The sequence below is a fragment of the Cucumis melo genome, chromosome 12 (assembly GCF_025177605.1).
Source record: "Cucumis melo cultivar AY chromosome 12, USDA_Cmelo_AY_1.0, whole genome shotgun sequence".
In the NCBI taxonomy this organism is placed as follows: domain Eukaryota; kingdom Viridiplantae; phylum Streptophyta; class Magnoliopsida; order Cucurbitales; family Cucurbitaceae; genus Cucumis; species Cucumis melo.
Window position 1 is genome coordinate 9,934,103 of NC_066868.1, and position 72,089 is coordinate 10,006,191.

At 33.8% G+C, this 72,089-nt stretch overlaps 2 protein-coding genes across 2 annotated transcripts in view; both read right to left on the minus strand.

Moving 5' to 3' along the window:
* The window catches only part of LOC103502181 (uncharacterized), a 7,945-nt gene extending 648 nt beyond the window's left edge, over positions 1-7,297 (minus strand). The window contains exons 1-7 of the mRNA XM_051079850.1: positions 6,917-7,297; positions 6,363-6,549; positions 5,434-5,567; positions 4,895-5,260; positions 3,076-3,237; positions 1,964-2,043; positions 523-572 (exon numbers count right to left, since the gene is read on the minus strand). Coding sequence (XP_050935807.1) covers positions 523-572; positions 1,964-2,043; positions 3,076-3,237; positions 4,895-5,260; positions 5,434-5,567; positions 6,363-6,549; positions 6,917-6,934 — 997 coding nt within the window. The 5' untranslated portion in view covers positions 6,935-7,297. The remainder of the gene's footprint in view (positions 1-522; positions 573-1,963; positions 2,044-3,075; positions 3,238-4,894; positions 5,261-5,433; positions 5,568-6,362; positions 6,550-6,916) is intronic.
* Positions 7,298-33,111: 25,814 nt separating this feature from the next.
* Positions 33,112-46,133, minus strand: LOC103500640 (uncharacterized). The gene is made up of 8 exons (XM_008464016.3): positions 45,818-46,133; positions 44,220-45,454; positions 44,058-44,123; positions 43,127-43,271; positions 42,821-43,039; positions 34,175-34,394; positions 33,870-34,065; positions 33,112-33,567 (listed from the first exon to the last, which is right to left on the minus strand). The coding sequence occupies exons 2-8, from the start codon at positions 45,374-45,376 to the stop codon at positions 33,459-33,461; spliced, it is 2,112 nt and encodes a 703-aa protein (XP_008462238.2). The 5' UTR covers positions 45,377-45,454; positions 45,818-46,133; the 3' UTR covers positions 33,112-33,458.
* Positions 46,134-72,089: the final 25,956 nt, after the last annotated feature.

Genomic DNA, 72,089 nt, shown 5'->3' on the forward strand with positions numbered 1-72,089 from the left:
GTCACTTGATAACTTTAAAAAAGTGAAAATTTTATAACTATCTAAATCAAAATGAACCAAAATTAAATTTATAGGGACTAAAATGAACATATTATAGGCCAATAAATGAAATAAAACTAAAAATATAGAGATCAAAGTAGTATTTAAACTTTGAATTAGTTTAGACTCAAATTAGTGATTATATATAACCATTTTCGCTCGATTTCATTTCAAACTCAAAACATCTTACTAAGATGATTCTTCTCTCGAAATTCAACTAGCTAGCAAGCAAAATTATTATGTAGTTCTTCGATAAGTAGATAGAAATATGAAATAGGCCGATGAGAAGAAAAAAACACTCACTTCAATAATAAGTGGCCGCTATAATGATTTAAATTCCAAAATTATACATATGGGAAAGGATATGTCTGAGAATGTTTAGATAAAGTTAATATGTCATTTCAAAGTCTATATATTCTCAACTCTAATTAAAGTCCAATAAATTACCAATAATTTAGGTAAAAAAAAGAATAAAAAAGATACCTTTGGCAGTGGTAATAGCAACGATGCTCTGAGATATATTTTGCAATACACTGTCATACAAATTTAACCATATTAGATTAGATTATTCTCAAACAATAGTTCATTTTCTTTATCTAATTAGAGAAAATTGGAAACTTGTTTTAATTTTCTTTTGAAAATAGGAGGTTTAGTTTACAATTTCTCACCTTCACTTTTTGCTTCCATTTTGTTTGAAATCTATTTCATTAGTTCAAATTTAAGAATAATATCTGTTTTTTTCCATAGTTATATAAAAAGAAATTACAAAATCTTCTCCAATCCAGGTATTTGATCTTCTTATTTTCATCTATTTTCATTGTTAAGGACTAATAGGTATTTGTTTTACTCAAAAAGAAATTGTCTCCAATAATTTCAGTGGGCAAGAAATTAAAGTCCTTTTCAATAATACAAAATGGTCTCCATAGCCTTCCTCACTTAGCCTCTTCAATTCTTGCCTGGGCTTGCAATCATCTAATCCAACACAATATACAGTGTGCTAATAACATTCTAGAGTTTTTTCTTGCGCTCCTCCTCGCTCTCACTTTCTCAAATGCTCGACTTCTTTTCACCCTCTTATGCTAGAGCTGGCTTTTACTTTTTCTTGCTCATGCTAGGTTTCAGTTATGCTCTCACTTGCACTATATAGCTCCTTATTCTTGTTCTCCCACTATCACTCAAAAATCATTATTATACTAATGTTGTTCCAAGAACAATATGGATATTTAGCACGTCTTTATTGCGTTCTGACAATTGTACAAGTTCTGACTTTATCATCTCTACAGATTTGGACACCCTAAATATAGGCAATTCATTCAAAAACCCCTTTTAAGAGTTACTAAGATTGGTTAACCTTTTTTTCCCCCTTTTTCTCTACTGTTTTTTCCCTTCTTTACCAAGTCAACTTTTTTCCATTGAGTCCCATTGAATATTTTATTTTATTTACGTAAAATATAAAACATATGAAAATTAATTTTTTTTTTTACTAAAAAAGTACTTATTAATAGAAATTATAATTAAAAATACAACATAGTATAATTAAGCCTTTAATGCGCAGAATTTAAAAACCTAAACCAAAGATATTTGAAACTTGATATTTGCAAACAAAATGAGAGAAATTTGAAGTTTAGCTAGGGAACTTAATTAAGGAGATAAAAATTAGGCAAAATTGAAACAAAATTAAAGTAGAGAATTAATTTGGAAGAGGAATATTAGAAGAAATTATTAAAGATAGCAAAATGGAACAAAAAAAAATATAGCAAAATATCACAGTTTATCTACAATAATGGACCGCAATAGAAAAAATAGACTACTCTGTATCTATTATAATATAAATAGTAGTCTATGTTAACCTATTATAAAATAATTTTATAAATATTAATGAAAATATTATCATTTAAAATAATTTTGTAAGTGTATCTTATACCTGCCACTGCTGTAAGGATCTCTCAATCCATTAGAGAAAATGATGTTACTACCAAATCGATGCAGCACTAATCTTAGGTCCTGCAAAAGAAAAAATATCTTTAAATAATTATATTCTATAGTGTATTTTATTTGGATGAAAATTATTATTATCATTTGACTAATTTCATTAACATTCAACCTTATTTTTTTTTCTTATATTTAATTTTAACTAAGATTTATTAATGCACATGTAGACTAAAATTAAATGGAATTGAAAGTAAAAATAATTTTCTTTACATTTTTTAAAAACCCATTGTATTTTTAGAAGTTTCTGGTTAATTAATAATTAAAAAACATGTTTTGATGATTAACCTCTCAAGATTTTCTTAAAGAAAATGAAACTTTTTAAATTAATCAGTAGGTTTCTAAAAATAGAAAAAGCGATAAACTATAATTTTAAGATAAAATTTATTATATTTTGTTTTCCAATAAACCGTAAGTATTTAGACAATTTCTCTTTCTAATAAAATGATCATTTATTTTATTAGAACTAAAAATCATTTTTGCCGTGATAAACAATTAAAAGATCATACTAACTAAATACACGATTAAATAAATTTTAAAATGTTGTTAATTAAAAAAAAGAACATTTTTAAGTATGACAAAATGAACCAAAATATCTATATAATTAATAAAAGTTTTTATTCCATCATTATCATTAGTGTTTGTCAGCATCACTTATTGATGTTGATAATTGATGAAATCTAAAATTTTGTTATATTTTATTTAGCTGTTTTAACATTTAGGAAAAGAATGCTTCTATATTTAAAAAAAAATATTTTTTTCAAAAAATTATTTCTAATACACTATAAGAAAAATTAACAATACAAGAGGACTTTTTGATGGCTTATATATTTTTACGTTATTTGATTTAAAAAGTAGGATTAAAGTGAGCTTAGCTCAACAATAACATTGTCTTTTTTAGAAGTCAAAAGTTTGGAACTTTCTACGTGTTCTTCCAAAACATTATGATATTTTCTAAGATTAAAGAAAGGGAGAAAGAATTTGGTATATATTGTGTAGAAAAAAAATCTCTAAAATATTTTTAGTATGAAAGGTTAAAGAGTTTACTTGGCCTCCATAGAAAGTGGTGATCCAATGAGGCCTTGGTGTGACACCATACATATCCTTGCAATTATTTTTGAACTCGTTGAACTCGAAGGGTGAAGTTTGGAACATTGAGTTTTTGTCCCTACCACTAATACCAATGGGCATTACCATCTCGCTACAAGTCTGCACTTAAAAAAAACTATTGAATGTGATTAGCAGAACATAATTTACAATATAACTATATGTATGTATATACACACACATATATTACTAGACTACAGTTGAACTTTGATAGCAGGTGTACATTTAGTTCTCCGTAAAAACCATACTTTTTTAGAAAGAAAAATTCTAGTATAACTATTATAATGTTCTCTGTGGACATCTATAAACCTTGTAGACATAACAATCAATTTAGAATTATTCTGATACAATGTATTAGATAGCTATTGCAATTTTGGAAATACACTTTTACATTGAATTTTCATGCATGATAATGATAATTACTATTTAATCAATTTTAATAATAATAATAAAAAAAAAAAAGATTGGAAGGACCAAATTTTTAAAGTTTACTGTGGACTAAAATTTAACTTTTTAAAAGTATAATAATTAAAACAGATGAAAATTAAATTGATCAAATTATATTATTTTAACCTTTTTATGTATATATGTACATACATATACTCTATATATATATATATATATATATATATATATATATATATATATATTTTGTTCAATTTTAGAGTTGAGTTGTTTTGAAAACTCTGGAAAGTAGTTGTCTTGTGTGTTTGCTCTTGAACCACGGGTAGTGTGTCAATATAGTTTTCATTGGAGAAAATTATTGTATTGTTGTAGATCCTGAGATTTGCTTTCGATCGTGGTGGTTTATTCTTCAACAACTTGGAGAGGGGGGCTCTTAAACTTAGGGGGCTATAATATTCAAGTGAAGGTTTCATTTATAGGTGGAAAGAAAAACCTTTTTGATGAGGGAGTCACACACACTTAAGAGAACTTAGTACGTTGAAGGTGAAGGGATCTACCACATTTAGAGGGAGCGTAAGTGATCATTCTTTAAGTTGGACTATTCGAGTGTCATTGCATTGTTGTTTATTTACAAACAATTAAGTAAATCGTTGTAATTGTTTGACTTTATATTAGTGAAACTATATTTCCACAGACATAATTACTCCTAGAAAAAGGCGGTGTTTCACCAAAGTAAAGTACCAAACTTAGTGTTCTGTTATTGGCTTTAGTTTTTTGTATTTGTCTCTGATGTTCCTACAAATGTTGTAACATCTTATGTCGCAGGTTTTGTCATGTGTTAGATGATAATTTCAAAAAGTATTTTGAGCTCCAAGCACGGTAAAAGAATTATGTACTTTTAATTTCAAATTGCCCGGGTTAAAAACACTTAAGCTTAAGTGTGTTAGCTCTAATTAAATTTTCTTTTGTATCGTTTAGTTTGAGACTTTGAGTAATCAAAAGTTTTAAGAGAGTAATTTTATAAATGATGTGGGCGAGGTCAATTTTTTGTCGAATTGTAATAATTACCTTTTTCATATAGTAAAATGTTTTTGGTTTATGGTAGGCTTTCATAATAAGTTCTTGTATTGTTAGCTTTGGAGTTGGGAGGTTCAATTTTTCTACCCAACATATTCTAAGAAAATGCTATTAATATTGAGGATTAATTTTTATGTCCAACTTATCAATTCTTGGCACAATTATGGAGATCAATACTCCAGCGTCTAAATAAAAAGACTATATGTCAGATAACCGTTGAGTTTAAATTGGGTATCCAAATGTTAATTTAACATAAAAGGAAAAAAAAAAGAAGTACCTGCCAAACGTATTGGTTAAGGGGATCATTATAATAGGCAAATTCGTAGACATCATAACAAGGCCTTTCCCCTAGATAAGCAATAATCCCCGCAACCACTTGCTTGATCACATCACTTTTTTTCTTTGCTTCTTCATCAATGGCTACACATATGCCGCTCACTGGATTCTCGAACGGATTGTTGTATTGAGCTGCCGTTGTAAACACACTGTCCATTAAGCTCTTTATCTCGGAACTCGTCTTCAATTTCCCACAAGTTTTGAATTGCTTGCTCAAAATCGAAAGCCCTCCCTGAGTCTTCTCGGCAATTCGGTCGATTTCACCCCACGATCTACGTATGGTGTCGTGGCACGTTTTGCTCGTTTCCTAATTTCATTTCATCATCAATGGAAAATGTTGTTATATATAAGCATCATCATGTGGTCGGTCCCTAATTTAATGTAAAAAATTTTAACCGAATCAAGTGAATATATATATATATATATATATATATATATGAATTTAAAGTTTTAGTGGATGGATGGATGGATGCAACGTACTTTGAATGATTTGGAGACGACGGAGTAATATCCATCTTGTGGTGTAATGTTGTCAAAGTAGAGAATTGGAGCTGAAGAAGCCAAGGCTCCAAGAGCAATGTGAGGATACTTTAGCCTAAACCATGAAGCCAGCACTGTCCATCCATTGTATATTTTTAAAACAAACAAAACTCTCACTAATTAATATAATGTATCCTTAATTAATAATACATATAAATGTAACTTTATTGGACAATTGTTTTAAAGAATAATTTATGGATATCTCATTTTAGATGTTTAGAATAATAGATACCAATAGAAATAGATTTGTCTGGCATATTTAGATTATCATCTTGTTTTGTAGGAAGATTTCATAGATATCTGAGAGTATTTTGTTAATTGTGTTTTTGCAGGACTACTCTCGAAAATATCTTAAATTTATATAATAATCCAAAAATATCTTTATTGTTACTTATTAATTTATAATTAATTTAATATAATTTAAACTTATATAACATATATTTTTATCGGATGTTCATTCAATAAAAATCTAGGGTGTCTGTGAAACCTAGTCCTTAATAATATAATTTAACTGTTGATATACTATCAAACATCTAAAATCTTCCTAATATGTCTGATCGTGAAGATAGAAATTAAGAGAGGATGTTTGGGTAGTGATTCTCGATGCTAAATTTCAGTTCAATTTTAAAAATACTCTAAAAAGTATTTTTGAATAATTTAAAATCAATTTTGATAAAATAAAATTACATTTAAAATTGTAAAATTAAATAGTAAATTAATTTGAGTGTTTAAAAACATGTTTTTAAAATGATTTTAACCATTTTAAAATCACCTTCAAACATGACTCTAAATATTTTAAAGAAGAAGAAAGTGAAATTATTTAGTTGAATGAAAATTGATGTTGAAAGAATGATATTAGGGTAACTTACTTCCACCATAGGAGGCTCCCATGACTATAATTGGAGAAGTATCATATGCAAACTTTTTCTTGATGTGCAAAAGCAATTCAGCATAATCTGCTAAGGCTTGAGCTGAATTAAGATGCCCTCTAATGCTTCCATTTTTCATAGCCTTCTCTATTGAACCAAATGGTACTGATTTTCCATAAAATCTATGCTATAAAATAACAACATATATATATATATATATGTCATTATATATATATAAAAAAAAAGTATACAACGATGAAATTAGAATGAAATTCAAAGTAAAGGAACTATAATAATATTTCAACATTTTAATTTTTATATTAAGTTATTGCTAGTTTATGCACACATGAAAATTATTAGGGTTATTCATTCAACAACATACATACATATATAACTAATCCGATTATATATAATTAGCTCAATTGACTGTAGATAGTATATGTTTCCAATGTAAATAAACTTATAGATCAAAATTTCTATTTCTATGTATTAATAATAATAGTAGTAGTTTCAATGTGGTCAAATTTATTTGATATATTATTTGGCATGCATACCTCTAAATACACGGACATAGCCTTGTATCGAGAGGCAAAACGAAGAGGAAAGCCAACGTAGGGTACGTCATTGTCGATGTCACTTTCGGCACCGAGGAAAGCAAAGATAGGAGTTTTGGGATTGATATACCTTCCCAATGCTTGAAATCAATGATATATCTTTGATCAAATGTAACATAACTTTGAGGTTGATAATTAAAATGATCAAGTGGTTGTTTATAATAGAAAGTTGCAAGTCCATCAAGTTGTTGAGGCCTACTGTGGAATGGTCTTCTTTGCATTCCAAGGATTGGGATGTGGCCACAAACACATGAAGAAATAGAAAGTAGTAGTAGTGGAAGAAATATGGATTTGCTCACAATGTAGTCCATGTTATTCTTCCCCACATTTATCAACTTCAACTTCGGATATGTATTTATATAGCTTCACAAAACTTTTGAGGTCCGCAAAAATCTTATTTGTTCTATTTAGTAAACGTGGATTTTTCTATTTTTTAGTGGTATGATATTTCCCACTTTTAAAAGTAAATTACTGTAACTTTACTTTTGCCACACAAAATATTAACTTTGGTTCCATTTCCAATTACTTTCACTCTTTCTGCTTCTTTCTTTTCCTTCTTTTTCTTTTCTTTTTCTTTTACTGTTCTAATAAGTCTATTGAAAATTCAAATTCTTTACCCTTCCTCATTTTTGAGAAAGATGATCAAATATACATATACCTGAAAAAAATTAAGTCTAAGAAGATTCTATCACTTTGTCGTTGTAGCCTCGTATCCGAAGAGCAGAAGCTTCTAAAATTGTACCGTTTCTTTTCATGCCTTTATATCTTAATGTAAATCTAATACTTTTCTATCTTTTCCTACTCTTCCCTTAAATCTAAATACTTTCTCTTCCTGTTTCAAACAAGAATGCATTAGAGCAAGAAATGAAGTAGTTTAACGAAGATAGTAGTTGTTTGTTACCAATTAAGAGCTAAAATTAAAATTTATACGAATGAAATCCCCTAAATAACAATTGAGTCTTTAAATTTTACTATTTACAATAATTTAAGTACCTATTGAAACAATTATATTAATGATTTAATGAAATTTTTTATAGGTTTGAATATAACTACTTTAGTCCCTTCCATTTTAATTTTTTCTCATTTTGATTTTCCTATATTTTAAAATTCTTTCAGGTTGATCTCGATATTTTAAACTTTTGTTCATTTTTATCTCTCCACTTTAAAACTATTTATTTTTGTCCCTATACTTTTAACTTTGCTTGAATTTGGTTTTTATACATCTAAAAAATTGACTATTTTGGTATCATCATTTTCATTTTCATTTCTTTTATAAGAGATATCAACTCGTTCCTTCTTAGAACGAAACAAACATCTTAAAATTGGATGACCAAAATGAACAAAATCTAAAAGAAGCAAAATAGTATTTATACCATAAAAAACTGTTATTTAATTTTAATGAATATTTAAATTGCACAAATTTGAAAATACTTGGTGACAATTTAGGCCCTATTTAGTAAGATTTCAATTTTTTTTCTCTAACTTTTGTATATTTAAAACAAAAATCATATAAGTTGGATACTTAATTTTGTTTTCGGTTTTTCTAAAAACAAAATGTATCTTTTTAAATTTTTTTTTTTCATTTTCAATTTTTTTTCATATTTTGAAAACAAAATTCTTCTTTTGAAAAGCCAAAAAGTGAATGAGTTACTGCACACTTGCTTTTAAAACAATAATTTTCAAAAACAAAAAACAAAAAACAAATGAGTTCTCGGACCATTTGGTTTTTAGTTTTTGTTTATAAAAATTAAGTCTATAGATACTATTTCCACTACCAAATTTCTTCCTTTGTCATCAACTTTTTACCAATTGTTTAAAAAATGAATATCAATTTTGAAAACTAAAAAATGTAAATTTTAATTATTACTTTTTTTTGAAATTTGACAAAGAATTCAACAATTGCGTATTTTATACGCAATATGCAAATCATGATAAAAAAATAGAGAAAAAAACAGAGTTAGTTTTTAAAAATAAAAAAAGAAAAATAAAATAATACCAAATAAGATCTAAATTATTAGGTTTATGAAAGTTAATCGATCGGAGCCTAATCAAACAAAATTTGCATAATCATAATCTAATGGGGCATTAATAGTATTGGTCAACCATTAATAGAAGGTCAAATTACCATTAAAATGATGGATTTAGACAACATTAGAAAGACATCCACCAAGAAATCCACCAAGAACCCATCCAGATAGGACCACCCATTCACTTTTTAACACTATGTTTCATACTTTGATCATAGTGGCCATCCATTCTCGTAGCCCTCTCTCAATTCTTTCATCTCTACACACAAATAAAACCAAAGCAGTTTTATTTGACCATATATGTTTCATTCCTCTATATGGTGCGTTCTTCAAAGTTTTCCTCATTACATAAACATATTTATAGGATTTTATTTGACTAAGGGAGAAATCAAACCTTTAAATTCAAGATCGTTATGATAGAAATTTTAATGTTGTTAGTTGAACTATATTCATTTTGACTATTGAATTGTTATACTATATTAAATTTTACAAATGCTCTACCAAATCTTTGGTGGGTGTCGGTTTCTACAAGATCAACCAATCTTGGAAGATTAAGGTGTTGGAGATGAAAGCTATCAAGGACGGGTTAGTATCTTTGTTGTCTTGTCCATTGGAGGCCTTTTCTTTTATCGTGGTTGAGTCTGATCCTGTTGAGGTGATTGCATCCCTTAGAGATATTGACTTGAATTTGTCCGAACTTGAGAATTTATCTTGTAAAGTACTAGAATTGGCTAGTAAATTTGAGGTATGTGCTTCTCCAAGTGTGGGCGTATTAGCAATTTAGCGACGCATTGGATGGCAAGAGCGCCCTTCTCGTCAGTCTTCGGTTCGTCTTTTTTGGGCTCTTTTACTTCCTCTTCTTGGGAAGGTTATGAGTATTGTTTTTGGGGGCAGAGCGTCCTATCTTGAGTCTTCTCTCACTTTTCTGAGAAGAGTGTTTGTTGTTAGTCTGCTTCTTTGTTTCTCTTTGAAAAAAAAAATAAATAAATTCAGAACATGTAAATAATAGTACTTTATCTTTTATTATTTTTCTGTTAAAGGTATGATTTTATTCCCTTTTGAACAAAAGCTTAATTATTTTAAGGTGTAATTTTTAAAAGAAATTAATTATGATTGGAACTATTTTTATTTTATTTATTTTATGTTGGGGTTTATTTCCTAAACATGATTTCTATTTTACTTTTATAATAATAATCATTTTAATTTTCAAACGGCCTATATTTGTCATTCAACAGACGATACCTACCTAATCCCTATCTTTACCAACTTAGGTACATATGGTTCCATTATTACATCTTACCCACTTTAGCATGTGTTACACATTTAAAGTTATATCATTCTTATGTTAAATTAACAAATTGCAATAATATAATGGCGACTATAAAAAATATGTTTACAAACTAGATTGTTAACAAATCGACGATCAAAGATAAATAGAAATTGTAAACAATCGAGAACCAACACATATATTTACTTGATTTACTATAACAATGTGTTAGCTATTTCTATTGGTACTAGAGAGAACAATTTTATTATTAGAGAAAAATATTATATTACAGATTTAAAGCTGCTAATTGAGTTAGAGAGTTGATTATATAACACACCTCTATAGCCCTCTCAATTCTTTCATCACTACACAAATTATATCATAAGCAGTTTTATTTGACCATTTATGATTCATTCCTCTATATTGTGAGCTCTTTAATTCTTTAACAAATTTATGGTCGTGGTTTTATTTGACTATATGTAAAAGTAGAGAAATAAAACCTTTAAATTCAAGGTATACTCATTACATGATTGTTGATGTTATTTTACTTGTTCATTGCGTGTTAAGTTTTTGGACGTCTTCTTTCTTTATAATTTCTGGCTAAAGCTGTTTGTGTAATATACTTCTTTTTTTGTCAATACATGCATTAGAAACATGAAAATTCATAATAAAATAGGACTTTGGATTTTGTAACCATGTGATTAGGTAATAAAGCTTTTCTTAAAAATTTATTCCAAGTTAGCGCCTTCTCAACTCAATTTTCTTTCATTATTCTAAATAAAAAGCAACAATATCTTGTATTTCTACAAATTATCATTGGTGGAAGTGCCTTTAGTTCTAATTGGCCAACTAGTCTATTACATTTTTATTAAAAAGATGTGAATGAGAGTAGGTATACTAAATTAGTTTTGATCTATTAGGTAGAAAGTGTCATTTGGCCACCAAGACTTGACATAATAATTGAATTATGGCATGGCCTTGAAGAATTAGACGATCATATTTGGATTAAAGAGTGATATAAATGGGTCTAAACTCAATACATTAGTTTCTGAATATGAAGTACAAGAATAATGATGATATGATATCAAGATAACTATATGTTATAGGTAATTCTAGACTGGTAGAAAAATAAAAATAAAAGTAAAATTAGGAGAGTTATCTATTCTCGAAAAACGAATCCAAGAGTGATTGAAAGCTGACCTGTGAGATTTCCTAATAAATAAAGAGAAAAGGCAACGAGATTAGGATCCAATTAGACAACATTGGTTATGAATGTTGAGATTGAGGTCAATTGGACCTTTGCAGCTTGCCTTGACCTCAGGAGCCGAGGCTAAGGCCAAGTCAGGCCAAGCCCAGTAATCCTACATGAGAGTCGACTACTATATTTTACTTAATATCTTACTGTCTTACCAACAACACCAAAGCTCGACGTTTGTTATATTTTCCCTTAATTGTATAGTACTATCTCAACAACACTTTTTTATAAGGGTACAAATATGAAGGGAGATTTGTACAGCATTACTGGTTCTCGCCCAACATAATTTTGCCTAAATTTTCTGCTAGTTTGTGTCTAGTTGTTTGTCATTAAATCGATCTGTACGTTTGTTATCTCTTTCAAATCAATGGAAGATGAAGTGTTTTAAAAAGCTATCTATTTAAATCAAATAACATAAAATGGAAACAAGAAGATAAAAAGAAAAAAAAACCCCTCTTTTTTGCAGTATTGGGAAGTATTGGATTCATCCCCAAAGTAGTGGATTCTTTTAAACAACTGTTATGACAAGTAAACACTTTTTCATTAGTCTAATACATTGTGTTTATGGCGTAATGAATGAAGTAAAATAGTTTGGAATTGACGATAGAGCTGGAGAAAACAATAACATAGTTAGGACAATCGATTAAGAAGATTTGTTGGTCCGTACAAAATTAACTAACCATAAAGTTAGAACAAGTAGTCGGGACGAGAGATACGAACGAGCAACATGTCATCCACATACAATAGAAAATATACTAGGCTTCCATCAATAAACTTCTTGTAGTAAACACGACTTCTAATAAAGCCTACTTTTCTAATAAACTCATCAAATCTCTTATACCTACACCTTGATAATTGTTTCAATCCATAAAAGAATTTTCTTAACTTGTATCGGTACGTACCCAAGACGACGCGAAACGATCGACGTCTTTAAAAAAGGGTTAATTTTAAAAAATGAAAAAAAGGAGTCGCAATCAATTTTTTTTACGGTGTTATTGGACACCGAAATAAATTAAATAGTTTAAAATAAAAAAAATGATATGCGAAAAAAATTAGAATTGAGTTCGAGAGTCATTTGTGTACAGGGAAGGTGTTAGCACCCCATAACACTTGTTTAGAAACTTGTGGCCAAACTTTATGTCCTGTATAACATTCATTTAGAAAAACAAAGATCTTTGCTCATTACCCTAATATTGGAAGCAATGATCCCATAAAATAAGTGGAATATATTTCATTGAGAAAAATTTGCTCACTTTAAGAGAATGAGAAATTATTACAATTTCTCAAATTCTATCTTAAGCTAGTCTTCAAATAATTTTTTTTTAAAAAATATTGATTAAATTCACTTTTTCTTGGGATCAAATCTCGGACCCCAAAAGATATTGATCCCTCACCTCAAGAATCTAGAAATAACGGACTTCCAAAAATTTCTAGATTTCATCGTAGGATTTTTTTTAGCGAAATCGATGTGAGTTATTAAAAAAGGTTGATTAGGAAAACTTATGAAAATATAGATTTAATTTTTAACTTAAAAAAAAAACATAAATAATATAATTTTAAAGAGAATGATTTTAAAGGAAATTTAAGACAGATTTTAAAATTGATTGTGATTTAAGTTAGAAAATTTTAGAACTTCGAGAGATTTTAAATAGAAGTCAAATAGGGAATAATGCACCATATAACAAACCAAATAAATAATATACCACACAACAAAATTAAGCGAATAACATAAGATTTTGTTTTTTTAAAAAAAATATTGGGGATCAATCTCGGACACGGAAAGAAGCAGTCCTTTCACCTCAAGAACTTAGAAATAATGGACTCCCATATATTTATGATTCCATCATCAGAGTTTTTATGGAAGGAAAAAAAAGTGAAGAGAATAATAATGTAAGGAAAGAAATCACGTTAATTAACTAATGCAAAAGAAGAATGAAGTAGAAGAAGAAGAAGAATGAGGTAGAAGATGAAAAAAGACCATGAAGTTAGCTATTTTTTAAATATTTCAAATTTTCCCTTACATCTTTCTTCTCCTCCTCGCTACGATTTCTTTCATCGTCTTCCTCCTCATTGCGATTTCTTTCTTCGTTTTCCTCCTCGTTGCGATTTCTTTCATTGTCTTTCTTCTTTTCCTCTTCTTTTTTCGCTGCAATTTCTTTCCATCGTCTTTCTTCTTTTTCTATTTTTTTCTCGTCATTTAATCTTTCCATGTCTTTCTTCTTTTTTTTACATCGTTTAGATTTGGGTCGTGTACAAAAAATAGCAAAATCTAAAAGATCGTGTATAAAGAATCTTGAAAAAATCATTTAGACTGGAGGAGCCAAATGTAAGCTACGTCACCTATGGGAACGCAAACAATGTAAATAATACAAAGGCCATGTATGCATGAACATGTTAATTAAGTATAAAAAAATTGAATCATTGTTTACTTTTCTCAAGAGAAAAAACTAAAACGTGCGTAATAGCCCAATAACGTCCATGAGTACTGAAACCTCAAATACAAACTCAAATACTTAAAATATAAGTGACTTGACGAGAATATGCTAGAATCAAAAGCTAATTGATGCTTTATATATGCATAATATTTCTTCACATGGTCTACGTTAACGGGTTAGGCAAGTCATCTCCGTCCATATTTGTCAAAATTAGATCTCGTTCTGAGAAAGCTCTTTTTACTATATATGGCCCCTCGTAATTGGGAGTCCATTTTCCTCTATGATTCTTTTGAAAAGGTAGAATCCTTTTTAATACTAGATCTCCCTCTTGGAAATGACGGTATCAAACTTTTTTGTCATATGCTTGCGCTATTTTATTTTGGTACAACTGCCCTCTACATAGTATAATCAGTCTCTTTTCTTCTATGAAATTTAATTGCTCGCACCTTACTTGAGCCCACTTTACTTCATCTAGCTTTACCTCTTGGATTACCTTAAGGGATGACACCTTAACTTCAATAGGTAAAACTGCTTCGAAACCATACACCAGTGAAAAAGAGGTTGCCCATGTCGACATGCGAACTAATATTTTAAATCCATGTAATGCGAAAGGCAGCATTTCATGCCAATCTCTATAAGTGACAGACATTTTCTCGAGAATCTTTTTGATATTTTTGTTTGCTGCTTCCACTGCCCCATTCATCTTTAGGGTGATAATATCACACCCCATTCTAGGTTTTCACCTCTAACCTAGATCGTGATGTGATTCTACTCTTTAAAAATATTCATTTTTCAATGTATGGTTAGTAAAACACTTTTCATAAAGTTCTATAAAAATTTCGACAGAGACTCCCCTGAAAAGCAAACTAACCACACCTGAAAAAATATAGAAGAAAATCACACTTCTATGCTTTTCAAACTCAAATAACATTGAGTGTGTCTCACCACACACTTATCCAAAATAAACCAGAGTTCTAAACAAAGTTTAAATACAATCTTAAGGATAGTTACAAGGATTACACTTAACGACAATTTCCTCAAAACTGGGTTCCTTAACACAATCGTCACTGTTCCTCACTAATCTCATAATGGATACAAAACATAAATATGCAGACGTATAAAGCAAAAAGAAATCCACAATCATTAGCGAGACGCTTAACGAAAGTCTAGAACTTGACCACTACCTGGGAGGAGGAAAAACATATTTGAAAATGTGAGCTAAAAACTCAACGAGTGGCAGATTTTTAGAAATAAAAACTCATAAAACATGCTTAAAAAAAAATATGTAAATATGCATCATAATGAAATAATAGTTGAAACATTAGTATCACATAACCAGCAATCAAACCAACAAACATGTACTCAATCCAACCATGGAAAGGCATATAAATATACGGCCAAGGATAGCTCGCACATGACCAAGGAATCATGCGATCAAAACTAGCTTATGCATATTTAGTACCCGCCACGATAGTAACCTCCATGCAATCCGACCATGATAGCATACTAAATACACGACTTGAAATAGCTCACACGTGATCCATATCCACAAGGAAACACGCGGTTAGAAACCAACATTCATAAAAATCACATATTTCAATTTTAAAAACCAAACATGGGTTAGAAACACGTTTTCAAATCATTTTTTATCCTTAGCCATCAATACATACCTTTAGAGCTCCTTTGAGTCTAGTTATAAATCAATGAATGTTTAAAAACCATTCGTCATCTAAAACTTGCTTAGTAAGTTTAGGTTCAACCACAATTCCGAAATACAAGAGTCATGGAAAACCGAAAGTCATATTTGAAAACCTTTTTAACACATAATTCATAAAGCAATCATATTCTAAATTTTCATACTACATTTATAATGAAAATACTAGAAAATAAGCCACTCACAGTGAATAACTTGATCCCCCGGGATTATATGCTTTTCCCACTTCAATTTGGCCTGAAACAACGATCAAGGTCATATCATTGCCTTCACATATCAAGACGTCACAACTATTTTCAAAACACGTCATAAGGTTAACTAAAACTATTTAATGTTCCAAAAATTTCAATTTATCTCTTCCAAGTCTTAAATTGAACTTTCCCCTACATGCTTTAGTTTAGGCTAAACATTCCACCCTTAGACCTTAAACTTCATATTAAACTCTTAACAAGATGAGCATCCAAACTTGGTGTATACTTAATGGGTCTTTTATATTAATATGCTCTTAGTTGCAATATCAATAATGTGAGAGATTTAAATCATTTAACAAACTCGACGTCAAACTAACAAGTCAATAACTTAAGAGATTACCCACACTTGTCCTAAACAATCTTAAGTACGATGAACAATGCTTCATAGTTCTCTAAAGTCTCCATTTTTTTCATTCAAACATTATGAGTAATATCAAGTTCATGCTAAAACTAAATGGGTATTTAAGGACTATGAGAGAACACATTAAATTTACCTGAAACCTTATTGATACCTTGTGAAAATCGCCTTAATCGCACATTAACGGCTTTCTAAATTCAAATTTAGTACCTAAAACTATTTTATGTTTCAAAGCTTATAGTACCCAAGCGAACTCTAAAGTTAATGGAAATTCATTTTCAACCCTTAATATAATATTCAACTATAGGGCTCGAGTATCATGGGTAATTCAATTTTAACACTTAAACTTAATGGGCATTCAAAAACTCTAGGAAACTCAACGAAATTACTCCAAAATTTCCAAGAACTTAACAACGTAATCTAAACTTCAATATTCAGTACCATAACTACCATCAAACTTTAAAATCTATCATCCAACACCATGAGTTATTCAATATTATCACCAAAATTAGATGGGTACTTAAGACCCACTCCATAAAGTTTAGAATCTTACCTAAGTTGTGTCAAAACGCCTAATTTCGACCTTTCGAATGGCTGGACAGTGGCTCAAACTCTTCTAAAACTCGAATCTAGCATCGAAAAGTGATGGGTAATGTTAAACTCAAGTCTAAACTTAATGGACATACAAAATCACCTAAAAAGACAACCCTGAACCATAAAGATCTTACTCTAAATGGTTGATTTGAATGAAGAACGGATACGAAAAGCGGCTAAAATCTCCCAATACTCCACATCTAACAACAAAAGGTAATGTGTATTGCAAAATCAAAGTCAAAACTTAATGGGTATACGAAAATCTTCAACAAACCCAACTAAAATAAAGAAAATTTATCCTAAATCTTAGATCCGACGAGAAGGAGTTGGAAGAAACAAGGTTAGCGGCAATTCAACTCATGGAATGACGACAAAAGTTAATTAGGTTGTCAGCTTCGAAGATGGCGAAAAACATGAAAGAAACAAATAGATCAACACCGATCAAGGTTATCAGCATTAAAACAACATGAACAGTGGTTACGCGGTGTGCTGGTTGTCGTCGGCATGGAAGCACCTCTGTTGACACCGGTGAGTTACATTGTTGTCTTCCAGCGTCACAACCCATGTGCAAGGAAGATGGAAGAGCGTTGGTGTGTGAAGTTTCTAAAGAAAAATGGAGGGTGAGTTTGATGTAGAAGAAGGATGAAGAAGAAGAAAAAGACAACCTTTTTTTATTTTACTTTATCCTTTAAAATATATATATATATATATATATATATATATATATATATATATATATATATATATATATAAAGAAACGATAAATAAAATTACCATGTTGCCCTCACTTCAATTTCAACTTCCCTTTATGCCCTTAACTTCATTCTTTTCAAATACTTGATAAAATTTCCAACTAAATTTGTTCCAATTTCCTTATTAAAACAAATTTAACATTAAGGAATTGCCAAATGGATCTAAACTTTTTTTTCATAATTTATGAAATATTAATATAAAAGGAGAATAGGATGAGAGCTTACAGATAAGGAGTAGAGTTAGAGTTTTTAACCTTGAACTGATTGGACAATTCCTCTATTAATTCGTTATTTAGGTTTTTTCCATTATCTGTGATGATACACTCGGCAAACCATACTGACATATAATGTCCAAGCATGAACTTGACAACGGCTTGCTTGGTGACACTTTTGTATGAAGCAATCTCTACCCACTTCCTGAAATAGTCTATATATCTACCAAAAAGAATCGATGGCCATTTGATGCCTTTAGCTCAGTTTGTGAAGCTTTTGTCGTATAGACTTACATTTTGGTTTAAGTGGTAATCGATGTGTTACAATCTCTATATCTAAACGAGGCATATTCCGATGGGACCATGCAAAAATATCTTTGAACTCCTAAAGCAGAGTCACCAGATCTGATTGATTCTACTCTTGAGCTAAAGTGCCAATTTGCATTTCTTTCACTTTTTTTAGTGTTCCCAAATTGATAACCTTCAAAGTCTCTTGATATGACATAGTCTTCTTTTCCTCTTGCTCTATCAATCTTAGTAATTCAGGAGATATATCATATTCATCCTCTTCAATATTCTACTCAAGATTATAGATTAAAACCTCGAAATCAACATCATTGATGTCACCTTCAACTTTGGCGTCCTTGGAAAAAAAGGCAAAAAGAGGGAAACAAGAGGAATAGACACGGTATTTGGGATAGAATCAACATTCTTCATTTCTTAGAAAAAAATAAAAGAAGTACATAATAAATGGTATTAAAATGAAACTTTGTAAAAACAAGGAAGGATGCTCTTATTACAAAAAGAAAAAGAAATCCTATGACCTTAGGCATAGTTAGAGGGTGGATAAAATGCTATTACTTTTGTGATTCCTTAGAGATTTTTGGTGTCTTCTTGATCTCCCAATTGTTCAACTCAAATTCTGATGGACACTTGATAAACCAATGGATGAGGCGGAATAGCATTTTCAGAGTTAACCGCAATTAAGGTATCATTTGAAGTTTTCTTATTAGATGAAACATTAGTAATCATATCAACCTCAATTTCTTGCATGCTCATCTCTCCTATCAAAAGAATCTTTGCATCCATCAGCTTTTGTACCTCATTCTTGAACTCACCACAATCCTCAATGGAATGGTCATCTATCTTAGAGTGGAATAAACATTGCTTCCCGTTGACGCATACAATCTTTTTCCCATTATCATTCTTAAATCTTGGTGACAAATATCCAGCTCCATGAAGGATTTAGAAAATCGTACTCATTGAAGTAGTTACATCACACACCTTATTCTTGTATCTTTCTGTGAATGTGTCAATAACATTTATGGCGGAACCCTCATGATTTGGCAAAGGGTTCTGGTTGACATCAGGCTCTCTTCCTATCTTCTTGAATTTCAACCATCACGCCTTGACTAGACTTTGTACTTTAGCTTTCAAAGGAAAATAGTTCTCCATATTGTACCTGCTGATAACATTGCAGAATCTTCTAGGTAGATCAATGTCTTGTTGAAATATGATGATGTTGTAAAGATAAATGGTTTTGTGTTAGTTGTTCTTCGAGTAAAATTTTTTGTGTACTTTTATTGGGTACAGTTTACTTGCTATGGGGTTTTCTCTTTCTTTTTGCAACACATTATTATGCCGAGAAAGAGGAGAATGTTGCTTGAAGTAGTAGGTTTTCCCCTCCCGTCCATCTTTACTATGTGACTCTTAGATTTTCTTTATTCCCATTTCTTTATTTAGGTTTTCTGTCTCTATATTACATTATTTGTTGAGATGAGACACTTTATTTTACTTGTCAGGTGCTAAAAGTTCTTCTTTTCAGCCTTCTACTTCAAATCCCAACACTTCAGAATTCATTTTCATTCAAAATGTTGTTTTTCTCTCCTTTTGTACTTTGTGCTACTGCATCGTTTGATCAATTTTTTTGTTTTTAGCTATTGATATATTTATTGGTGTTTTAGCTTTGAGTTTTGTTATTGGCGGTTGGTTTTGGACTTTGTGTGAAGTTCTGTAATTAATTTAGCTGAGTTTGTGGGCTTATCCTTCGAGGTACTCTACTACTTGTCTAGTGTTTTAGGTTTATCCTCTGCTCAGTAAACTGGCATTTAGCTCTTCTAGACTGGTCTCAACTTGTCATTGTTATTATCTATGTCACGTATAAAATATCGTGGTGTCTACTGCTCACCTTTGTCATTTTTGTGTGTGGAAATAAAATTTCGTGGTTAAATAGAAAACTTATTAAATTTGGAAACTTACTACATAGACAATTCTTCCATCTGAACTTGAAATTTGCAAATTTCTGATTTGAGGGTTCTAAGAAGCATAGTTGTTGATCTATAGCAACTTGTATAAATTCATATGGTTGTTTATACTTTGTGTTACACTTTTATGAAAAAACAACTTATTTATAACCAACATGTGTAGTGTATTTACAGCTCAAACCCCTACTCTTTATCATTTTCTTCATCTTTATCATTTTTAATCTTTTTATTTTATTTTATGGTATTTTTTGAAAATTCGCACCAGAAAAGGGTTAAGAAATTCTCAAGTTTTTAGTGTTTCTATATGAAATCTGTATATCATAGGATGTAGTTATCCTTCAGTGTTGCTATCCATATCTTTTGTAACTAGGTTTGTTTATAGGCCAATTTAGAAAATTCAAGTTTTATACAACTACACAATGGACAAATCATGCATTATGGAAAACATAATGTCTAGTGAATATGATTTAGGAGTCGAATGAACTTGGTTTGTATCATGCCAAAGGTTCTAATTCAATTTATAGGCTAGACAGCAGACTTTTACCAAGCAATAAAAAACCAAACTGTCAAATCCTAGGATAGTTTACTAAATACATCTATAGGAAACATATACACTTAAGTTTTGTTAAGGTGCCCATAATTAATGTCATGAGGTATTTTGTGGGTTCTGTTCGGTGTTAAAAGCCATAATGGTGTGGTAAAATGCATGTAGAGCTCTTTGCTAGAATAGTTTATTGGTAGGAATTAAAGACATCTTTTTAGACTTGGAAAATAATGTTTAGTCTCAAAGTGGAAAAAAAATAAAAATAAAAGGGTTTGAGATTTATTGTTAGCAAAATATAAGATCTTATGAAGAAAGATGAGGTTGTTCCTCTTACTCATGATCATCTTGGGAAGAGAGAAGTGAACTTAAACAATAGCATAATTTTGTGACATGTATATGTAGGGCTTTCCATTTGAATACCCTCTGCATTTCTAATACCAAGCTTAAAAGTTACTATTGCATAGGAAGTTTGCTCATACAGCAAATGGAAAAGAATTACTTGAAAAAAAAATTGTGAACTGGGGAAATAGATTCAGTGGGCAGCATTCATTCTATTATGTGTTGGGTGCACTACTGCACAGTTAAATTCAAAGTAAGAGTTCTTTTCCAACTATTTTATTGCTTACTATTGAGTCGCAATTATTTGGGTCTCTTCCTAGTTCCTATTGTATATTTAGGATGCTTCTCGCAACCAGAAATGCCCTTCAAGGAATGTAAATGTACAAAATTTCTGGTTATATGTATTTGGCATGGCGTTCAATGCTATTGCCATGATGCTTTAAGATTTTGATGCAATTGCGAACAAGTAAGTTAACGCTTGTGCATTTTTTTCTCTCTATTTTTCTCTCCATGATTTTGAAGAACATTAAATCTTGTGGGTTTATGCGGTAGTGTGGAAATATACACTACAAAAATAGGATCAAGTCTATTTTCTTAATTTTCTTATATTTAGAAAAATATGGTGACAGCATTTTTTTTCAATGGCATTGCTGTATCTATTGTGTTGAAGTATGCAGATAATATTGTGAAGGTATTTCTTATTACAACTACAAGGCCTTAATTCATTTGATGAATTTATTTGTACCTTTAAGGTTCTACTACTTAAAGTTGTTATATTGTTGTCCTACTACAGTCATCATCAAATGTGTATGTGTTGTGTTGTGTATATGTTGTGTTGTTGAAGTGAATGTGCCGTGTTGTTGATGTGTAGAGTTATACTCTAAAATTTCTTTTTCTTTTTTTACTAGGTTTTGCAAGAATCCATTAAAGCAGTGAAGCCATATTTGCGGCAATTCATTGATGTATATGCCTTTTTCTTTTCTTTCTAGGTTTTGTAAGTTTCAAATGTACTTATTTAAATAGCTTGTTCATACCAAAACATATAATTTGTTGCTTCATTGTACAAACACTTTACCAACAATTGTACAAATATTAGAAAGTGTATGTTAAAGTATATATATTAAAGCTTTCCTCGTTTCTTTCCATATGGGTGTGTTGTATAATACTTCGTGATTGTATTGGTCTGTGAAATGGCAGCGCAACAAGAAAAACAAGGATTCAATAAATAAAAGATTAGGGCAAGAAAAACAGGGACTAAAAATACAATTATGTCATTTGAATTTAAAAAAAAAAAGCTGTCATCGAAAACATTTTCTTGACAGTTAATTAAAGTCATGGTAGGTGAAATGATGACAGTTAATAAGTGTCATAAATGATAAATACTGACATTTAATATCTGTCAAACAAGATTAATAATGACACTTATTTGCTGTCATAAAATATAAACAATGACAGTTATTATATGTCATAAATATAAGTAATGGTAGTTATTATCTATCTCAAATCTAAATAATGACAGTTATAATCTGTCATAAAATAATAAATTCGTGATATTTATTCTCTATCATGAAAACGCATTATCGTGACAGTTTTGTAGAACTGTCATAAAATACTTTCCATGACTGTCGCATCAATGACTGTAAATAACTGTCAAGAAATCTTTCTATGACAACATTTAACTATCGTCGTAGGTCCTTTTTCTATTAGTGAAAGAAAAAGAAAAAACTAAATGAATTAATAAACAAATAAATAATAAAAAGAAGACACTAACTAACTAAATAAATAAAAGAAGAAAAGAAAAAAAATGGAACAAATGGGTGGTTCAAGATTATAGTATTTTATTTTAAATATTTTATAAAAAAAAAAGCAAATAATTAAAAACCCATATTTTGCATAGAAATAGGTTTCTTCAAAGAATTTTTTCGTAGAGATTCTCTAAACAAATTTTTTTTCTCAAAGATTCTCTCCACGCCTTTTTTTTCTCCCATTTTCCAAATGACCAAAGGTCCCGATTTATAGACCGGAGGTATACTACAAATTAGAAAAATAAGTATAAAATTAAATTGGATATTATGTGATTTTATTAATTTTCTTTTTTTTTCCTAAAATAGTAAAAAGTTTAGAGTATGACTCTACATATCAAGATAAGAATATAAGAAAAGTTTACATTTAGAAATACTTAAACATGAAATTTCTTCAAACCAAATTCTCAGGAAAGACAATTTCCAATAATGTTTACACTGTTTCTGTACAAAGAGAAAACAAATGGTATTCACTCTCAAGTCCAAACCAACTAACAAGATACAATAAAAAAAGAAGCAAGAAACTTAAAGCTGCTATCTTGGGAGGATAAATCTTGAAAGAGGCACATGATATCAGCAGCAAGTGTACCAGCGAATAAGATCTAATATCTAGTAATAATCCAACATCAAATGCAAGAACCCAGTTTGTGAAAGCGGCAAAAGGGAAGATTAAAGAAAGAAAACCTATAAGTTGTTGTCCACAACCGTCGGCAAGAATTTGATAGAAGTGAAAATGGCACCAATAAATATCCTCTGTCCATTTGTTGGAACTATTGCCTACTTTATCCATTTCTCCCGGGAGAGACTCAATAAATTAACAATAAATAGATTGAAATAGAACTTGAAAATCGATTGAGAGAGCAAGATTACAAATTGAGAGAAACTCACCCTAAGAATGCCCACGACGTGAGCGACGGAGGCCGAAAGTTAGAGCCGCGAACAACTAGTCATCGGAGTGTTAAGGATGACGGAACGATAGTCAGCAGTGCGGCATTGAGTTCTTGTTGTTGTTGGCTTCGAGGAGAGTCAAAGAAAAGAGAAGGGGGAAGAGCAGGTTACCTGCAGCGTGGAATGATGGAAGCTACAATGATGGAGGGAGCTGGAGTCGCCAACGTGCAGCGATGGGAGCTAGAGCGTGCAGTTGAGATTCATATTTGGAAATTTTGTGGGGAAGGGAAGAGGAAAGAAAGAATAGTGGCGAAGAGAGCAATGAAAGGAAATTTAAGAAAGAAGAGGGAAATGTTTTTAGAGAAAATGGAAAAAAGAGATTGAGATTTTTGCAGGTATTTGGAGAAGGAGAATAAATTTGGAGAAAGTTTATGAGAGAGGAAAGGAAATAAATATTTGTAATTTTATTATTTATATTCAATAACATTTAGAAATTGTCATAGATTTATGACACTTAAAAACTGTCATAAATTCTTCAAATCGGAAAAATTGCACATTTTCCCGCCAAAAACGCGCTTTCTTAGCATTTATGACATTTATTTCACCCTTCAATCTCAATTTGGATATACCCAACTATCAAAGAAACTCATATTTCTCGTAGTGTTTGAATTTGAAATTCTCTTTCAATTCTTAATCGTTTTCGCTGGTTTCAAGTCGTGGACAACCACAAGAGCCTTCTCTATTATTATATAGCTTTAAAACGCAATTGTGGGATTGAATTGGTGATCGATTTAATGAGTTTTTAGATAAAACGAGAATATGGATATTTTCAAAAAATTATGTTCAAAATTCTCCTTCAATTTCATCAAAGTTCAAAAGAGACTGCCATAGACATTTTAAGAAGTACAGCGAACCTGAACAAACACATGTAAATCCACCGTACAGATTGGTGAATCATTTGGAAGATTGACACTTCCTCTGCAATCACTACTTGAGTTGACAATTTCAGGTGATTTACATCTTCTAATGTTATTTCATTTTTGTTATTTGCATGTATCATTTTTATTGTTTATATGTAGGAGCCATCAAGGACCAACAACGTTGCTTAAGCAAAACAACCTTACAATTATAGTAGCGATTCCAAGTCATTCCTAAAACGACAGAATGAGCTCACTAAAGAACAAAGTCAGCTAGTGAGACATGTGGAGCTGTTTAAAGAAGCACACACCAATATGAGTGGACAATTCGTTTCACAGGTGGCTGCGGATGCACATGTAAATTTATGGTTTATTGTCTTTTATTTTCTACTCTAATTTGTGAGTTCATAACGTAACACTTTGTATGAACAATCAAATGCTATAACTCCAGCCCGCGCCCACCCCAATAGGTTCTCAACCACTCTCCAGGACGAGATATACGAGACTATTTTGGGTACATGATCGAGCTACTCAAAAGGTCTTAGTTGGTGTCCCAAGCCCAAGTCTCGAAAGAGTGGTAGAAGTTCTTCAACTGCATATTCGCAAGAAATGCACTCTATAGAGGTTAGCGAACTAAGAACTAGCCTTGAGTGCTCACAACCCAAGATTGAAGAATAAATAAATGAGCTTGTAGAAGCTAAATGATTGATCGAAGATGCATGCCCGACAGATGGAAGAAATGAAGATGATTGAGGAAATGACTCGAACATACAAAGGATCTTAAACTTTCGGTATGTATTTTTTTAATTTTTTATTTGTTTGTTATCGATGATAGATAAATTTACTTTCATGTCATTGTAGGTGTGGACTTATTCAAAGATAGCGTCCAGGGCAATGTGAGATAATGTATTTTTTCTCTTTTATGTAATTATTTCAACAATATGTACTTGTTCGAATAGTTGGATTTATTTTCTAATTTTATAAATTAAAATTGGTATTTTAATGATTCTTTTAATTTTTTGTTTCTTTTAATTTCTCGAATCGGAACTCAAAAGAATACCTTAGGATAAAAAAAAAAATTGAACATAATAATTGAAAAAAAATATTAAAACTATCTCCCAACGTATGAAGGCATCGGGAATGAGCACCCTTCCCCAATGTTGTAAGCACAGCGTTGGGGAAGTCGTTTTCGACGTCGTGTCGAGCGTTCCTTTCTCCTAACACTGGGATGACCACGTCAGACGTTACCTTTTGACGATGTGCTCCATGCGTCGGGATTTTCGACGTGGGAGTAAAGAATTTCCGATGCATTTTCGTCCGTACGTCGAAAATGCCTCCCTACTTACTTCCTAACAACGCTATATACGTCGAGAGATTCTTTTCCAACACGTTTGGGTATATATGCCGACGCTTTCCGACTGTATTTCTTGTAGTGAAATCGTCAAAATTCTCCTTCTATTTCACCAAAAATTATTTTCTTTCATTGAGAATTAACATTAAATTTATGGTTTTTATGTTGTATTGTATTTTTTATGTACGGTGGAAGAGGTGTGAAAATAAAACCTCTTCGCCTTTTGAAAAATGAATTCAAATTGAATTTCAATTTCAATTTTAAATATATTTGACTTTTCAAAAAAAAAAATTTTCTAGAAAAAAATTTCCTAATTATTTTATTATTAATATTAATTAATCTAATTAATTAACATTAATAAAATAATCATATTAAGTGAAATCTCAATAAATCCAATTCAAATAATTCAAATCTCTATTCGAATTTTCCAATATTTAAATCTTATTTAAATATATTTTATTTCTTAAGAACTCGTTAAAAAATTAATTCAAACTATTCGATTTTTCGATCACTCTGTTCTAAATTTTACTGCCATAATGAGCTAGTAGAGGGACCTAGTGAACCTATAGATCATAGGCTCCAACGATCCAAGATTAACTCTAAACTCTTTTATACCAAGCTAATAAACATTTGTTAACTAATAGGTCATTCCACTATAGTCTTGTAGTTGCACACTCCCTTCACTATAGATATATTTATGCCCACCTACTATAACCATCATGAGTAAGTTAATCCTTCACAGATTGTTTGTAATTTCGACTGGGTCAATTTACTGTTTACCCTTGAGATTACTTCTTGTTCCTTAAGTACTATTGATCCTCTAATGAACAACTGATTTAAGATCCAACCTATAAATCGAATTCCTCTCGGACCAATGAGAGAGTGGAGCCTCTTGTTTAAGATTAGGTTTTAGTGCATAAGGAAACAATCTATCTACTCACTTTAAAGAGGTCAGAGTGAATTCAATCTTGCACCTTATGTCCTCAGCTATCCACCCAGTCTTACCTTGAAATGGAAGGCATATTGGGCCAGCACTGATGAGCTGCCCTCACCTATATATGCTCATCTAAGGATAATCTCATATGAATAGGTGTTCACAGCTAGTTCATGATTAAGGTTAAGTTACCTAGGTCATCAAATTAAAAGAAATAGTAAGTTTTAAAACGTCAACGGTGTTATAACGTAAAAAGTGACTATTTAATGGTCTGGTCTTATGCAAACTCTTTACATAGGATGCCCCTACTTTCATGTCTCTATATGAACGATTCAGGATCACATTATTTGTACTAACTACAATATAGGTCGCATCTATAGTGTTACCAGAATAAGGTGCCCAACCTTATTCTTATGCTATAGACCGTTTAGGATATAAACTCAAACTTGATCCACATTTATGCCTTTACATAAAGTTCAAGTCTACAAGATAGCCTATGAACCTTTTAGTTTATTAGATTCAAGATTATAGTATTCTGTTTCACTAATAAATAATTCAATAATCAGATTATTGAATGTATTTTACAAACTACAAGTTTTAGGTCATAAATATCAACACTTTTAGATCCATTTACAAGGAATAACTTCTTTGTTGAGAGGTCTACCAGTCAGTTCCTGTTTCTCATTCTTATGAAAGAATTAAGCTCATTCTTCATTGTTATAAGTCACAAGTTTCTCATCACTATTTAAGGCTTCTTCAAAGCTATTAGGTTCTTTATAGTCAACTTCTAGAGAGATTAGAAATATAAACAACCCTTGCAAATCTAGATAGAGGTTTGGTAGTTCTTCTTTCTCTGTCTCTAGTAAGAAGATAATCATCTAGGTTTTTCAGTTTGTTTATTTATTATGTCTTCAAATATGCTAGCTATATTTGATGGTTATGATTGATCATCAACAGCCACTGGATCTTTATGACTAGGTTGGATTTTAATATAAGAACTAAGGATATGATTATGCACATTTGGTTGTTTACATGTTTCACAGTTCATGCAGAGTTCATCTTATTCAAAAATCACATATCTACTTATTAAGCTTCTATTTGGAATAAAATCTTTTACTTATATCCTTTCACTCCTTCAAGATACCCTTTCAATATATGCTTTAAGGCTCCTGGCTCTACCCTACTTTGCTTAGTATATGTACATAGGTTTGATAAGTCGGGGGTGTTCCTCTCCATATTTCTTCAGAAGTATTCAAGTTAATAGAAATACTAAGACTTTTATTAATGATATATGTTAATGTTGCTATAGCTAGAGCTTCTGCTAAAAAATCTTCAGAATTCTTAGCTTCTAACAACACACAGCTAACCATTTACAGTAAAGTTCTATTCATCATTTCTGTGACTCCTTTCTGTTAAGGAGTATAGGTCACTTTCTTGTGTCTGGTAATTACATACTCATCACAAAAAGAGTTTAAATTGTTGCCTAGAAATTCTAAACCATTATCCGTTCTAAAATATTTTACTTTCCTTTCAGTTTGAGTTTTAGCTTTAGTCTTTCAAGTTTTAAAACATTCATAGATTTCTTCTTTTGATTTAAGCAAGTAAGCTCATACCTTTCTAGAATAGTCATCTATTAGGGATAGGAAGTACCCCAAGCCTCCCTAATATGCTATTTTAGATGGTCCCCAAATATCTCTATGGGCATAGCTAAGAATGGCTTTGAAGATATGTTCTCCCCGTTCACTAGACTTTTCGTACACACAATGCTCATAGAAGCTACGTCTTGTTGTTCTGCTTCCTTGAATCAAACCTTGTTTCATGAGTTCATTCGAACCTTTCTCACTAATGTATGAGAGTCTTTTATTTATGTCACAACTCCATTTCAACAATTTTTTTTCTGCTTCTGACAATAGAACATACTTATGTTGAGCAACTCTCTTCAACACATAAAGACCATCTGATTCTGACAATAGAACATACTTAGGTTAAACAACTCTCTTCAACACATAAAGATCATCACTCTTCTTTCCAATTAGGATAGTTCTTCCTTCTTTTTCTATCTTCAACGTTCCTTTTTCTCCAATAAAGGTACATTCTTGATCATTAAGCATTCCTAGAGAAATTAAATTTCCTTTGAGCTTTGGAACATGTCTAACATCTCTCAAAAGCACCTCATTCTTATTTGTGAGCCTTAATAGTACTCAGCCTCTTCCAATGATCTCACATTGATTATTAATACCCATGTAAACTAAGTCACATCTTTTGATTTGTGCAACAAACCAACTGTTCTTGGAAGTCAAATGGTAGGTACAATTTGAATCTAAAATTCATTCTCCCTCCTCAGTTTCAACTTCCACAACCTTTTTGTTTGTAGCCGCAAGTACCTCAACGTATCCGTAAGGTTTTTCTCCAGCATGCCCTTAAAACCTTAGACCTCTTTGAACCATGATATTTGTGCCTATTAGAACCCTTTCTTCCATAGGAATTAAATTTTCAATTATCTTCTCTTCTATAGTGTGTCCCTGTCTCTAGGAAATTCTTCTTGAAATGTCTTTCCTTATGACAAATAAAATATTTCAAGGTAAGTCTAATGAGACCTGTGTTCTGGAATAGAAGAAGAAGGTTGTGAAGAAGGAAGCTAGGCTAAGTATCTCGAGTTCTATGACTAGGGGAGTGAAAAGAGCTAAGTATATAAGGAATGCATTTTGAATATGCATTTTAGTCAAAGATGCAAGGAAAAGGAAGAGTATATGATGCAAGGAAAAGGTGTTTTGGATTTAGGTGAGGAAAAGCTAGGGGAGTAAGGAAAGTAAGGTAATTTAGGTGAAGTTGTTGAATCAGGAGAGTTAGCATCTTACGTGCTGACTCAAGGATAAGCATGATTAGAGAAAATGGAAAGCCTACACGTGTAGATCATAACTAAGGAGTTGGCAAGCAAGTCTCGTAAGTTTAAAAGAAAGGTGAGAAAGGAAGCTCTAAAGTGCTGACAAAGGAAAAACAAGCGAGTAAATGAAACTTTAAAAGTAAGCATTAAGAAGAAAAGAGAAAAGGGAAACCAAGTGACAAAGAGAAAGAAGGACTAAGCATTAAGAAGAGGGAGGAATAGAGGAAGCTAGGCATTGTGAGTGACATTTCAACGAAAAGGACAAAGTTTCTCCTAAGTTTCTTTCTTCTCATGTTTTGTATGTAATCTTATGATTTATATATGAAAAGCATGACTAATTCAAGAATGTCTTGAATTTAACTTTATGAACTTATGTGCAATGATTGTATATGAGTAAACCATTAGTTTTATTCCTATCATGAGCTAGCTATTATGTGCAAATAAGAGTCAATGAAACCATGCAGTGGAAGGACCACATGGTGATAAGAAGGCGGTCAGATGTGCTGAGATGTTCACATTTGAGCCAACTTCCTGAGCAACAAGAATTGAACTTGGATTTCTCTAAGGAATGTTGATGATGATACAAGTCGTCACAGTAGTCTATGTGTGGGAAGGGGGTATTGTGAAGGGAATAAGTAGAGGTTAATATGTGTTTAATGATTTTAGTGCATGACGAGGCGTTGTGAAACATTTGTGTAAAGAGTTTATGCATGATCATGTTTTTCTCATAGGTTTTCCTAAAATTGTCACTCACTAAGCATTCAATTTATGGTTTAAGTTTCCCCTTTCCCAAGTAAGCAAGGTGTTGAGGCCACATTTTGAAGAATAAGACAAACTGCCAAGCAATAGGTATGGGAGTGGGTATTTGGAGCAGGCATGTGCTAGGCGTTGGAAGCCTGAAGTTTAAGATTTAGTATTTGTTTGAGGATAAGCTTGTAATTGAATTAAGTCATATTTAAGGACCGAATAAAAGTTATAAAGTTTCCTTACGCATAAGTGTTATCAATTATTATCTTGCATGCTTTATAGTTGTTAAAGTCCGAATTAAGCTTGAGGTTCAATGCCCATTTTAGGGACGCCAAGGCTGCCCAAGTCGCATCCACGTCTGTAAGGCACGAAGGTGGCATTACAGGTGGGGCATGACAGGTCTATTGATTTCTATAATTTCTCTAGTTCTTATTAGAATGATTCTTTTTTAACTGATTATTTCCCTTTGAGAAAAGAGACTCAAGACCTTCATCATTCTTTCCCTCTAGTTGAAGCTCCAATTCTTTACTTTTTCATGTTGTGATGGTTGCGTCTACTAACACTAATCCTCTACCATATTTCAATGCTGATTTTACTTTTCTGTAAATGTCACGTAACGAGTTAATTAAAATTGCAGTCTCATTCTCTACTTCAAGCCTCTCACCTAATTGATTGAACTCATTTGTCAACCTCTTAAAATCATCCAAGTTCTCAATAAGATTCTTGGAGTGATTCTTTCTAAAAGAAAAGTCTTTCCTTACATAGAGCTTGCTTTGCAAATCGTTCTTGTCACATAGTCTTTAATTTCTCTCATATCATATGTTATAGCTTCATTAATCACTCGCCTTAGCACATTGTCTATGATATTGAGAGCTAGAGTTCCATATGCAGCTTCCTCCATATTTTGTTTATCTACATTAGTGGTTTTTGTAATGAGTAATTTCTTTGGATCTTCAATTGCTTTTGATACCTCTTGAGAACTTAAAATTCCTTGGATTCTTTTTGCCCAACGAGTGAAGTCTCTTCCATTGAACTGTTATATTTCAAATTTTGCAACAGCCACTACAAAAGCTTCCAACTTCAACAATCTTCGCTGATCTTTCAAGAACTCCATAATCTTCAAGAACCTTACTCTCTAATACCAATTGGTAATTCCCAAAGAGTAGGGAAAATTCCACTTTTGTAATGCTTTATGATAAATAGTTGTCCCAATTATTTTCCTTGAGCAAGAATTAACAAAAGTAAAGGTAAAATGAAGACCTCATTTCTTTTTTGCGATGCAAATCTCAATATTCTTTCAGCCTCTCTTCTCCCATTGCAAGCGAAGGACTCTCCAACAATGGAGTAGGAAACTACAGTGAAGTATGAAGAAAATTAAAGAGAGATCAACGCAAAATGTTTAAAGTGGTTCGGCAAAAAGCATCTACATCTAGTTGAAAGGATTACAATGAAGAATCAAAAGATTATTAATCTCATATGATCTAATTTCCTTATATTTATACAAATGCTATTTTATACTAAATCGATTAGCTAAAAGACTGATTTTACAACAAATTCCTAGTTTTTATCTTTTCAACCTCTTAAATTATCAAGTCAAACAAGGAAGTGGAGTTTAGTTTCCCCAACATCTCTCGGTAAGATGAGCGATTTCTTAGCAAGATTCCAATATAAAAACTAGAAACACTTGCAGTTCTTACTTTCTTAAAGAAAACATAGTTTTCATATTCTTGAAAATTTTGAACTCTTAGATTAAAAACTTGTTTTTGGAATGTGACCAAGAATTCAAACCTTTCATAAAAAAAAGTCACAGCCCATACCATTCAAACAGTAAAAAAACTATAAAAATTAAAATCATTAGCAAACGGAATCTAATGTAGACATTGAGGCAGCAGTCTTTGAAGAAAGAGTGATATATAGTACATGTGCTGTTCATTCTGCATACAATTCTACTAGGTTCTTGTAAAGGTAGACACATCATATATAGTATTAGAATGCTCAAAGAATCAAAATTGTACAAAAAGACAAAAAGTATAGAATCTATAGAATAGATCCTTTCAAGTAAGACTCAAGAAAAAGGCAATAGTTCTCCAGATAAGTTTGAGGAAAACAGATCCTGTTCAAGTTGTCAACAAATAGACAATATTTCTCCCGACAAGTTTAGATCCTCCTTGAATCTCAAAGCCCTACCTTTCAAAATGTAAAGAATTGAACCATAATACTCCTATACAAATTCCTGAGCAAACAATAGTATAAAAACGATTGAATACTATACAGAGAGTGAAGGACATTATAAATTGAAAGAAAAAAAATAATAAAGCACAAATTATAAGGAAACAAATGCAAATTAGAGAAATCCAAATACAGTGAAATTACCTTAATTTAGTCTGCCATGTTGATTAGCTATTGGCGATTCAGATGCACATGGGAAAATATAAGAAAGGGAGAAATCTCAAACCTCATTCATAGATGTGAATTCCGTGTTCTTCATTTTTCAGATTTTAAATCTCAAAATTTTGAAATAGCCGACATATCTATTCTGAAATTAGGCCTTTCAGAGTTAGAAAATCTGAATTTGCTTTTCAAACTTGAGCCATAAAAAATGTAAATGAATCCTCTATATCCATTATATTTAAAAACACAAGATGAATCTAACATAGCATACAGGCCCTTCCATCTCCCTACCTCCTACAGGGATATCAAGTAATCTAAAGCTACCCCTGACAAATTGCTATAAGAAAAACTAACAATTTGTATGTACACCAATGACTAGATTTTTAATTTTTAAGTCCAGTGGATACGATTTAAAATTACCAGTCACATCAGGCAACTCCATCGCACCAAGACTATCAGGTGCAACTGCCAGTTTCTGCAGCAAAGCCGAAAACCTTCTTTTGAAATACACAAGCAAGGACCACCCTGAGGGACGGGAAGTGAAAGAAAGGCCAAATTAATTATCATCGACTTTCTGCTTCTTCCAACGGTATGCAGCTTCAAGGATCTTGAGATTTGTAGTTTGTGTTTCTTCAGGAAACAAGTAATCTATGTATTCCTCAAACCTGTCAAAGAAAATTTTAACATCAGTAAATGAAATACTTCAAAAGAAACTATGGATAGTATATACGCTACAATAATGCTTCCCTACAGTGCATCTGCAACAAAAAGCCATTTGTAGTTTGTATAGATATGTCAATTTTTTTTTCCTTTTTACATTGGGTAAGTGCATTGGGAGAAGATAACAGAAATGGAAAAACAGTTGTCAACTGAAACATTTTACCCCCAAATTTAAACAGTACAACTTGACAATTTGTCAACAAGATAACAATTGACCCCCGGAATAAACATCAAGTTAGTCACATACCCAGCCGGACCATCCTCACTAACAATTTGACGCCTCTTCTTAAGCTTCTTTGGAAGCTTAGACTGCACTAAGCTGACATCACCAAGCTCACCAAAACTCGTCTCCATATTCAACCATTCCTCAAGGAGCATAGCCCTCTCCTCTTTCAACTCTGGAGCTGAATTTCTATAATAAGTAATAGCTTTTTCGAAGACCCCTGAAGCATGAAACTATGTCAGACTTCTATTCTACTTGAGGGATGACATAACAATACGAAAGATCTTGACAAAATACAATAATGTAGGGATAATGTACAGCTTCCTTACTTCTAGCGTGTTGAATACATTGTTGCTTCCGTGCATGAAGATATTCCTGCATGTTCTCCTCTGGTAATTCAGAAAGCTGGCTGTCATCCTCCATTGCTGAAGCCTCAAATTTGGCATAACTGATCCACACTTTCAAGTGTTTTGTTCTGTCTAGAAGTCTCTCGTATAGCTCTCTCGTTCTTTCAAATTCATGTTCTGATATCTCAAAATCAATATAGGCCTACATCAAGCAATAAAATAAGAATAATAATCACTTAAACCTGTAACATTCACATCATTAAACAATTGTTTTGTTGGAAAACATGGGAATAAGACCAATATGACATCCACATTCACAGATGTCTATGACTCAGTGTTTTTAAATGCCAAAAGGCGCAATGGCTCTCTGGAGCCTAGGCACAAGGTGCAAAGAAGGTGTGGGTTCTCCTTTTAGGCGCACTACATATAAAGATATTACATTAAAAAGAGAGCATAGTTGAAGTGAAAATATGAAAAAGAAAGACCTCAAATATAAGAATTTTTGCATTTAGGCTTTGTATACCTCAAACATAAGAATTTTTGCATTTAGGCTTTGTAAACTTAATTCTTCTCGTTAATAATTAAGGAAAATCCTTAATTATTACTATTTTTTAAAAAAAATGAAAAAGCCCGAAGTGCAGAGCTTTGAGCCTTGGGGCTTCACAAAAGGCACGCACCTTATTTTGTGTGCCTCGCCTTGAAGGCGAGGCACTAGACCTGTGCCTTGAGCCTAGGCGTGTGCCCGAGAGGGCTTTTTAAAACACTGTATGACATCAGCTTACAACTTTCAAGAAAACTCAAAGTTTCAAACCCAAAAGTATATACACCAGATTCTTAAAGTTTATCGTGATAAAAGCCTCTAGGTTAAGAAATAAAGTGTCATCACGTCGTCATAACATTTTAAATCTAACTTAAGTCTTCACACATTCAGGACACTGTTTCACAGTCATATACTCATGCATTTTTTGTAATTACACTTTTTAATATCTAGTCCAAATACCATGAGATAATTCATTTTTTATAAGAACAACTTTCATTGAGAACAAAATAAAAGAATACACGGATATAAAAATACCGAAGCCCACAAAAAAGAACAATCCCTTGACAAGAAAGGACTCCAATTATACAAAATCATGTCCATAGAATAATTACAAAAAAAAAAACTTCGAGATCGAAGCCTGATGGGAAACACAAAAGCGAACAAGCGACTAGGATTCACTATAATCTCTCTCAACCCCACTAAACATCGTGCTATTCCTCTCACCCTAAAAAACCCAAATAACAGCACAAATGCTAGCAAGCCGAGGAAAACAAGATTCTCCTCGAACAGCAGATTGAGGAGGACTCCTCGATCATATCCCTGACATCTCTACAACGAGAACATATCTTGCCAAATTTCTTGAAAAAAGAGTCTCAGACATAGATCGCAAACTCACAATGCCAAAGAATATGGTCCAACTCTTCCTCCGCCTTTCAACAAAGAATACAACAAACCATCATGGGTTGGCCAAGTGGTAAAAAGGAACATAGTCTCAATATCTAACTAAAAGGTCATGGGTTCAATTCATGGTCCTCACCTACCTAATTATTAATTTCGTACGAGTTTTCTTGACACCCAAATGTTGTAGGGTCAAGCGGGTTTGTTGAAACTCTAATTCAAAAGATGAATATACTTCTTTATCGAATCAAATCTGTTGAAAGGTAAGAATTGAGGAAATCTCAATTCTCTGTACAATCAATTTCTGATCCTCTCTCTCTTAAGAAGATTTCAGAAAAACATGTCCTCACACATGAATTACATGTCTTTCCCGCCCAAAAGAAAAACACTATTTATACTGACTTCCCTCTCACCGACCTACTTATATCCCACGTCTTCTATTTTTTTAAAAAAATCTATTTCTTCCTTCTACTGTCACTTGCTTAATAAGGGGTCTAACATTACTCCCCCCTTTCAAATTCACCTTGTCTCAAGGTGAAAAGTTGGGTACTTTAACTGCATTTCATCATAAGATTCCCAAGTAGCTTCCTGCTTAGGTAAACCTTCCCAACATACCAAAACTTCCCATTGTCCAGCCACAGTCTTTCGATACTCAACGGCCTCTTCCGGAATAGATTTCCACACATAGTTCTCATCAACAAACTGAATAGTTGGCTGTGAACCCTCATGCTGTCCGACTAACTTTCTCAACTGTGATACATGAAAAACAAGATGAATTTTTGAACTTTCCGGTAACTCAAGGCGATAAGCAACAGGTCCAACCTTCTCTACAATTTTATACGGACCAAAAAATCGAGGTGAAAGCTTTTCATTTCGTCTCCTACGCAAAGTAGCTTGTCGATAAGGACGAATACGCAGAAACACATAATCACCCACACAATATTTTACATTTCTCCTTTTACGATCCGCATACACTTTCATTTGCTCTTGTGCTAAGCGCAAATGTTCACGCAAAGAAATCAGAACAGTATCCCTTTCCTGCAACATCTCTTCGACAGTTGAGTTCTTAGAAAGTGTGCTTCCATAAGACAAAATAGTAGGAGGTTGTCGACCATAAACAAACTGAAAAGGAGTCATGCCGATAGCCCATTGGAAAGTGGTATTATACCAATATTCTGCCCTTGGCAGCCACTTCACCCACTCCTTTGTTGACAACCTCAGTTTGGCCGTCCGATTGAGGATGATAGGCTGTACTTCTAATCAGTTTAGTGCCTGATAATCGAAACAACTCAGTCCAGAAATGACTAAGAAAAATCTTGTCTCTATCCGACACTATGGACAAGGGAAAACCATGCAACCTCACTACTTCTTTCACAAATAACTCTGCCACCAGCTTAGCAGTAAAAGGATTAGTGGTCGAAAATGTCCATATTTACTCAATCTGTCTACCACAACCAGAATCACTTCAAATCCACTAGATTTCGGAAGACCTTCCACAAAATCCATTGAAATATCGCTCCATATGGATTGAGGAATTTCCAACGGAACTAACAACCCAGATGGAGATAAAGCCAATGATTTACTTCTTTGGCATGTTAAACACTCTTCACAGTGTTTTTTAATATCAGCCTTCATCCCATCCCAATACAGTTCACCGGCTACTCTTTTATAGGTTCTTAAAAAACCAGAGTGTCCCCCAATCACAGAATTATGGAAAGTGTCTAAAATAACTGGTATTAAAGAAGAATTCTTTAGAATTACCAATCGATTTTTGAACATCAGCATCCCATTCTGCAAGGAATATTTGCTCTCGGCTGGTTCCTCAAGTTGCTTAATTTCCTCTACAATCTTCACATACTTTGGGTCTTGGAATACCTCTTTTTTAATCACTTCCAGATCGATAGTTATTGGCACATATAACCCAAACAAGTGTACTTCAGCTGGTTTTCTGGAGAGTGCTTCAGCCGCTTTATTTTCAGCTCCCGGTTTGTAAACAACTTCAAACGAATAACCCAAAAGTTTGGCTATCCATTTTTGATATTGAGGTTGTATTATCCTCTGATCTAACAAAAACTTCAGCGCCTTCTGATCAGTTTTCACTTTAAATTTGCCTATCAACAAGTAAGGTCGCCATCTTTGTACCGCCAATACAACAGCCATAAGCTCCCTTTCATACACTGGTCGGGCCTTGTCTCTCAATGCCAACGTATGGCTATAATATGCTATCAGTCTCTTATCTTGAATTAAAACCGCGCCAATACCAAAACCGAACGCATCAGTTTCAGTTTCAAACGGTTGGTTGAAATCTGGAAGAGCTAATACCGACAAGGATAACATCGCAGATTTCAACTTGTCAAAAGCTATGGTTGCCTCATCAGTCCATCTAAACCCTCCTTTCTTTAATAGCTGAGTTAAAGGAGCAGCAATCGCTCCATAATTGCGCACAAAACGACGGTAGTATCCCGTTAAACCCAAAAATCCTCTGATTTCTTTTATATTTGTGGGCTGCGGCCAATCCGATATAGCTTTAATCTTTTCCAGATCCACTGCCACACCTTCTCCGGAGATCACATGGCCCAAATACTCTATTTTTTTCTGCGCAAAATGACATTTCTTCTGATTGGCATATAACTCACAACACTTTTCCCATGTGCAGCATATGATCAGCCTCATTTTTACTATATATTAGTATATCATCAAAGAATACTAATACAAATTTTCTTAGAAATGGCTTGAAAATTGTATTCATCAAAGCTTGAAAAGTAGCCGGCGCATTGGTCAACCCAAATGGCATTACCAAAAATTTATAATGACCTTCGTGCGTTCTGAAAGCCGTTTTCTCTATATCCTCATCGGCCATTCTGATTTGATGATATCCGGACTTCAAATCAATCTTCGAAAACAAATTTGCACCACAAAGTTCATCAAATAATTCTTCTACTACCAGAATAGGAAACTTGTCCGGAATCGTGGCATTATTGACTACTCTATAATCAACACAAAAGCGCCAACTACCATCCTTCTTCTAGACCAATAAAACAGGACTGGAATAAGAACTGGTGCTAGGTCTTATTACCCCAGAATTCAACATTTCTTTCACCAACTTCTCCATCTCTTCTTTTTTATGGAAACCATAACGATACGGTCGTACATTGATGGGATTGGTTCCTTCCTTCATATGTATATGATGTTCTATTTCTCTTCGTGGTGGTAATTTTTCCGGCCACTCAAAAACATTCTGGAACTGATTAATGACAGAACTGATCAGGCCACTGCTCAAGACTTCTGCACTCTGCAAACAGCAAGCATTACTCTCCACAGCTTTCACTTCTATTGATCGACATTCAATCAAGAACCCCGCATCCTTATCACCCCAGTTTTTAATCATGTTTTTATGGCTGATCCTTGCTTTCGTTAAACTAGGATCTCATTTAATATTCACTAATTTTCCATCAACAGAGAAAGTCAATAACAAATTCTTCCAATCTACCGTAGTTACTCCTAGAGAATAGAGCCATTGCATACCCAGAATTACATCAACACCACCAAGATCTAGGGGCAGGAAATCCTCTATTATCTTCCAATTATTCAACTGCACCTCCAATTTTTCACAGATTCCCTTGCCTTGTACTGCAGCCCCAGATCCTAAAATCACCCCATAATGTGAGGTTTCTTTGATGGGTAAGAAAAGCTTCTTCACTAACTTTTCCGACACAAAGTTATGCGTCGCACACAATCGATCAATATGATCACATCTTCTCCCAACAATTTACCCCACTTTCATAGTCCCGAGATCATTTAATCCTACTACTGAGTTGATTGATAATTCAACAACAGTAGTGATATCCTCATTGATTTCTATACGGCTCAACTCCTTTTTTTCCTCTTTATCTTCTTCCACAATTTCATATTCTTCTTTATCTTCTGTCACCACAAACATCCTCAATTCACGTTGCTCTTTCATTTTACATTTGTGGTCTGCAGAATATTTCTCATTGCACCGGAAACAAAGACCTTTCTCCTTTCTGGCCTGAAACTCAGCATCGGACAACCTTTTATATGATCCTTCTCTTCGATTTTCATTTGGGCCGGAACTCCTCAGAGTAATAGTGCGAATCAGAAATGAAGTATTTCCTTTATTCTCCCCTGCTACATTACCGGAAACAACTTTACCATTTCCATTAATCTGTCCAGTCAACTTCCCTCCTGAGTACCCACTCAATTTGGCTACAATTCTTACAATCTCTCTGTTTTCTACCATCTATGCTACTTCCATCATCTCCGCTAACCCTTTCGGTCTTAAAAAAACTTCCTCAGCCCTTACCCATGGTAAGAGGCCATTCATAAAAGTATCTTCAATTACTCTCTCAGGCAAATCAAATAATGGTGCTACCATTTTATCAAACAGATTTATATATTCTTCTACTATACTTTCTTGTTTAATTCTCAAAAATTGCCCGCAGATTGTTCCATCCTTGTTAGAACGAAATCGTACTAATAATCTCTCTTTCATATTAGACCAACTGGTAAATTTATCTCTCTCCTCCTGAGATCTATACCAGTTTAACGCCGGACCATCGAAACTGACTGTAGACACTAGCATTTTTTCAGACTCGGATAGTTTATGAATTTGAAAATACCTTTCGGCTCAAAATAACCAAGAATCCGGATCCTCCCCAGTGAACATCGGCATCTCGATCTTTTTGAACTTGTTTCGATCGTGGAAACCATCGTCGGAATCCATTTTTCGCTTGTTTCGGTCAAATCCGAAATTTCGGTCTGATTCTGCCATTTTACTTGAAGCCGCTTCGTTTTCCTTTCCCTTAGCTTTCTCAGTCTCTTTCGCGACGGATTCAGTCACTTGTCCACTCATCGCCAACCGCTCTCTCGAACTCGTCTCCATTATCGTAAATAGCAACTGTTGTTGCTTTTCCGATTGAAGTCGCATCAAGTCGATGCTCTTCGCAATTTCGTTCAAACTTATTTCTATCACCAGCACTTTACTCAATTCCTTCTTCATTCCGGCAATTTCTTGGTCGATAAATTCCGACTGTTTCTCAATTCGAGTCTGAACCATATTTCTTCTGTCCTACAGATCTTTGCTCTGATACCAAATGTTGAAACTCTAATTCAAAAGATGAATATACTTCTTTATTGAATCAAATCTGTTGAAAGGTAAGAATTGAGGAAATCTCAATTCTCTGTACAATCAATTTATGATCCTCTCTCTCTCAAGAAGATTTCAGAAAAACATGTCCTCACACATGAATTACATGTCTTTCCCGCCCAAAAGAAAAACACTATTTATATTGACTTCCCCCCCACCGACCTACTTATATCCCACGTGTTCTATTTTTTTAAAAAAATCCATTTCTTCCTTCTACTGTACACTTGCTTAATAAGGGGTCTAATAGGGTTGTCCCATGAGATTAGTCGAGGTGCGCATAAGCTGGCCCGACACTCATGGATAACAAAAATAAAAAAAGAAAAAAGAATACAACAAAAAGGCCCAACCATCCAAACTAAGTTGTCTAACATACTAATACGGTCTTGAAGAACCAGCCAAGTGAAGTATCTCACCTTTCTAGAAACCTTAATCCTCTGCAGCATTGAAAAGACCGACTCACCAAGAGGATAAGGATCAACCAAACACTAGACAAAAGACTTACACAAGAACTCTTCCAAAAAGGAATGCAGCAGCCTGGTGGTCCTTGAACGCTGAATTCAAAGTCTCAACTGGACTGCCTTCATTTGCATTCACCTTAATCGAGGCTACGACTTTTCTGAAGACCAGTCTTTTCTATTTTGATTCTCTTTTTCCGTTTAAATTTTGTCTAGTTTGGCTGGTTTGTACTGCTGTATCTGTTCTTTATATGGTCTTTGCTTTTTCTTCGGGATATGATGATGGCACTATGGGGTGTCAATCTAGTTGATTTGTCCAAGTGCGTCCCCTGATCTTATCTATCTATTTCTCTCTCTCTCTAGGCTGTGTATTATTCTCATTGTATAATTCTTTTGTACTTTGAGATTCTATTCTATCAATAAAGAAGCTTGTCTCCGTTTAAAAAAAAAAAGAGATTGGGGCTCAGAACTCTAATATCTCTCCTCCCAAGACAAAAGGGTGACTCTCAAGAAGATAAAGGAAAGCAACCACATCTGCCGTTTCTCTATTAGAAAGAGCACAACGAAACCCGAAAGAAAATGAACAAGAGCTCCTTGTCCACACTAGAAAATCAGCCACAAAACGACTTTTAAACGAAGACAGTTTATACAATGGGGAAAATAACCCAATAGTCTAGTGTGGGGAAATAACCCACACTATACTTACAAGAGAACCATGGGTAATTCATGCGCCCTTCTTGAAAGTTGAATTGGTTAAAATCCTTTTTTAAGTCTAGTTGGCAGTAGCATGTAAAGAAAAGTAGGATCCCTCAAAACGCAAACAGAAAAGAATTGCAAATTTTCAATCGCCCCAAGTTATCACATGACCAATATGTACAAACTGATTCTATTTACACAGAACCTATGTGAAGAGAGAACTATTAATAGCTCCAAGCCAACAAACCTGAGCTAAATGAACTGTGCAAGAAAGGAAAGGAGTTAAATTATGAAGCACAAGTACTTCATGTGAGACAAAGAACCCTTATCAATGAAGATGTTCAACAACTCAATGAAGTTCTTCATTTATCTTCACAGTTCCCCCTCTAATCTTCTTCTTATCCAATCAATCCGAGTCCTTTTCTATTGCATTCAATTGACTAATGTACTTCAAAATCTCTGATGTTGCTTTTTGTCTTGTATTTTGCGGCATTGTCATTAACTTGACATTTTATGCTTTTTCATGAATGTAGTGGGTTACATTAGTATCTTTATTATAAATTTACCTACATTTTAGATTTTTTTAAAGAAAAACAAACGCATTTTCAACATATCAATATCCTAGTTTTTGAGAAATTGACGTATTGTCGTGTCCTGTCGTATCCATATTGTTTTTGTGCTTCATAGAGTCCAAACTGCAGAATAAAGGGGCAAAATAGATCCAAGAAGTCCGATAATTTAGACGAGTGAAAGAACGTGACAACATATTTATATGATTGGTCAAAAATTCTATTAAAGTTGACATTTCAGAAGAGATAGTGAACATACACACTAAATAAAACATTCAACGAAAGGAATAATTACTGAAGTACCTTCCATAATAACTCTGGCATATCCAGTGCAGGCTGTGCAATTGCAAGCTCAAATATAGACCTGGCTCGATCAGTTTCACACAGAGATCTCTCCAACTCTGCATATTTGCTCCAAGCATAACAATTTTCAGGTGACCAGACCAAATACTTCTCATAAAGTTTACGGCATCGATCTATATTTCCCAGTTGCAGCTCTATCTCTATATACTTCTTGAATATCTGTAATTAAATAAATCAATAAAATGAGCACTCCAACAAATGAGATGAAAATTCAGAAAAAGAAGAGGAGAAAAATATAAACATTACCTTATCTTTAGGAGCCCTCCCAATGGCATTGCCAAGTATTTGTCGGGCACCTTTGAGGTTCAACTGTCGTATTTCAAATTGCGCAGCTAATAGCCATATCTTTGCGAATGAAAACTTCGCATGAGGAATCAAATTTAGGCACTCCCTGCCAAATTAATATTGAATGAAAAAACTCTGTATATCTATAATATGTATTTTTATTATCGAAACAGCTATCTACTGTTTTGCTAAACGATTATATTGCATATTGAACTTTTTGTATAGCAATACAATGTACGTTTAAATGCTTACAACATTGCAATGATTAACATTGCGCAAGTGAGATATTACTGGGTATGTGGCATAAAACTAAGTAAGAGAAACAAAACGGGTTCCTAGAGAGAGACGATAATATAAGAGGAAACATAACTCGCCCTTCCCCAAACATTAACCAAACAGCATAGAATGAACCAAGGAAGACCTTCCTTGACAAAAATGATAAGATGTAGCATATCTTCTAGGAAAGAAATGTGAATTTCGGGCGACAAAAAAAGGAAACTTCTATCCTTTCAAGAATTGTCACCTTGATACAGGTTATCAAGAAATACAGTAAACATGGGTGGCTTCTAACTGCTATTACAAGCAAAAGAAAAATAAAAGAGATACTAAATTGACATTCAATATTCAGATATTACTTGTCGTGGACGTTAAAAACAAATGAAAAGGCTTAGATGAAGTGAAATATAAAATCATTACAAGTTATAGCAGTTTATTATTATCAAAAAGTTAAAGCAATTATTGAAGTTTCAGATATCCTACAGTGCCAGAAAAACACAATTACAGATATCAACATCATCTTATAGATCCTTTTTCCTTTGATCTCAACTGAGTGTTTCTCAACATCATCTTATAATTGCATAAACTGACCAAAAAAAGAACAAAATCAACATACTTGTACACTTCACGAGTACGCTCAGCATCAGCAGCATCCAATTCTTCATATAGTGCATAATTGATCCTAAATTGGAGAGAAACAAACAATGAACAAAAAAGTTGTATCCTCAAAACCAAATTGGAGGAGATAGACGAAGGATTCCTTTCTTGATGTACTTACCACAAATAAATATAGCGCTGCCAGTACCGTTTCTCTTCAGCTGGAGGAACATTGGCAATTGCCCTTTCGTATACTTCTCTGATCCTCCCCTTGTTCCCTGCTGTCTCCTCCAATCGAATATAATCAAACCAAGAATCATAATTTAGAGGATTCTTCCTCACTTCCTCTTCATACTGAAACCTTCTCTTCCCCACTATGGCATCTTCTATTCCTTCCTTATCGCCATATTGCTTCTCAAATGCCACAAACTTCCTGTAGATATCCTCAGCTCTACCTTTAGGGATATGATCTAAGGCAAACTTATATATACACCGTGCCCGTTCTGTTTCCTTACACCTCTCCTCAAATTCAGCAAAAGCAACAAAAAGTTGCTCTGCCTCTTCATCATCGGCTAACTTCTCAACAGCTGTTTCATACACCTTTCTTGCTCTAGCTATTTCCCCATTTTTCATCTCAAATTTGGCAAAGCGTATCCATGCACCAACTTTGGGGTGGCATTGAACGAAGCGCTCAAATATGCCTCGGGCACGTTCAACCTCGTTGTATCTCAACTCAAACTTGATGTAAGAGAGCCAACCTTGCTGGTCTGGCATCCAGCCCATCCATCTCTCAAAAATCTGCCTTGCACCAGCAACATTACCTAACATTTCTTCCATATGTATATATTTATACCATAGTTGATCAACTCTTGGCAAGAGGGTAACTGCCCGATCCCAAACATTTCGAGCATGGTTGATAAACTTATTTTTCATCTCAACCTCCGCATACTTCAGCCAAAGGGTGTGGTTTCGGTAATCGACCTCAAGGGCACGCTCCCAAACAGAACGAGCCCGATTGAAGTCCTTTTGAGACTCTTCCCACTGAGCATACTTGATCCAAACACTTATATTCCACCTGACACGACGTATAAGGTCTTCAAACTCCTTCCGCTTGCGTAGGCGATAATCAGCAAGTTCAGTCGGATCTGTAATTTTTTGTTTGGGTGGTCTAATTTCTGCCTCCTGTCGTTCTCGAGCCTCACGAAGTATCTGCTCTGCAGTTATCTGGATTGGAGCCGGAGTCTTGTTCTTCACTCTAGTGGGTCGCGGCAACTTCACCTCTGCATCCTTTCGAGTGAGGTAGCCTAGGGTTGGATCCGCATCTTTGGATGAAGACATAATTTCAGTGTAGTTGAGGTTTTTCTTACTTCAGTAACGTTAATTTCTCCTTCAAAGGGGGTGCCTAAATCAATTGTTCTGTATAAGAAAAAGAAGAGTTATAGCAACAGCCAACAGAATAGTGGACAATCTAAATTTCAAATACAAAGTGAAAATTAAATAAATAGAATCCAAAGAGTCGTGGCTTGGTTATTCAACAAAACACAAAAGTGTAACCACTGCATTGACCTAAAAGACTAAATTCTAAAGTGTCAAACAGCTACATTTTTGTAAATATGAAAATGAACAAGATCGGTTTTTATCCTACTTCTGTCCCAACTTTCTAAGTACTTAAATAACAATGATAAGGTTTGATTCGGATCCCTAAATTAGCTTCCAATTCTTGACGAGTTATCAAGAACTACCCAAAAAGAATTCTAAACCCACAAACATAGCACTTACCAGAATCTGACCAAAACCCGGCGATGCCGCGCAGTTCACGGAAGCGGCGCGCGACGGATAAGGCGAACGGGCTGGAGGACAGCACGGCGGCGAGCAGTAGATCTGACGCTACCTAGCGAGACCTGGCAGCGGCGCGACTGACCGGACGACGCGAGCGGCGGTGGCGGCTCCTTCGACGGTCGGCAATGGAGAGACGAACGGCGGCGACGCCTCCTTCGGTTGAAACTCGACTGCAGACGGCTACGAGGGGAAAGAGGAAAACGAAGGAGAAAGAAGGGCGGGTTGGGGCATGATTATCACGTACAAATTTAAAAAGATAAAAGTTAATATTTATGAATAAGTGTTTCTCCCGAAATAATTGAAAATTAGGGTCAGTCGATACCATGGCAAATACTGTTGTACGCTTTAGATCCCACGATTCAAAAACATTTTTTATCTTGGGTCAAACAAATATCTATCAAATTTTCTATCCAACGTTCCATATTTGTTCAACCCTTTAGAATAACGACTATCAAAGACTAAAATAATCCTCTCTTGCTACAATAAATACTATTTAAAAGTTTTCAATTAGTTAGAATAAACACTATTTTAAAACCATCCATTTGTTACATATTTTACTATTTTACCTTTTACCTTTTTTTATTGTTTGCTAAGTATTTACTATTTCTTTATCAAAACTAAAATAGTTTACACACCAAATACATACTATTATAGTTCAAACTAAAATAATCTAGACTCAAAACACAAACTACTATTATGATTCAACTATAATAACTAGTTCTTGCCCTAAACATTCCTACATTTTAGGTATATGATTTTCTTTTTCTTTTTTAAATAGTCTATTCCTAAGTTTTGTGAAATAGGATTAAATGGTCTATACGTTCATTTTACCATTTTGTAGGAAGTATTGAGTAAGAAATTTTAGAACCAATCACAAAATGTCACATCATTTACTAAAATAATAGCATTTGCGATTAAATATATCCCAAATTAATATTAAATACAATTTTATCAAATTAATTATTTTTGTTCAATTAGATATTATTTACTTGAACTAAAATTCAATTGAGGCTAAAAATAAGCTTAATTTAGTCAATTGTTAAATATGACCCAAACCCATGTGGTTGAGCCCATGGGTTTGGTCCATGGATCAACTAGGCCCAAATTCGTAAAGCCCACCAGAGAGGAGTTCTCCTCATTTGTAGAGGCTAGAAATTTTTTACTCTAGAAGGCCTAGAGAATTTTCCCAATAGCTAGAAGACTCCCCAACTTCTGAAGTCGGCTGCTTCCGAAAATTGAAGCTCCTTTGAAGATATAAATTTTCTTTTAATACTCCAACTTCAAGAACATCACGTGTTTCGTTTCCTCAAATCAAGCATAAGCATCCAGCTGAGAGAGAATCAGATGATCAAATTCTAGAGATCGAACCATATTGCATCAAATCAACGTAAATACAACATCAACACAAGTTCAACTCCACAAATCAAATTTCTCCAAAAATCTTGTGTGAACAAATTGGCACATCCAGTTGGACCTCTCTACCTCTAATCTCTCTCTCGTCATCCAAATCTACAAGCAAACCAATGGCACCAAAGAAGGTTGCGTCCAAATCTTCTGTTGCAAGCGAAGTTTAGACAGGACCTGTCACTCGCAGTTATTCTAAAGGGATCATCCAGGAGAAGAATCAAGTTCTATCATCACAAAAAGCATTCGTGAAGAACTGATGAAATCTTCTAAAGATAGAATCATCATTAAAGAGAATCCTTTGTTTGACGAATTTAATCTTGCTTCTAATCTATCAAGGAAAGAATCACACCTTGAAATAATGTCTGTCATAATGGCTGAGGTAACAGTTGAGGCCGCCATGGCAGAGATGGAGAAGAAAGTAACTTTCCTATTGAAAGCTGTTGAGGAGTAAGATCAAATGAAGGCTTGTGAAACTGCTTAGTCAAGCAAAACTCAAGTTGCCAAAGCTGACAATAAAGGAAAAGCCATGTTGCAGGAAAACCAGGCGCAACTGTCCATCTCCATCACCTCTCTGACAATACAACAGCTATAGGATATGATCGCAAGCTCCATAAGAGCTTAGTATGGAGGACTGCCATAAACTTTTTTTATGTACTTCATGTCATATACCAAAGGAACCAACGATCTGCGAATGCCAATTGGGTACCAACCTCCAAAATTCCAACAATTTGACGAAAGAGGCAATCCAAAGCAACAAATTGCTCACTTTGTTGAAACATGCGAGAATGTAGGATTAAAAAGAGACCAACTGGTTAGGCAGTTCGTTTGAAGCTTGAAAGGAAATGCTTTCAAGTGGTATACAGATTTGGAATCGGAAGTCATTGACAATTGGGAACAACTAGAAAAGGAGTTCTTCAATCGCTTTTATAGCACTAGGCGTGTTGTCATCATGAGTTGACAAACACCAAACAAAAAAAAAAAGAGAGCTAGTCATTGACTATATAAACCGATGGAGAGCTCTAAGCCTAGTTTGTAAAGACAAGCTTATAGAAATGTTTGCAGTGGAAATGTGCACCCAAGGCATGCACTGGAACTTCTCTATATTTTGTAGGAAATAAAAACCTGCACGTTTGAACAGTTGGCAACTTGCGCTCACGATATGGAATTGAGTATTGCCAACTGGGGAGCAAAACATTTCTTGGTTCCAAAAATGAGAAATGACAAGAATGAAATCAATGACACTAAAAATGTCGCAAATAGTGTCATAAATAAGTATATGGTTATTCATGCGACTCCTTTGAAATCTTTCTCTAAAAGGACATAAACAAAAATGGAAAGAAAGCATGATGGCGACAAAAAGGGACATCCAACTCTTAGAGAAAGACAAAAAAAGTTTAGCTATTTCCTGACTCTGATGTTGCAAACATGTTAGAGCAGTTGTTGCTAAAGAAGCAACTTATTCAACTGTCATAATGCAAACGATCGAAACAAGCAAAAAAAGTGGATGGTTCCAACTACTATAAGTACCATCGGGTCATTAGTCACCCTGTCTAAAAGTGTTTCGTATTGAAGGAGTTGATTCTAAAGTTGGCTCGTGAAGAGAAGATCGAGCTGGACATTGATGAAATAGCTCAAACGAATCATGTTACAATCAAGATGACTTCAAGTGTTCCGTCATCAACATTGCTTTATGATCAAAGGGAAAGTTTGATTCAACTTGAGACTTTAGAGCCTATAGTTGTTTGATTCCAACAAAAGATCGTGTTGACAGACTCCTAAAACAAAGAAGAGCATATTGAAGATGATGGTGAAAAATGGATAGTCATATCTCATCGAAAGGGGAGACAAACAAATTTCATTCAAATGAAGTCATGCTTCCATCAAAAGCATGCAAAAAGAAGCATCTCCCACAAAAAGAAGGCGAAAAGGAATAAGATGTGGAAGCCTAAACCCATCAAAGAAAAAGACGAGGACTTTCTCCAACCTCGACAATTGGTAACTTTAACAGAATTCATCCTAAAAAACTTCCTTGATGATCATTCAGAGGAAGTATTAGGAATCGTTGCATGCCATGTTGTTAGCATAGTGGAAGTCGACAACAATTATGCATCTTCTGAAAAAGTCGACAATTTAAATGAAATTAAGCAAAGGACTTGTGTCTTTGACCGTATCAAGCCTTTAACTACTCGATCTTTAGTCTTTCAAAGATTAAGTATGGCCACGAAAGAAGAAGAAAATCAACGTCCAACGTCTACTTCCACTCAAACTTCTACTTTCAAAAGGCTAAGTATCTCCACATCAAAAAAAAGATCAACCTTTAACATCTTCTATTGATCGTCTAAAAATGACAAGAGATCAACATGAAAAAGAGATGACAACATTGAAGGCAAAACCATTTCATGAAGAAAACAATGACAGTAAAATTCACAGTTATGTCTTATCACACATGAAGAAGAAGTTTTCGATTGACATAAATACATAAGGTTCATTGACGGTGAAGTCAATACTTATTATATTCACCAATCTATAAACGAAGAAGGTGAACAAGTCCTTGATGAAAATATGAGCTGCTAAATATGCAAAGCTCCTTATTGCAAGAGCCTAAACTACATAGTGCTTCTAGCCCAAAAGAGCTTAAAAGGTGAATGGCAAAAAAAAAAAAAAAAGTTAAACTACGTTATGACTTGATCCCTATATTATAAAAGGTACGTATGCAACTTAAGGAAAACTTTAAGTTTAGTCCAGTAAAAAAAACTCAAGTTAAACTACGTTATGACTTGATCCCTGTAAGGGTACGTAGACAATTTAAAATAAATCTTAAGTTTAGTCGCACACAAACAAAAGTAGTGTCATGACCACATAAAACATGACACTAGCAATTGACAGTGTTCATTCTCATTAAAGAATATCAAATTAAAGTTGATGATGCCATGTTGGGGGCAATATAACAAATCAAAGAGGTGTTGCACTAGGAGAAAAATGTTGCAAAGTTAGATGCTTATAGGAGGCATTACTCTCCTAAAATTCAACACTCAATATTCAAGTTTGGAATTTCCTTAGAATCAAATTCTGAGGCTTTGTTGATATTTTTTCAAATTCAAGTTTAAAGATTTCATTAAGGCTCGTTCAAATGCAAGACTGGACACTTCACCAATGCTTCATCGACTTCAAGGTTTGTATTGTTATTTTTCCATGTTCAAGTTTGAAGGTTTCATCAATGCATCCTTATATTCAAGCTCGAAGGTTTCATCAATGCATCCTTATATTCAAGCTTGAAGGCTTCATCAACGTTTCCTCATATTCAAGCTCGAAGGCTTCATTAATGCTTCCTTATATTCAAGCTCGAAGGCTTCATCGATGCTTCCTCATATTCAAGCTTGAAATCTTCATCGATGCTTCCTCATATTCAAGCTCAAAGGCTTCGTCGACACTTCCACATATTCAAGATTAAAGGTTTCATTGATGCTTTCTCATATGTAAATTCAAAAGGTTCATCTTTTTCAAGCAAAAAAAAAAAATCTTCATCGTTGCTTCTTCAAGCTTAAATTTGAAGACTTTAAGCTTCAACGATGTCGATGTGGCTCTGCCTTCTCTCTAAAATGTTGATGCAACAAACTCTGCCTCATCTTAAATATGTTGCAGTCGAGAAGATCTTCATCTCCAATATGTTGTAGTCCAGAAGATCTTTATCTTCAATATGTTTCAGTCGAAAAGGTCGTCTTATCAAATATGTTGCAGTTAAGAGAATGTCGTCATCTCAAATATGTTGTAGCTGAGAAGGTCGTCATCTCCAATATGTTGTAGAGGAGAAAGTTGTCATCTCTAATATGTTACATTGAGAGGATCATCATCTTCAATATCGACCATCGAGGGAATTATTCATATCTAATGTGTTGCAACTTTGAGCATGATGATGATAGTACATCTCAGCCTCCAACTCCCCAAATGATGATGGTACAACTTCAAGAGGATGACGGTGGTTCAGTTTTACCTCCTTCTCTCCAAGATGACAATGACGGTATAACTTCATTTCCACGTCTCCAAAGATGATGACAACGAAGTAGCTCTGCCTTCGTCTCTCTAAGATGACGATCATAATGCAACTTCACCTCTACTTTCTCCAAGATCAACGATGGTGTAGCTTTGTCTCTGCGTCTTCAAGATGATGACGATGCTGCAGCTTCGCTTCTGCGTCTCTAAGATGACAAAGGTGTCTCTTTAAGATGAAGACAACGATGCAACTTTGCCTCCACCTCTCCAAAAGGATGATGGTGCAGGTCTAAGAAGATCACGATGGGAAAGCTCCACCTCCAACTCTCCAATAAGATGATGATGGTACAACTCTGCCTTTGCCAATCCAGGAAGACGACAATGATGCAGCTCTTCCTAGCATATTTAAGAAGACAACAATGGTGCAGCTCCGCCTCTACCTCTCTAAGATGACGATGATGGTGTAACTCTGATTTCGCTTCTCCAAAGATGACATCAACAATGCAGCTCCGCCTCCATCTCTCTAAAATGGCGATGATGGTGCAACTCTACCTTTGCCTCTTCAAGATGAAGATGGTGTAGTTTTGCCACTTCAAAATGACAACAAAGTAGAACAAAGATGTCCAATTGTTCCTACTAGGGCAGTGGATTTGACGACAAATGCCCAATTGTCCCCTAGTAGAAGTTAGATCGCTGACAGTGAAGCAGAATGAAGATGTCAGATCGTTTCTACTAGGACGATGGATCTAACAATAAATACCCGATCGTCATCTAGTAAAAGTTGGATCGCTGACGACTAAGCAGAACGAAGATGTCCGATCGCTCCTATTAGGATGGTGGATCTAATGGAAATTGTCCTGTAACGCCCTAAATTAAGGTAATTATAAATCTTAATTATCTTCGGTTTAATTTTGACCATGTTGAAATTATTTTGGGTGTTATTTGAATTAATTGTTGAAATTAGTTGATTTTGTAGAAATTATAATTAATTAGATATTTTTTTGAAAGTATTTAATTAATTATTTAAAATTTAGAACTTTTGGTGGAAAGATTTGATTTAAGTGGATTGTGATTGGTGAATTTATATTTGATGAAGTTGAGGGAATTATAATTAATTATATATATATATATATATATATATATGTATATATAATTAATTAAATTGTGAAAAGGATATTATTGGGAATAATATAATTATTTGAGAAGAGATATAATTATTTTGGGAGAAAAAATAAAAGAAGATAAAGGTGTGATTTGGTGGGAAGAGTTATTGAAGAGAGAGAATATTTTAGTTTATAAAGGAGATTTGATTGGTCTTAAATGAAGAGAGAAGGTATGAGATTTATTTTGGGATAGAATAAGGAAAAATAAAAGAATATTATTATTATTATTATTATTATTGTTTAAATAAGCCTCGTAGTGCGTGCGTTTACTATTCACCTTCTCATGTATTGTGAAACCCTAATTCATCATCTCCTTACCTTCATTAAAAGAAACCCTAGTCACCAATAAGGACCCGTCGCCACCATCTCCGCCGCCGCTGGTTTCTTTCTCCGTCGACTTTCACCGCATTTTCATCCAAAATGTCGTCACCGTTCGCAAGCCGCTCGTCTCTTCCATCATCCGTCGATCGTATCGGCTCTTTGTTTTGCATCTTCTTTTGTCGCGTCATTTCAGCAAGCAGCAGTGCCGTCGACGAAGCCTCATCATTCGTCAATCGTTGCATTTTGCAAGTGTCCGAGTCGGTTCCTCACCCTAGCCGATTATCCATGCCGCCGAGCTTTCGAGTTCTGCTCAAGTCGCTCTTCCCTTGCAAGTCGTCCTTAGCATCCAAGCCGCATGCAAGCTGCTCTTTGCGTCTGAGTCGCACGTGAGCTACTCCTTGTCTTCAAGTCGCACCCGAGTCGATCCCTTTAGCCAAGCTGCAAGCCTGTATTTTGGTTTTTTTTCCTTATTTTTGGTAAATTTTAGTAAGTATTTAATGGGTTTTCGGTAATACCTATGAGATATTAATTTTTGACCCTAAATAATTTAATTTTGGATTAAATTGGATTATTTTTCATAAAGGACTAGTTAGATTAAATTAGGAGTTGGTGCTGTGGAATTTTTCCTAAGTTAAGATTGAATTGGATTCGACCTCAATTTTTAGTAAGCTGAATTAAATGGGTTTTTGGTTCTTTAAGCAACCATTAGATCTATTATCTTAGTTATTTTATCTTTACTGTTTAGGATTCTTCTTGGGAAGCTTGACCTTTCTGTCAGGAATATATTTTTGGATTAAGCTAATCTCCAGGTAAGAGATTCTCCTACTAGACCTTCGAACTGAAGTCATAGCTTGCATGAAATTTTTCATTATGCACTGATGTAGCTAATATGCATAATGTGTTGATGATGATGATGACTAAGTTTATATTGATGATGATGACGACTGATAGTTATGACTGAGTTATGTGTTGATGATGATTGATGATGTTAATGTTAATGCATGAAATATTAATCTCATGATTAAGAATGTTATGGTTAATATTCATGTCATGCTTATGATGTTATGTTATGCTACATGCTATGGATGAGGTGTACTGTTATCTTTATCTATTAGAGTCGTACCCACATGGGTGTCCCTTGGGATCACCATGTTTTTATAACTGTGTAGTCTGATGGGACCACTAGTCTTGTATGATATGATATGTATGAGTGACTCGACGGGGTCACTCACAGCCTAATTGTCTTAGCGTTCTTTTGAGTTCACTAAAAACCAGTTTAATCCTATGTATTCCTTTAGGTTTACCGAAGATGAGAGATGTTCTTAAAGGATCACAGATTGCGCGTGTTCGGGAACATGCCAGTTTAGAGGTACTAATTTACATGACTCTAATAGGAAGTTAACATATACCTAGTGGGACTTGTAGTAAGTCCCTTGCTGAGTATATTTTTGTACTCACTCTTTAAATGTTTAACTTTTTAGGCAAAGGTAGAGGTAGAGGTAGAAGAAAGCTGGCAAATGATATAAAGTGACCGTAGCGTGCCATAGAGAAACGTTTTTGTTTTCGCCGTTATATTATCAATTTGATTTCAATATTTTGATATATTTTCATTATTACTCTTTTAAAATTAGATAGGACCCGATCTAGGATATTATTTTAAAGATTTACTTTTACATACATTAGTTTATTTACGATTTTAATGAGTACTTAAGGTTTTGATTGTAAAAATTAGTTTTATTTTCCCTTTGTTTTAAGAAAATTTTTATTTTCGTTCAAGTAGTAATGACCTCAGCTTAGTATAAAGAGTTAGGTCGTTACAGTTGGTATCAGAGCCTAAGTTTTTAGGTTCTATAGACTGACTTACGAAGTAAGTCTTTGTTTTTGTTTGTATCCCTATGACTAATACGGTCCTTCGTCACTCGTCAGGTATGTTTTATGATTTACGATGATGCATATATTTATGACCTTACCTGAATTAAACTAGGTAAAGTATACATGTTATGATTGTATTGTGAAAGATTTATGCTGATGGAATTTAGGAAAAATGCTGCAACATAGAGGTGCACGTAGAGGTGGTAGGGGAGGTAGAGAACCTGGATGTACCCAGCCTGAAGAGCAATCTGATGCACAAGCTGTCAACCCTACTGCATCTATCACTCAAGTAGACCTTGCTGCAATGGAGTAAAGATACCAAGATATGCTAAGAGATGCATTGACGCTGTTTTATGCTGCCCAACAGACCCCGCCAACCCTTGTTCAGACCCAAGTGGAACCCTAGAACGTGCCAGCCCAACTGTCAATAGAGGCTAAGCATCTGAGAGATTTCAGGAAGTACAACCCAAGACATTTGATGGATCCTTGGAAGATCCTACAAAGGCCCAAATTTGGTTGGTTCTGTACAGACCATCTTCCGATATATGAAGTGCCCAAACAACCAGAAGGTTCAGTGCCCAGTATTTGTTTTTACAGATAGAGGTACCACCTGGTGGGAGACTACAAAGAGAATGTTGGGTGGTGATGTCAACCAGATAACCTGGAAGTAGTTCAAGGAGAGTTTCTATGCAAAATTCTTCTCTACCAGCCTGAGGTATGCTAAGCAACAAGAGTTTCTAAACTTAGAGTAAGGCGATATAACTGTGGAGCAGTATGATGTAGAGTTTGATATGTTGTCCCGCTTTGCTCCAAAGATAGTAGCAAATGAAGCTACCAGAACCGATAAGTTTGTTAGTGGTCTTAGACTGGACCTCCAGGATTTGGTTCGAGCCTTCAAACCAACCACCTAAATGGATACATTGTGCCTAGCAGTGGCTATAAGTCTTCATGAGAGAGATGATCCGTCTAAGGCTGCAGGGAGAGGGTCAACCCTAGGTCAGAAGAGGAAGGCTGAATTGCAACCTACTTTAGCGCCATAGAGGAATCTAAGGTCAAGTGGTATTTTTCAGCGGCATCGTTAGGAGATTGTTGCAGTAGGAAAGATCTTGAGAGAACTACCTGCCTGTCATAGATGTGAGAGATCTCATGAAGGACGTTGCTTAGCAGGAAGTAGAGTTTGTTATAAGTGCAAGCAACCATGGCATATAACTGACTTTTGTCCTCAGAGAATGTTTGGGACTACCTCGAACCAGACTTTCGCTTCCCAGCAAAGAAGAGTTTTTGCTACTACTCATCAGAAGATCGAGCAAACTAGTACTGTGGTGACAGGTATGCTCCCAATCTTGGGCACTTTGCTTTTGTGTTGTTTGACTCTGGGTCTCCTCATTCTTTTATATCCTCAGTATTTGTTCATCATATGTATTTAGAGGTAGAACTATTTAGTATATTATCTGTTTCTACTCCCTCTGGAGAAGTTATATTGTCTAAAGAAAAGATAAGAGCATGTCAAATAGAGATAGCAAACCATGTGTTAGATGTAACTTTGTTAGTTTTAGACATGCGAGATTTTGATGTAATTTTAGGCATGGATTGGCTTTGCTAACCATGCAAGTATAAACTGTTCCTGCAAGGAGGTAGTTTTTAACCCTCCTTCAATAGTTAGTTTCATGTATAAGGGGGCAAGGACTGTGGTCTTACACAAAGTCATCTCAGCTATGAAAGCCAGTAAGCTACTCAACCAGGGTACTTGAAGTATCTTAGCTAGCGTAGTAGACACTAAAGAGCCTGAAGTTTCCTTGTCATCTGAACCTGTGGTGAGAGAATACCTCGACGTTTTTCCTAATGAGCTTCAAGGACTTCTACCTCCTAGGGAGATTGATTTCACTATTGAGTTAGAGCCAGACACTATTCCCATATCTAGAGCTCCTTATCGAATGACCCCAGTTAAGTTGAAAGAGCTGAAGGTCTAGTTGTAGGAGTTGCTAGACAAGGATTTCATTCGACCTTGTTGTCACCTTGGGGAGCACCCATACTGTTTGTGAAGAAGAAAGATGGATCGATGCGCTTATGCATCGATTACAGAGAGTTGAATAAGGTGACAGTTAAGAAAAGATATCCGTTTACCCAGAATTGATGATTTATTTGATCAGTTACAAGGAGCCACTGTTTTCTCTAAGATTGATTTACATTCAGGCTATCACCAGTTGAGGATTAGAGACAGTGATATCCCTAAGACTACTTTTCGTTTTAAATATGGGCATCATAAGTTCATTATAATGTCTTTTGGCTTGACGAATGCTCCTGCTGTATTTATGGATCTGATGAACAGGGTATTTAAGGATTTCTTAGACACTTTTGTTATAGTTTTTATTGATGATATCTTGGTTTACTCCAAGACAGAGGCTGAGCATGAGGAGCATCTACATCAGGTTTTAGAGACTCTTCGAGCCAATAAGCTATATGCTAAGTTTTCTAAGTATGAGTTCTGACTGAAGAAGGTGTCTTTTCTTGGCCATGTATTATCTAGTGATGGAATTTTTGTAAACCCAGCAAAGATGAAAACTGTTACCAGTTGGCCTCGACCTTCTACAGTCAGTGAAGTTCGTAGTTTTCTGGGTTTAGCAAGTTATTACAGAAGGTTCGTGGAAGATTTCTTTCGTATAGCCAGTCCTTTGACTAAGTTGACCAGGAAAGGGACTCATTTTGTTTGGAGCCCAGCATGTGAGACTAGTTTCTAGGATCTTAAGCAGAAGCTTGTTACTGCAGTAGTCCTTACAACGCTAGATGGATTTCGAAGCTTTGTGATTCACAGTGGTGCCTCTAAGAAAGGACTGGGTTGTGTTTTGATGCAACAAGGTAAGGTGGTTGCTTATGCCTCTCGTCAGTTGAAGAGTCATGAGTAGAACTGCCCGACCCACGGTTTAGAGTCAGCAGTAGTGATTTTTGCACTAAAGATATGAAGACACTACTTGTTTGGTAAGAAGATACATATTTTTACTGATTATAAGAGCCTTAAATACTTCTTTACTCAGAAGGAGTTAAACATGAGACAGAGAAGATGGCTTGAGTTAGTAAAGGATTATGACTGTGCGATTCTATATCACCCAAGTAAAGCAAATGTGGTTGTTGATACGCTTAGTAGGAAGGTGTCACATTCAGTAGCACTTTGCTTAGAGACTTTGAGAGAGCTGAGATTGTAGTTTAGTAGAGGAAGTTACCTCAAAGTTGGTTGAGTTGTTAGTGCAGCCGACTTTGAGACATAGGATTATTGTTGCTCAGCTAAATGATCCATATTAGGTTGAGAAGGGCCGCCTGGAAGAAGTAGAGCAAGATGAGGAGTTCTTTATATTCTCTGATGATGGACTTATGTTTGAGAGGCGTTTGTGTGTACCAGCAGACAGTGCAGTTAAGACAAAGCTTTTGACTGAGGCTCATAGTTTTCCATTTTTTATGCATCCTAGCAGTATAAAGATGTACCAAGACTTAAAGCAAGCTTACTAGTGGTGAAATATGAAGAAAGAAGCGACAAACTTTGTTAGTAGATGTTTGGTGTGCCATCAGGTGAAGGCACCAAGACTGAAGTCAGCAGGTTTGTTGCAACCCTTGAATGTGCCAGAGTGGAAGTGGGAGAACGTGTCTATGGACTTCGTCACAGGACTACCTAGGACCCTGAAGGGTTATACAGACCAAACGTAATGAATATGTTCTACAAGGGATACATCAACGAAGAAGAACACTACGCCATGGTAAAAGTGTAGAAAGTAGACTTTGGACCAGATTCAATCAATGAACTCTGAGTTAGAGGCAAACGAAATAGGACATGCAATTTTCAAAAATCCATAAGAGCGAGATTTAGAAAATGTGTTCAAGAGAGTTGCCTGGTCCAGGACAAAATGGGAGATAACGCAAACAGGGAAGTACCAGCTCTTCCTACACAACCTAAACACAAAAGCCAACATCTGGTTGGTATTTGTGAAGAAGAAGATCATGCCCACTCGCCATGATAACACCATCTCCATGGAGTATATAATATTAGTATACTGCATAATCGAGGAGATACGGATGAACGTAGGTGAGATAATAAGTAAGCACATCATAGCATGGGTAACGCACCCTCGTCAAGCAAGACCCTTCCTACACCCAATTGAGAAATTATGCTTAAAAGCATGTCTGACGTTAGACAAGCTTCCTCAAGTAGAGGTGAAAGATGGGGTTTGGTCCTCTAAAACCCTTCATTTCATTATTGCCGTCCACAAGAACAAGGCTAAGCTAAAATATCTCAAAACCAAATAAGATGGTAAATCAAAGGTTGGAAGTGAACGGTGAAGATGAAGAAGAGAAAGAGGAAGATGATGTCCTACTAAAATGCAAACAGCAAGGTGAGGAGGAGGCCTTAGGATCAAAGAGATTAAAATCTTCTAAGGCGAATGACTCTGAGGAAATCTTGTCGCATGCGTCCACAAAGAGTCCTAAGAAGAAGAAGCCCGCCAATCTCCCCTTACCCAATAAATCCAAATCCTTCAAAGCCACAAGCTCTCAAACTCTCACATGTCCAAAATGCCTTCGCCTCTCAAAAATCCAAATCGTCAGCCTCATCCTAAGAAATCAAGGCAAGAAACTAATAAAAATTTTGCCATTGTTATACATACCAAGGAAGGAACCTACACCTCGTAACAAGGGAAAAATTCTATATCCCTTCTCGTCGAGCCGACCAACCATCATAAAACCCTGACCCTTAAAGATTCCAATTAGAATATCTTCCAAGACACCCTCTCAGACCCTGTCACATTCATTGATGACGCGTTTAAAGAGTAAGAAGACAGGGCGGGAAGCCAAGTTCTTTCCTAAAAAAGAAAAGAAGTCCAGGAGGAGGTTATTGATCACCTCACTCCAAAGGGAAAAAGAAATACTCTCTAAGGTAGTTGTCGAGAAAAGCCTCCCTTCACCATCGAAATTAACTCTAAACGCCTCAACACAAAAAGATAAGTTAAAGAAGGCAGTGAGAGAAAAAGAACGAGAAGAATTTGATGAGGACTATATCTTCGAGTTCATGGATCACTACATTCGTAAACCAATGGAGAAAGGAATTGATGATATAATCCAGTGCAGAGTAACTTGCAAGAAATGCATCTGCGGAGTCAATGATAGATGAACGATTAAGAACTGAAAGTGGACAAAGCAAATGTGAACATTGAGGCAAAATTAAGTTAACTCAAGGGAGAAATGACAGAGCTCAAAATGTAGAATTCAGGAGTTCCAAATACAACTTCTTGCAATGAGGGAACAAAATGAGGTAATAAGGGAACATAATGAAACACTGACTGGTTTGGTAGATGAGTTGGCCACAAGGTGCGACACATATTTCACAACCTTAACGAGATATCAACACCTTTTGATGTGTAGCACCATCCTAGTACCACAAGTTCCACAAAACCTTGAAAGGCCCCTAACGCAATTTGATTCTACTGTCCGCGATGTGAGAAATCGTGAGCCTCCACTGCACCATCAGAACTGCTGTAGCAGCCTTAAATTTGGGGGTGTTTGTAAATTATCTATCTTTTGTAAATTCTTAACTTTTACTTCTGTAAATTATATTCCTTGTATTTATGCTATTTTAAATACAAGTACATACTTTAACATAATTATTATGCATTTAGTTTATCTTATTGCAAGATTGGCTCTCAGCATTTCAAAACTTTAATTTTTCCTTGCGTCTCAATGATAACTTCAGTGAAGTAAACCATGTGAAATAAAGTTTCATATGTTATCTAGGTGTTTAACTTATTAAGGAAATTTACTTAGGAAACAATTTTAAAGTTTAGTAGGTGAGCAAGCTTTACCTCAAACCTCTTTTGTAAGATTTTTCTGCAAATAATCTTATCATTCACTTTTAGCAATAAGAACATTGCTATCCTCTACATTTGGGAGTGTGTAAAGCCAAAGCTAAAGTTTTTGAAACTTTTTGGAAATCCCATAAGCGTTTTAACAAAAGTTAAAATAGCCAAAAAGTGTAAGTATTTAAAAAAAAATTTGTCATTCTTTTATTCAATAAAATAACAACTCCAATGTTTCCCTTCTCGCTAAAAATAAGAAGCAAATCTTCAAAAGTAAAAAGTAGAGAGTCGAGTAATAAGAGGCGATAAGAGTTATAGTTGAGGAGAGGAACAGATTCATAGACTACCTATGCTTTTTCATTCAATGCCAAACATTTTGTAAATAAGTAAATAAAAAGCATTCTTTCGTCAAGTAAAAGGATTCAAAATTCTTTGAAAACTTTAGCCATCTCCGAAAATTGAAAATAAGATTCTTGTGGGAAATAAACAAGGATATTTTGAATATAGCGAGAAGTACGCAATGAGAGTAAACTTTAAATAACAAATAAAACTAACCCCCATTTTGAGAAGTTTAGAAATACAAAGACGAATGTGAATCTTTGAAGAGGAATTGTGCTTGGGGACAAGCATGATACGGAGTGATTCTTAAGGACAAGCATTATTCTAAATTTTGGGGTGTGGTAACTTATAGAAATACAAGTTATTATAGACTTTTAAATAGAATAATGAGACAAAAACACATAAGAAATGTGACAAAACGCGTAGCTTATATTGTAAATTCATAAATATTTGGAAATACACTTTACATAAGCATCTAAGCCTGTTTCACCCTGTTTTTAGTGTCTTAACGCAGGATTATGAAAAAAAGAAGAAGCTAACGAATTGCAACAGAACTCGCCTGAAGACTATGCGAGAAGACCTTATTAGTAGGCAAAAGGGGTTCGCTAGAAGACAAAATGGTAGTTGGAGTTGATATGACTTGACATAGAGGCACCTTTCGAAGCTGACATGTTCAGAATATTAGATTTTCCGCCTAAATCTGCCTATATAAAAGACTCCATCTCCATCAAGAAAAAAAAGGCCTAAATAGGCCAAAGGAGGTCTGAAGAGACCCAAACTTAGAGAGTGGTTTAAAGGAATAGCCTTTTCATCATCTATAAAGCATATCTTCATCTTCTCTAATCAGTCAATAAGCAAAAGTTTGAGGTTTGAGTGAAGAAGATCCCATTTCCCATTCCCCTTACTTGTATTTCCATTTCTATTCTTTCCATTCTTTGTATTTCATTGTAATGTATTTGTTCATATTGTACAATGGCCTAAGGCCTATATTCTTTAATACATTGCATATTTATACCTGTTTCAATCTATCATCTTTTTACTATTCATCTATCCTTGTGTTATTTGTAGTTTAAGATTTACGATAAGTTCTTGATAAGAAGGTTAGCTTATGACTCTGATCGTGTTAGTTAAGCAATAGTCATCACCTGGCTAGTGTTTACTACTTGAGAGGGCAAGTAATAAGGATAAGGCTAACATGTGAAATGAGAAGTTTGGAGAAAAAATTCACCTTGGTAAGATAACTTTCATCATTTGTGTCTCGAAAGGAGAATAAGTGTAGGTATATGGCGCCGGGAGATTATCACCCTTAAAAGAGAAGCTCTATAAATTTTGTAAGTGAAGCGTTCTAGATATGTCTTGTTTAACTCAGCTTAGTCATTTGGATCCCGAGAAGTGAGCAAGTGTGGCATTTAAAGATATCGAGAGGTACTTATCTTAATCATAAGCTAGTAAACTAAGCTATATCGCATCAAGGTTCTTTAATTGCTTAATCGCCTAGTAACACATAGACTTTCCTTCACCCATTTTCTTATGCAAGTTAGTCCATAATCTCATCTTGCATTATCTTAATCCCCCTTTATAGATTTTCTAATGGAGATAAGTATACGTAATTTAAACTTACAATCTCTCATACTATATAGTTTATTCTTTTATACCGCCTAAATGAAGAGTGAACTCTAGAACTAAGCTTTGATATTAATTCCATGTGTTCGGTCTTGGATTATCCAAAAAAATCTATTGCTTCACTTATACTTGGGCAAGTAGTAGAAAAATTTGTACTCAATGAGGACTTAGTAACTACATCAGAATGCGAGACATAGAGAGCATACAGCATGCCATGACCTTGTCTCATTGCATAGAATCGAATACACTACACACAACAATACACTAAGCACAATGAGTCTATAATAGGAATCTGCGTCCGTCTTCTCTCAGTTTGTTCGTCACTGACCGTCCGCTTGAACTGGGAGGTTGCACGAATTTGGTTTAGTTGAGTCAAGTCGAGTGCCATCTTTACCTCTTTAGTTGCGCTTCGTTTCACGTTACAAGCTACACGCCAATTCTCTTCCGTCCCAGCTAACTCTAAGCCGCACGACCCTACCCTCTTCCAAGTCGTTTGAGCCAAGCACTTTTTCCTTTTGCCTAGTCGAGTTGTAAGCCTCCTTCTGCTCCTTTTTAGCCAGATTTGAGACATTTTTTAGTGAGTTTTGGTTGAGTTTTAAGTACACCCATCAAATATTAAATTTTGGTCTAAAAAGATTAATTTTGGATTAAAGGTGGGTTATTTTCTTAAAGTGAATTATTTTTCTTTGAAGCTAATTGGCAAGTTGTGGACCATTTAATATGTGAAATTTTCTTCAAGGTTGAATTGGTTTCAACCTCAATTGTTGGTAGGTTGACTTGGAAAAATGTAGAAGTTCACCCTTATATTGTTAATTAAATGTGCTGAATTTTTCCCTTTATGTTAGGATCGAGTTAATTGGGAAATCTTTGGCTGCCAACTAGGGAATAATTGTTTTAACAAATCTTGAGTTAAGGGATTTCTACTACCGTACCCTAAATTAACTTGAAATGTATCGTATGAGACGATTTGACTAATTATACGTAGTGTTAACTTTCATATCTTGACTGATTATACATAAGTTTGGATGTATTGTTTTCTTGATGACTGAATTGAGGTACGTATTAACATGTTTATTTTGATTGGTTATGTGTTGAACTAGAGTACTGTTGATAGATTTATTTATGTTTTGATGTGAATGTCTTTGACTGTTTAAACTGGATTGAACTTATCTAGATTGAGGGGAAACTGTTAGCTTTAGCTGTGGGGTAGTGTACCTTGCAGGAACTTATCTGGACTGAGTGGATGTTCGAATATGATTGTCTAGTTGGCGGGGTGAGGTTTGGAGATTTTAGGGAAAATTAAAGCATATTCTATTAAATTTTGTTCAAATAAATTTATTTTAATAAATTATTTAATATTTTTATCTTTTATGACAACAAATTAATGTCACGGAAAAGTAGAATTCGAAAATAGCGTTTTTTTTCACCAAAAATGCGAATTTTGACATTTTATGACATTTGTCTCCTTTCTCTTTTCAATTTGGATTGTAATGAAGTGTTATAGAATATCATTTTTCTTGTAATGGGATCACTAGACTGGTTATATGCATCCTACGGGATCACTAGACTGATTGAGATGTATCCTATGGGATCACAAGACTGTTATGATGCAGGATATCTCATAATAGGAAGTTAATAGTTTTTACCCCTAATGGAACCAGTAGTGGGTCTCTTATTGGGTATATTTTTATACTCACCATTTCCATGTTTAACTTTTTCAAGCAAAGGTAATACGAGAGGTAGATTGACAAGGGACAAGAAGGACTGTATTAATATGGGATCTTTTAAATGGTTATGCTTAATGCTTTTACTTTTTTATGTTTTGATGATTAAAACGACTGTATGTTTCTTTGTGTCTTAAAACACAAATATTGTTGTACTTCTATCTTGCTTGAAATAGGGCCCAAATTAAACTTTTCTTTGATGTTTCTTTTTTAAATAATATTTTGTGTCTTAATGATTTGTTTTAGGTTGAACTTTAAAGTAATGACCTTATAATAGTTTAAAAAGTTGGGTCATTACAGACCCTTCACAAATTTCTCATAAGTACAGCTAGGCCAAAGAGACTACCATGTTGCCCCTGTATTTACATCTGACTCATTAAGTACCACTAGTTTCTCTAATGAACAATAAGTTATAGTCTTACTATAACTGAACTCTTCTCGAGCTAAGAGAGGGTGTGGCGCCACATTGTTCAAGCCCTGGAATCAGTACTTAAGAGAGCAATTTTTCTACTTACTTTTATCTATAGAGAATGAGTGAATTTCTTTTTGTGTGTAGCTGTGTTCCTAGCTCCCCAAGCAAACGAATCCCAAAAATGGTAGGTATTTTGAGTCAGCGACATTGGCCACTCTTACCCATGCAAATCAAAGGACCGCCCTCATACGTAGGGGTTCACAACTCACTCAGGATTCAGATCAAGTCACCTATGGTCATCCTAATGAAAGGTGGTCTCAACTAGTAATAATGTTAAAAGAGAGAATATTAATTTCATGGTCCGATCTTATACAAACTATTTGTATAGAATACCTCCGCTTTAATGTCTCAACATGAATGATTAGGATCAAATCATTTATAGCACTTTAGAACAATTGTAGCAACTACAAAGTAGACTATATTCATAGTGTTACGAGGTATCCAACTTTATCCATCTACTACAAACCATTTAGGCTATCACTTAAACATGATCCACTTGTATGTCTCCACTTACACATTTAGGTTACAAAATATAACCTTGGATGTTAGTTTATTGGTTTTGTGGGTTAATGCAACTACTTGTCAAATAAAATAAAACACTCTATTTTATTACATAAATAAAATGCTTCTATAATACAATTACAAACTACAAGACCATAAGATTTAGGGCATCAACCCCTACAGAAGAAACCTTCAAAGACTATCCATGACGAAAATTATCCTACATCTCAAATTATCAATTCTTCAAGTCTATTGGGCTTTTGAGACAATACCAAGACTTTCCAGTTTAGATGTTGGGTTTGGAAGAAAGCCTATAATTCAAGAGCCAACAATCGTGACATGGGAATGTTTGCAGTTAAGGGATTGGAGGAATCTAAACGTGAACATTTTTTAATCTAAGAATGTAAGTAAATTTAGAACATTTGATATATATGTTTATCTAGATAGACAATGATAGATTTCTATCCATGTCTATTTAATTGTCTATCTCGAATAGACATAGATAAAAATCTATCACTATTTATCAATATTGTTTCTATTTTTTCACTAATAATATGTCATCATTTTACTTTTAGTTCTCTATGATGCCATTAGACTCAACATAAGTAGAGTTTTAAACAATTTTGAAATATTTCAAAGAGATTGAGAAGTAGGAGAAAAAAGAATATGTAAAGAAACAAGAAAAAAAGAAAGAAATGGAAAGAAACATAGAAATAATACAAACAAACAAAATCTTGAATGAAATAAGAGAAATCAGAAAAAATCAAGAAAAAAATAGAAGGATAACATATTTTGTTACGACAAGGCCTAAAAGAAATAAAAAGTATGTTGACACTGGTTGTAAGAAGCTTGAATGTTGGACTACCATTAAAAAAACTTCCACAACAACATACAGAGAAAGAAAGTGTGCATCGACAAGTTGTGGAAAAAAATAAACCACCTACCTGTAGCCTTGGCCTTCTTGAGGAAGATGAAGAAGTTAATACAATGGTCTTCTATGCAACACCATATTGCTCCACGGTTAGTGTTCAGTTCATTATCTACTGCTTTGTTTTGATTAAAATTACTTAAGTTCTAAATAAACAACAATTTTGTTTTTTTTTTCTATGTTGGGAACTATTGTCCTTGAAACACAAAGTGATTTGGACACAATAGGAACTGCAGATTTATACACCAAAAACACAACTATTATGGCAAGTTTAATTCTTTTGCAAACAATAAATCTGTCTAGATGCACAATCCTAGACATCTATATGATGTTTTTTTTAATAATATTCTTACTTTATATGCTTGTAGATAGATGAAGAAAAAGAAGATGATATCAAAATTACAAATTTAGAAACACTAAAAACACAAGTGTTGACCTAGGCTTGATTTCTTTTGTATACAATTGGTTGCACGATTATTTAGATATTTTACATGATCATTTAAAACATGTACACGATCGTTTAAATGTTTGCAGTGATCGTTTATATTGTCCTGCACGATCATTTACATCTTTACGCGATTGTTTATTGTTTCTTGCACAATCATTTCTACATAATTGTTTTTTTTTTTTGTTAGATTTAAATAGATGAAGATAAAGATGGAGAGGAAGAAGAAGAAGCTGAAGATGATGAAGAAGAAGAATATGAAACATCAGATGAAAGTGATGAAGAAAATATGAGGAGGGAGAACAAAACAAAAGAAAGCCAATACCAAAATGTAAATATTGTGATATTCCACTAACTCTGTTTATCTAAGAAGAATAAATAACTATCATTGCCTAACATTCATTGTTCTTATTATTAACTCAAATAATTTCTTGCAGCAAGTCGTTGAAGAAAAGAAAATAGAAAGAAAGGATAAGAAAGTCAAATGGAAGAAAAATCAAGAAGATACAAATACTGATAGTGAAGAAATTCTGTTTATCACAAAAACAACATAAAAGAGAAAATAAGTTGTTGATGTTGATAATAACGAAACTGAAGAAAAGATTGATAGTGATAGTAAAGAACATGCAGAAGAAGAAATGGAAACAAAAGAAAAATAAAGCAAAAGCAAAAGGAAAAAATGGAGGGAGACCAAAAAAGGTCAAAGGTTTCAAACACGATATGGAGACAACCAATCTCAAAACAAGAAGGAACAAAGAAGAATTTCAACTCAGGAATACATTGATTCTACTCCATCCTTTGACCTACACATTTTTCAAAAGTTGTAGACACAATTCATAGTATTCTAGAGACAATTATAGTGTTTGTAAAGGTTCAAGTTTGTAAATTTGAGCTTTTGAACATTTCTTTGTTTTATACTTTAGTAATTTGTAAGTTTCTTTCTAAATCTGATCTTTGTGCTAACATACTATTTCCAATTTTAAATTTTAGGGTATCAATCTCAGATACAGAGATAGAATACTATCATTTTCTATCCCTTGATCATTTAGATCTAATTACTATATTGTTTACTTACCTAAACGATCATTTATGGTACACTATAGAAACGCTTAGGTTCAACAACATGATCATTTAGATGTTATTAGAATATCATTAACATGTAATGACAAGATTGTTTAGAGTTTAGAGTTTAGTGTTTAGCGTTTACATGTAATAAAAGATCGTTTTGACTTAACTAAACAATCGTTTAGCATATATTACAAAATCATGTAGATTATTACATGATCATATAGGTTATTAAATGATCGTTTACACTTATCATTTATAAAAACATGCTAACAGATTAATAAAAGTAATTTGACAATTTAAAAACATGTGAATTATTGACGATTTTGTCCCTTTGGTATAAAAGACCAAAATTCTTACCATTTTCTTCATTTTCACTCACTTTATTTCAAACTCGTACTGTCGTTTCACTTTTCCTCTCACACGTTTCCAATTTTCTTAAACTTTTCCTCTCAAATTGTTAAACATTTCCATTTATGTCTTCAACATCAAAGGTATGTTTGTGCAACTCCGATTTTTTGTTGATTAATTGTGTTATGACTGATTTACTTATCATATTATGCTTCGTCTTTTTTACATTTTAAACCCATACTGTCGTTTCACTTTTCCTCTCAAATGTTTCCAATTCCCTTAAACTTTTATTCTCAAATTGTTAAACGTTTCCATTTCTGTCTTCAATATCAAAGGTATGTTTATGTAACGCTAAGTTTTTGCTGATTAATTATGTTATGTCTTATTTTTTTCATCACATTATGCTTTGTGTTCTTTATATATTAAAAATTTATGTCTTTGTTTGATTCATTTTTGAATTAAAATAAGCTAAAAATACATTTTTTCGTCGGATTTTGAAATATGCACGCATGTTTAACTAAAACTTACACTTAAAAAATATGTCATCAACAGAAATGATAGGTCTACAATATTTCGACCCCTCAATTAATGCACCAAAAGCCATAAAGAAAAACTTGAAATGACCACTATCATCCATCTCTAAAGCAGTGCATGTACCTATAAAAAATACAAAACATAGGAGAACAATGTGATTAAATTTAATACTTGTTTATGTAAGATAGACTGTGATATTTGTCTATCCCCATCTATCTACAAATGAATGTAAATTTGATATAGAAAGTTGATCATACCTGGGTTAGATTCCACCAATTTATCAAATAAGCTTGGAATCAACGTGTACAATTCAATTGTGTCACCTTTTAATATCTTTACTATGTGTTCTTTTGCCCTCTAAGCTTTTTGATAACTTATATTAACTCCAAGATTTGTACGAGCCTTGTGGATAATAACTTTTGGAATGGAACAGTAAATAGGTATGAACCTAAAACCATCTATCAAGCAACTGCTAATTACTATTAAAGAAGCTTGCATGTGACAATTTTAGGTAGTATTCAGTGAACAGTCATGGCCAGAAATGTATTTCCGTAGCATCCATATGTTAGCTCTTTTTATAACAAGATGTCCTAACATACCATTTGCACCTTTCTTGCAAACATCTAAATTCAATACACCTCAAATTTGATATTGCAGTTTTAAACTGAAAGTTGTTCTTCACTACTATTATGCAAAAACACTTTGAAAGAACTTCTTTACTTTGAAATAAATTGTTTTCCTTCAAATCACCATGATAACAAATCTGTCTTATAACTTCATCATTTGAAACAAAAGGGATGTCTACTAGTTGCATCTTTAGCAAAAGCTAATTCATTGTCTTTTTTATTGGAACCATAGTTTGAACGTTGCTTTTACCAAAATCAAGTAAAACAAATAAGTCTACCTACTCATCCAATTCAATCTCTTTATATATTAAACCAACCAAACAATTAAAGCTAATTCGAACATCTACCAAAATTTTAGCAACTGAGTAATTCTCATAGACATTGCATTCATTCCATTTACCTCCATAAAAAACAACTATAGGAGTCTGTAAAAAGAAAAGACAATTAGTATTTAATAGTGATAGAAAGAAATAGATAGACATAGATATACATCTATCACTTAATAAAATAATAAAATGTAAAAAACATTAATAATAAACACAATGCAAGAATGGACGATCGTGTAGTGAAATAATAAACATTAAATGATCGTGTTGACCATGGTGAATGATCATATTGAATGTAGTCAACGATCGTGTTGACGTAGGTACACGATCATTTGACCATAGTGATCGTATTGAATATAGTAAACGATCGTGTTGATATTGGTAAACAATCGTGTAATTCAATGTAAATGATTGTAAAAGTGCCCCACCCCACCCCAAATGTCACCTTCTGTGACTAGATGGAGGCGTGCTGCCTAAACACTCAATGCGTACCTCCCGTGAGATAACACGTTGAACGCCTAGTAAGAGAAATTACTCACTCAACGAATCTCAACTCAAGTTTAATGCCTAGTTCCACTTAAGTTTGATAAACACAACGTAGAAAAAATACAATGATCAACATCTCTTTATTACTTAACACTTGCAGACTAAGTACGATACAATACAAAGTTCTTGCTTTCTTTATAACAAGACTTAAAATAAAGACTTCAGGCTCTCCATCCCTAACACAACTTCCACAACTCAAATGCCTAGCTTGCTCATCTCACCGCGTAATAGCTCGCATTACCTTTCTTTACTTGGCTTTAACGCTTGAACCTGGGGAATGGCAAACTTAAATCGTAAGTCAAAGGCTTAGTGAGTGAGATTTTAGAAATACCTTTTGGGGAATCCAATACAATCACATAAATATATTTTCATTTCATTAACACAGACTCAAAACGCCTCATTTCATAAATCACATAAATCACGCATTAGCTTCCTCTTATTCCTTTCCACCAAGAACATGAACCATTCCTTACGCCAAGACTACTGGAATTCACTCTTGCCAGCAGCTTGCCTTTAGACTACTGTGATGTTCACTTCATCAACAGCATCCGAGAATTTTCATGGTTCGTTTGTCGTTGCTCAGACCATGCACACGACGCCTTTACACATTATGTGCACACCACATAATAACAACTTACTTAATAGGAATAAGGCTAATGGTTTACTTGCAAACAAGCATCACAATCATCACATAGAAATCAAGAGTTTTCTCTTTTCAAATAACAACATCAATATCAACCAACAATATATAGATATACAAAACGTGTTATACATAACTACAGACTTAGAAAGAATACTTTAAAAACATTTCTTTTACTCAGGAATCACTCACAAAATACTTCTTTTCTTTACGAAAGCCACTCACGAAAATACTCGATTCCCTTCTTAGAATGCCTAGTTCACTTTCTCTTCTCACCTAGCACTTCCTCGGTAGGCAGTTCAACCTTAGCAACTAACAGAATAACAACACCTTCTTTCATTCATTTGGTCTCATTTATACTAATCCTTTAATATGATTAGTTACCACTTAATCTTCTCTCAGCTTGCCACATCCTATTTACTCTTTACATATGTCGGCTTATAACTCAACAAGCCATGCTACCATCTTAAGCTTAATAGCCAGCTGTTAACTCAAGATTAGACATTCTTTTGAAATGCTAACCTTATCTTCTCTAAAGGGTGAACTCTTCCTCGCCTTCTTCTTTTCGAGAAAGACTACAAATGTCCACTCCTTTTACCTAACTTCACTTCTCGTTATCACAACAGAACGCCTAACTTTTCTTGCAACAAAATGCCTACTTCACCGCAACAGCACTTAGACGCAAACTTTCCCCCCGCGTCACTTTTCCTCATAATGCAACTTACTTCATGAAATGCCTCTTCTTTACACTTAGCCAAAATAACTCTTTTCAACAAGGCTCATTTTCAACAAGACTCCCCTTTTCTGAATTTTGGCCTTACAAAAAACTACACACTAACAATTTTCATAAATGAAATACAAGATTCTTACAATGATATTTAAATCTTCTAAACATTTGAAATGAAAAAAAAAATTAGAATTCATACCACAAACAAAAACAAAAACGATCTTCATAATGAAATATAGAATACTTAACTAAATTTTATAATCTTCTAAACAATCTAGATAAAAATGATATTCAAAGTTCTTGCCGAAAATAATCCCACTGCAACGAATTTGATAGAGGAATATAAATAATTTTGATATTGTCGAAGATGAAGAAGAATATTCAAAAGAAAAAAGATCTAAAAGAGCACATGAATAAATCACAAAGAAAGTGAATAAATTGCAAAAAAGAATAATAGAAAGAATTGAAAAATCGTCCCACAATAATAAAAACCAATAAGAGCAAATATGAAATTTAAGAAAAAATAATCGAGTTTCATGGACTTTTCTTAAATTCTCATACAAGCCGTAAATATTTACAACTTTTGTTATATTTATGTAAAGTTACCTAAATTAATTATATTACAACAAGTTATTTTCTTAGATTTTAAGCATTTGATAAACTTTTTATAGACTTTACAAGTGAAACATATGTAGGGAATTCATAATGTTGCAATGAAAAAGGATCGCAACTTGCTTTAATCTTATGACTATTTTGATGCACAACTTTCCACTTTAGG

Coding starts and splice junctions, on each gene's coding strand:
- LOC103500640 (XM_008464016.3), bottom strand. CDS start 45,376: ATGTCTTCATCCAAAGATGCGGATCCAACCCTAGGCTACCTCACTCGA. Junction 44,124..44,219: donor CAGCGCTATATTTATTTGTG/GTAAGTACATCA, acceptor TCTCCAATTTAG/GATCAATTATGCACTATATG. Junction 43,272..44,057: donor CGTACTCGTGAAGTGTACAA/GTATGTTGATTT, acceptor TTAATTTGGCAG/GGAGTGCCTAAATTTGATTC.